The following is a 72,089-nucleotide window of genomic DNA, read 5'->3' on the forward strand; positions in this document are numbered from 1 at the left end:
CTCTAGAAATGAGGGTGAGATTCTGCACTGCTCAAGCTTTAGCTCTAGCTTTACATTCCGCACCAGTCATGATTCATGCCTTTTGCTACTGCTTTTGCTACTACTGTTCACATTTCTCCATTGTCAATGGTTGAAATCCCAGTCTCCTTCCGAGACTAATGTGGTCTATTCCTATGAATGTCGTTGACCACCTGGGAGATTCTTGTCTCTTTTTTTTTTTTAATTTTATTTATTTATTTTAGAGAGAGAGAAGAGACAGAGTGTGTGTGGGAGCATGGGGAGGAGCAGAGGGAGAGGGACAAGCAGACTTCGTGCTGAGCACAGAACCCATTGCAGGGCTGAAACCCATGACCCTGAGATCATGACCAGAGCTGAAACCAAGAGTCAGATGCTCAACTGACTAAGCCACCCAGGTGCCCCTGGAAGATTCTTTTCTTGATGAAGATGAAAAAACATATACTCTATCCCATTCAGGTTGTGCTTGGGATACTCTCCATTTTATATTTTTATTTCACTTTTGTCAAAATTAAAAAAATATATTTTAAATCGTTCCACTAAATGCTTGAAACTGCTTATAGCCCAAGCTCTTTAAGAATCCCGATGGCAGTGGGTCTGAAAAGGATTCCCTTCCCTCTCTCATTGATCCAAGAGGTTGCGCTGTGTAGGTCCTTCATTACTGGGCATTTTGTTTTGCTAGGAAAAATCGGCAACTAATGCTAAATATGTAAACTTAGAAACTTGGACCCTCCCTACATTTGCAAACACTATTTTCCTATCTTTACCGTAGTCACAGCAATTCCGTCTAGGGAATTTTAAATTAAGTAACTAAAAACCAACATGACACTCAGAAAGTCATTCTAAAATGAGCAATTTCAGTTACGTAAAGGTATGTGGGAGACGTAGGGGAATATTAATTGTTTTCCTTTAAGAATTTGTGAGAGAAAAATTTGAATTTTCTATTAGACTTCCAAGTTCATTTCATAAAATATTTGCTTTACGAATGAGACATAAAAATAACCATCTCATCTTGGCCCATAGTAGAAGGGAATGCTAGTTACCATTATGCAAAACAGGTATCAGCCTTTATGTTCAGCTACGGATAGAAAAATGGCACTTTTAGGGCATTAAGACAAAGGGAAGGGTTTGAGAATAGGGTGGTTTTATGTATAATTTTGTACCTTGCATATGGTGGCAAGATGTTTTCTTCATTGCCAAATACCAGAGATATTTTACTTTCTATATATATTAATAGTCTTTCTAAAACTGGACTTCTTAACAAAAACTGATTTTCCATATATATTTTCACCATCTTTAGAATCAAATGGTCCAGGATAATTGATTCTAATTTGATAAATTCTTTAAATTTGTTCCCACTGTCTTTAAGTGGTAGTGAGTTTTCTTTTACATGAAATCAGATGTTTTCCACCCAAAACATCTCTCCATCCTATTGACATTCATTGGGTTGAGGTCTTAGTATATCTAGCTTGGATGCTTCTAATGACTGCCTAAATGTCTTCCTCCTTTCTTTCATTCAACCCTTCCTCGACAGCACCAAGGCTGCTTTTCTTTTTAAAGCTCAACTCTTCTTTTCCTATGTCCTATCTAGAAAATCCTCAATATGACCTTATTTCCTTTAGAAAACAGCCAGTCACCTTTCAGGTGCATTGCAAGCCCTCTTATAACCCAACATCATTTTACTTTTCTGCATTTATCGAATTTGAAAAGATTCTTAATATGTTTACCTCCTTCTTCCTCTCTGTGGGCTACTTTTGAAAGATAATTTCCAAGTGCATTATTTTATTATATTACTTAACATGAACACAAAAGGCTAAAGATTTATATTAGAGAGCTGACAATCTACAAACTTATATGAAATATCTTAATATAAATACTATAGTTATATAAAACCCTGAATATTTATAACATAGGTGTATAATGACCAGTTTTAATCCATTTCAGATGCTCAAATGCAAAAAAAGAATAGAATTCAGAACTGTCAGGGAACAAGAAAAGGGATGCTACATTTTAGAACCGGACTGCATATCTTCCTGCAAATTTCTTTTCCAAACTTGCTTTTCCTCTCTGCCTAGATAGTCAAATAATTCCCTGTATTTATAGGATACTTGTAAAGCACTTAAAATGAAACAGTATGTAAATTCACACTAAATAATGCATAATGCTTACAGGAATCTGTTTCCCCACTTGCTACAGCCATCATCACATACAAGGAAAAGGAGAAGGACAACTTGAAGTAAAAAGCAGCTGCATGTTTTTTAAAAGCTAAGATTTAAAAAATGTGCATTTTTAATGTTGTAGACTTACATATAGCTAGAGGCTGTATTTATTTCATTTAACTCACTTAATTCATGTCTATATGGAGGGCAAGTTAAAGTTTTAGAAGAATAATCAATTTAACGGGCATTTGGTTAATGTGCTTTCCTCTGAAAATGTAGAGTGGAACACGACTTAACGAAATAAGTTGATCAGAACAAGTTCTCGAGATCCAATTTGATAAGGGCTTATGGATAGCTCTTTGGTGCCACTGAAATCTGACCTCTCACTTCTGGGTTGAGGCACTAGGAAGGAGACCTTTCAAAAAAGTTAGAGTGTAGTTGTTTATGGTTTGCTCACTCACTGGAGGAATATTTATGGAGTACCTCTCATGTTCCAGGTAGTGCACATGAAATTTGGGATTTACGATGAGTAGAACTGAACACATTCCTTGATCTCATCATGCTTATACTCCAGCGTAGGAAAGACATTTGGTTAAGTGTTCACACAGAGATGTATAAAAAAAACTAAGAGCAGTGCTATAAATGAGAGAAAGGCAGTTTTACAAGAATATATAACAGTTCCTTTTTGACACTAGCGGGTCAGGAAAGCATCTTCAAATATGTGACTTGGACTGACACCTGCAAAATGAGTAGGAGTTAACCTGAAGAGGGGAGATAGTTAAGGATGGTATGGTACACTAAATAATGGCCCCCTATGTGGTCACACAGTAACTTCTGGAACCTGTAAATAAATGCTACCATAGTTGGCAAGGAAGACTTTGTCAATAGGATTAAGTTAAAGATCCTAAGATAGATTTTCCTGGATTGTCAGGAAATGGATGGGTCCATTGTAATCACAAGAGTTCTTCCAAGAGGAGGCAGGCGTGTTGGAGTCATAGTCAGAGGGCTGTGATGAGAGAAACAGAGGCACACAAAACCATGTGATGACTGATGGAAGCATAGGGATGACATGGCTAGCTCTGAGGAGGGAAGAGAGCCATCGGCCAAGGAATGCAGACAGCCTCTAAACGCTGGAAAAGACAGGCAACAAGACTTTTCTCTAGAAACAACAGAAGAAATGCCTTCCCAATACCTTGATTCTTAGGACTTCTGACCTCCAGAATTATAAGAAAATACATTTCTGCTGTTTGAAGCCAATAGGTTTATGGTAATCTGTTACAGCAACAGTAAGAAGCTAATACAAACGAGCTCTAAAATGCAGAAAAATATTCACACAAAGGGACCTCTTTCTGATGAGACAGAACTTTATATATCTGAGGCACTGAAAGAGAGCTGCATTGCTGGAGCACAGATATCTAAGACAAAGGGGAAATAATGTTAGAACAGTACAAGATATTAGAAACCATCTATTTCAAAATCTCATTTAATGAATGAAAATATTATTTACTTAAGACCACTGAATCTATTAGTAATTCACCAAGATGCAAAAAAATCCAAATTTGGTCTGAGTGCAATGCATTTGTCAATTTAATCATTTACAGAATATTTGTGGACTGCTAGGATAGGGCATGGTGGTTGAGGAGATATGGAATGAGGAAGGAATCAAGCACAGGTGCTGACTCATTCCCTGTCTTTCCGATATCAGTGTACCTCTCTGTCATCTTCACTACACAGAATAAATACTGTCTCTCAGATGGCCCATATCTGGAACTTGCCAAAATGTCTTAAATTTGTTAGTGAAGCAGAAATTATGTTATCTGTTTTAGTTCAAACATGGCATGTGTATGTAAGGCTGTTGAGGGAATATAGGGAATAGGAACTTAGTATATATGTTATATATTGAGTATCTATCGGTCTATACAGGGTATGAGCTCTGGGAACCACAGGAGGAATATAATGTAATGACAAGTTCGAACAGGTATTATGTCATTTAATCCACACAACTTCTCTACAAAAGGAGGTATCTCAAAAAGTCTACATTTCTAGGGCATCATCTTAAATCCTCACTAGCTGTGCCTAGCTCTGTGATAGAAGCTCAGAGACTGGTTTTCTCATACATTAAATTAGAATGTTAATAGTAACTTCCATAGTGGTGATAAGAATTGAGTAAGTTCATAGTTGCCAAATATATGTAATTTACTTAACAATTTTACAAAGAGTAGCATTCCACAATCACTTGTTGAATGAATAAAAGAATGAATGAATGGATGAGGTGTGTGTGTGTGTGTGTGTGTGTTGTGTGTGCGTGTGTGAAGTCTAGCAGATATAAGTGGGGATTTCTGTGGGTCTGCTGGAACATAGCAATTGTGAACTGGGAATCAACTGATGCACAAGGTAGTTGAAAGTCCTGGATTCCATGCCTGGTCCAACCACTATCTAGAGAACATTATGCTAACCTCTATGAACCTCAGTTCCTTCATCAGAGAAATGGAGCCATCAATCCATGCCCTGCCCCCAGCTGCATCATTTTAGGGATTAAGTTACATAGTTACAATTTTTCTAATTTCTGTTCTGATAAAATCACGAGAAAATAATGGGATTATTACAAAAATTATTAACATAAATGTTATTATTCAAGAACCTTTTGTTTGACTGCATTGTTACTGCAAAGCTTTAGCATTCTAGTTCAGTTTAGATACTGTGCAATCTCTATTCATAAGCTATTACTAAGAGTCTGTGTCCACCATGAATAAGCCCATCCATAGGGAAGTAAAAATACATTTGTTTTCTCAGAAAAGCATGAACCACACACTTTGAGGTTGTGTATTGTGCATACACCATTATTTTCAATTTCTATGCTGCCAGTCTCTTTTACTGGTATTTCTAAACACACCCAGAAAAATCATTTTAAGACCTTTAGGAATGACACAGAGTGGACACCCTCTAAGAAAAGACATCTCTTGCCTACAATTTCCCCTTTGTTGTCTGTTGGGAGCTTCAAGTGTTGACATCTGAGAGCTGAAACGTGCACTTAGGGAGGTTGTGACGATGTCTTTCAATCTTGCTCGTGAGACTCTACAGAGGCCAATGGCATAAACAGTGTCCAAATTGTATTTCATAGCAATCTATACTTTGTCAATTGCAAATAAGACACAGGAGGGAGAATCATAGCCCTTGAAGTAAAAAGATATCAGTTCGATTCTGGGTTCTAAAATTAATAGGTTTTAGACATGGGACAGATAAGTTCTCCTTACTGGGTATCAAAGTCCTCATTTGTATAATGTAATACTGGGAATCTCCACAGAGATTACAATTTATAACCTACAGTTTATAACCATGACTCTGGTCCATTCCAGTAGAAGACACATTGATATACCAGTATAAATAAAAGACTAAACACTGTAGTCTGGTGGATTCCAGTCTCAATCCCAAATCTGCCACTTTTTAGTTGTGAAATTTAGTGTAAATTACCACATTTATTTATAGATTAAAAATTTTAAATGCAAGTGGGGACAATTTACCTACATCATAAGGTTATTACAAAGATCAAATGAAAAACAATTTGTCAAATGAATATCACAGGAATCTGACAGAAAGGCAAACTAAGTTAACTTAATCCCTCCAGAAATAAATCCTTGGACAAGATGGATGATATGTAAGAAACAAGCAAAAATGAATGCATATCTGAGGTCAATCATAAAATAAATCTAAAGGAAGAAGTGAAGATGAAGTAACAGCATTAACCCCAGGAATTAGCCTTGTGGCTGTCCTCAGAGGTAGTGGGCTATTACAAGAAGGAAGGGGATGGGAGGAGAAGAAGGAAGAGAAGAGGAGAAGGAGGGGTTGGAGGAGGGAGAAAGGGAGGAGGGGAGAAGGGTGAGTGGGTGGAGTGTGACAAGGAAATGATGACAACATCTTGGGCCCGGAGGTTTGAAGAAATTGTAGCTGTCTTTATATACAGTGTTGACATTTTTCGATTGCTTCCCTTAGTAAAAGGGAAAAATTCCATCTAACATACAGGAAGATGGCAAAGCAACTTGTCTGTTTCTACTTGGGCTTGAGGAAAACACATATACATGTATACACACACATACATCTACGTGCACACGCGTGCGCACACACACACACACACACACACTCCATACCCCTCACTTGAGAAATAGAGTGGGCTTATGCTTTAATGTACATTGCCCATATGGTCCAAGATGCAGGAGTTAAGAAATTAACATAAAACGTGGTCCTAGACTGGTGATAATTTTAGGTTGCCTGATAAAACAAATGTAAACCTCACTTAAAGTTCACTCTTATAAAGAAAGTTACGTTGTTCTCACAGAAAAAAGCCCTGTGTAGATGAGCACGCAATCTCTCATTACAAAACAGATGAGATAACCATCTGCCGTAAGTGAGTATAAACAGACATAACATATTGGAGGATTAGAATTTCAAGAATATCAGATAATAGAACTATTTCTAACAAAAAAGACTATAAAATAGTATGTTTAGCTTGTTTAACTTAAACTTTTAAAAGGAACAAAAATCATAAAAAAAATTAGCCTATGAAAAAAAGCAGAGGCAAATAAGTCACGGAAAAAAAATTGAATGCATAAACTGAGCCACAGAACAGATCCAGCAGAAGAGAAAAAGAATAGAATAGGGTATATATTTGAGTAAATTATACTCAATATAGCACAGTGAAATAAAGGGAAGGAAGATTAAAAATATTATTAAAAGACATGGAGGAGAGAATAAAAGGGCCCAAAATACATCTGAAACAGAGTTACAGAAGGGATGAATAGGGACGATGGCATAAAAAGTGTTATTCTAAGTGCAATGACTCTTAAATGTATGATTTTCCAGCACTAATGAAATACATGAATCTTCATGTGTAGAAATACCACAGATCCTAACCAGAACTTTAAAAGAATATCACAAGGGGGGCACTTGGGTGGCTCAGTCAGTTAAAGGTCTACTTTCTGCTCAGGGCATGATCTTGGGGTCCTGGGATCGAGCCCTGCATCAGGCTCCCTGCTCGGAGGGGAATCTGCTTCTTCCTCTCCCTGCCGCTCCCCCTGCTTGTGCATTCTCTATCAAATAAATAAATAAAATCTTAAAAAGAAAAAGGATATCACAAGGTACATTATGGTCAAACTGCAAGATGTCAGAGACATGGGTAAACATATATACTTCCTCCCTGGTTGCTTTAAGATAACCTAAGAAAAATACAAGAAATTAGAAACAACACATCTTCTCAATGAGGAAACACTCATGGACTTTTATTTTCAAAGTGAAGGGCAAAACACACTTCTCACTTGGAATTCTGTAAACCAGGTAAACGCTTATACAGGAGTAAGGGTAAATGAAATGTTTCTAAGGCAATAAACAATAAGTTTAACATTCATATATCTCTGTTGAAAAATACACTGAAGGAATTACTTCAGGGAAATGGAAAGAAAACCTAGAAGAAAGAAATGGGATGGAGAAGCTATAAGATCTAAAAATAAATAAATAAATAAAGCAAAACATGACCATCAATTGTTGTGGTCAATAGTTACACGGACGTTTGTTATCGTATTTTTATTCCATATTTATTTTTAAAAATAAAGTATGAAGCATATAAGAATGTGAGTTTCCTTCTCATCTAGATATCTTCTCAGGTATTAACAATAAATTGTATTCTAAACATATTTCATTTGATAAAAATAAGAAATATATCCATACATTTTAGGTACCCTATGTCTATTTAGATGAAGCCATGTGGAGGTATGGGAAATTGGGTGTGCTCACTGATATGGACCAAAATACATGTTAGAAACCACAAGATAGGAAGAGATAGCAACATCATGAGTGAATAAGACTTCTCTAATTTGTATCTTCCTTCAATAATAATTTGATATCCATCCATGGAGAAAAGCGCCTTTGTGAAAACCTCATCATGATTATGGTCAGAGAGAGAGATCTTATGGAACTCAGGACTCCAGGGACAGCTGGAAAGAAAAGTGAGACTGTAAATGTGAATTTTTAGGAGTACCTATAGGGCCAGAAGAAAGTACATAGAGAAAAAGAATGCACACTAGACTATGAGTCTGGAGAACAAACATGGTGCCCTCTCTCTGCTGATAACTACTTTTAGGCAATCTCTTAGGTTACAAATTTGGATGATACAGAAGAGAAAATAAAGCAAGTGCTGTATCATAACCCCATCAAGAGGTGAAACAGCCACTCATGTATAGTCCTTTACCCGCACCGGAGATGGCTGTTACAGACTCGAGTCAAAGTGCACGTGGATCACTTTGACACCCAAAAGTCACAGCCTTGGTATCCCACCAGTCTTTCAAGTTGTAGGCACAAAAGTCCAAGGTTTGCAAGCCAGTTCATAGCTCTCCCGTTACAGATGGTGTCCAGCGCATCAGGGGGGTTGCAATAACCAAGACAAGCACATGATTCCACATTTATCTTAACTTTGTAGATTACGGGGAAACAGTACTGTGGGAAGACAGACCCAAGGTCATTTTTCCATGTATACCTACATCAACTCGAATCTAATGTTGATCTTTTACTTTTAAAACTTGTATACACATCAGATGAAATAAGAGCAACCTGGGGCTCAGAAGAATATTGCCATAACCTCCAAGACCAGATCAGAAGACAGAGTATTACTGTGCTGCAACAGTTAGCAGGTATTTTTTTTTTCCGTTTGTTAGGGAGAACATAGATTTTTGTAGCAGAATTCTACCGTATTTTGGTTATGGTTTACAACATTTAATTATGAATATCTATTCATATGGGAAACTATTGCTCTTTCCATAATTCTGATACTGTAGTATGGTTTTAATAATTCTTGCCAATCTCTTTCTTATGTATTTCTAAGTTCCAAGGTCAAAAACTCTGCAAATTGCCTGCAATATGTAACAGGAATGGGTAAACATTACTGTATAATCAATCTTCATAAGGGCAGTAATTCATATATCTCATTCACAGCTCTCTTCCTAACATACAACTGAGTGCCAAGACCACTGTAGGTGTCCAATATTCATTAAATAAACAGCATACATATAGATGACTTTATGCTACTCAGAACAGAGTGGGGGCAAAAGATCAAATGAGATAATCCTAGTGAATACAGCTAGCCTAAGACCTGGGACACAGAATATATATTAGTTTCCTAGTGCTACCATTACAAAGAATCATAAGCTGGGGTGGCATAACACAACAGAAATGTCTTCTCTCATATTTCAGGAGGACAGAAGTCCAAAATCAAGGTGTTGGCAAGGTTGGTCCCTTCTTTGGGCTCAGAAGGAGATTCTGTCTATGCCTCTCTCCTAGCCTCCGATTGTTGCTGAAAATCCTCGAGATTCCTCGACCTACAGCTGCATAACCGCAGTCCCTGCCTCTACCACAACAAGGGTACCTGTCTGTGTGTTTTTTTCTCTTTCCTCATAAGGACACTTGTGAGATTGGATAAAGGCCCATCTTATACCAGTGTGACATCATCTTAACTAATTACATCTGCAACAACCCTATTTCCAAATAAGGTTTGGGGAAGAACGTGAATTTTGGGGGGATCTATTTAACCCAGTAGATGATCAACAATAATGAAGATGACTTCACTTACAAGCAAGTAAATGATGTTCATTAAAAGAAAACATGATTATGTATTGAAATTAGAGACACCACTGTTTACATGTAACTATAGAATAAGCGGGAATAACGAAATTCAGCGTGACTCTTCGGTCCTGCTGGGCCTATGTCCATGACCTCTGGCAGAGTTAAGTATTTTTATTTGCTTGGGATGTTTTAGAAATGGATGCAGACCCAGTGCTATCCACAGTCTTTCTTTTCTTTAAGAGACCAACTAAGATCATCTCTTTGATCAATCCTACTAGCTCTGATGTAGCCAAGTGCAAAGTTTGTCTTTCTGTCAAGGATGGGGAGAGGATGGGCAAAGAAGAACAGGTAATTATATGTACTTGTAAAGAGCAAGAGAGTTTATCCGCAATACTAAATGACAATTCTCTTATCTTAAAAGTTAAAGAAACCTAAGACTATCGGGGCACCTGGGTGGCTCAGTTGTTGGGCTTTGGCTCAGGGCGTGATCCCGGAGTCCTGGGATCGAGCCCCACATCAGACTCTTCCACTGGGAGCCTGCTTCTTCCTCTCCCACTCCCCCTGCTTGTGTTCCCTCTCTCGCTGGCTGTCTCTATCTCTGTCAAATAAATAAATAAAATCTTAAAAAAAAAAAAAAGAAACCTAAGACTATCATTTTAGACTCACTCTTTCTCCTTCCCCAAACATCCGTCTCTAACTTTATTTTACCATTTATCATGGGGAATATTTCTCTAAATATCTCCACAGCCCACATCCCTCAATTCACTCAGATGTCTGTCCAAATATCACCTTATCAGGATGGACTCCCTTCTATACCATCATATGTTTACAGCAACTTCCCATTCATTATTTTTTTTTATTCATTTTTGAAATCTGAAACATTTTGTGTGACTTATTTATATGTTATGTATTATTTATTCATTACTTGCAAGCCCCGCAAGAATGCAAATATCAAACATGCATACACATAAACGAATATTACATGCAAACAAATAGTAGGCATTTTATAGACCTTGCCTTGGGGATACACAAATGCATACACAGACTATGTTGCAGCAGGAATCATTTTCTAAATATTTCTACAATTTAAATATGGGTTTTATAGTTTGACTGCAAAATAAAAACAGTGAGACTTGTTTACACATTAATTTGGATATTATGGAATTTTAGAGTCATGACAGATATTGTTTCATTAAGCCAAAATAATTTCATAGGATACAGGCTTGGTTATGTATTTATTATGAACACATAATATTAATATGGGGGGTTTTCTTGAAAAATTCATTTAATCTGTCTCATAGTAATTTTTTGCCATTGTTAATTAACCAATCATTCTGACTCAATTATTGGACAGAGCAAGGTAGAAATTCATACTTGGAACAAGCATAGGAAATCCAAAATATAAAATAGATTGGGCTGTGTAATAAGAGTTGCCTGCTGAATTATAAATGCTTAAATATATTTCTCTCTCCCTCTGAGACTGAAGTTTTAAGATAACTTAATACAGGTGTACAAGTTTAAAAAATAATTTCAGTCTCTCTCCATCTGTGATTACCTGCCAGGCACTTCAAAAGACAGTAGAAGCCTCAGCTAGTATCGAGAGCAAGTGGAGGCAGCTGGGTTGCAGTATTTGGAATAAATATCTGGGGAGGTGATATTGTGAGAATAATGAGGCCTGGCCCTGCATACTTAAGCATAAGAATATTAATGGCTGGGGATTTTCAAGGAAGGGAATGGCTGCCGTTAATAGCATCAAAGACATGAAGAAGGCATTTTCCTAGATCAGGGAGGAGCAAGATGGAGTGATTGGATGGATTCAAATGTATTCCTCTTTTCTTTCTTTTTTTTTTTAATTTTATTTATTTATTTGACAGAGATAGAGACAGCCAGCGAGAGAGGGAACACAAGCAGGGGGAGTGGGAGAGGAAGAAGCAGGCTCCTAGCGGAGGAGCCTGATGTGGGGCTCGATCCCATAACACCGGGACCACGCCCTGAGCCGAAGGCAGACGCTTAACCGCTGTGCCACCCAGGCGCCCCTATTCCTCTTTTTCTTGAACTGCCTTGTCTACCTCGTTCACTTGACCCTGGACATGTCACTGAACTGTACAGGTATGCAGAACACCAGCTATTTACCTTTTTGAGAGGCAGGTAAATTAAGTCTCAGTGTACAGTGAGGATTTATTTCAGTGTTTTTTAAAGATTAAAATATGTGTGTATACTTAAAAATATATGATATGATATATCATATCATATATATATATGAATTCAGACCAACACATACTTGAATACTAGCCTCACCAACTACCTCTGTCCTTGGCTCCTATTCTTAAACCTCTTTGAAGCTTACTTAATCTTCCCAACTACCCCATGGGGTTGGTACTGAGATTGTTCCTGTTTTCCAAATAAATAAATTAAGGCAATTGCATTTAGATTACCTAGCATGTGATTAAAAAAACAAAAAGCCACAAACGCTCATTGCACACATTATGGGACACTTATATATGTAATTAGGTAGAGGGGTTGCAAAGATTAATAAAATACAGTTTCTGTCCCAGAAAAGCTAACACTCTAGTGGGGAGAATAAGTATAAGCAGACAATTTGCTAGATGGCAACCGTCCCAAGAGTTGGGAACACAGAGTGATATCCTAACCATCCCGTGACCTAATCAAGGCTCCTTGGTGGAGGTGACATATCAGCTATACCTTGAAGAATGTATAGGATTTGGGCATATTGGGATGCAATCCTGGGCATTAGCTTATTTCTGCAAGTCTCTGGCTAAAAAGAAGATCTAAATCTGAGGTTGGAGGGGAGAAGAAAGCATTAGGAGAAAAACCGTCATAAAATTGAACCAAGGGATGGCTTTTTATGTGATTAATACACGGGATGGTGCAAAATGCCAGAGAGAAGAGCTATAAGGCACCCTACACCCTTAACAAGAAGCCACAGGCAAGCTTTCTGTGCAAATCCTCTAATCCTATTGATCCTGCCTGAAAAGCTGTGAGGCCGGTCGGCAACGCAGAAGGGTGGCGATCAGCAGCAAGTGCATGCGGCAGGCACTGCACGCTTCGGGAAACTTAATCATATAACCTTCTTCATTACTCACGAAATCACTCGCTGTCAATACTCCAGCCATGGCCTCCCTGACTACTGCTGTTTAAGATCCTGTCAATCTTTTCCTGCAATTTTGCCAACCAAATTCACTCAGAGCTATTTACAGGCGGTATTATCTTCGCTGATAACATTACCCCATTCCTACGGCACAGAAATAGGAAAATAAAACTCATTCCAGCCCTTTCGTTCTGGCATTCCCTTTGCAAAAGGCAAAGCACCCCCCGCCCCCCTCCCCAGGTGAATATGAGCAGGACTGGAAATGCAGTGCGGCACTGTTGTTAAAAGCCGGAAGAGTCAACTTTTATTCTTCCAAGGAAGATTTGAGCTTAACCATACAATGACATCATTACAGTCATGGCATTAACCAAGAGCCCTTATTGACTATCTCACGCTGCATCAGGACCTATGCATGCTTTCAAAGATGCTCATAACAATGCTGTGAAGTCATGATCGTCCCTCATAAGCAGAGATGAAGGAAATAACCTCAGAGGAGTTCAAACACTTACCCAGGCAGATACTTCTAGTGACAGAGAAGCACGATACAAACCCAGGAGTTCCTGCTGCCATAGCTTTTATAATGTCCGCTTCTACGTGCAGTTTCCCCTCAGTTCTCTAGATGGTAATTTCCAACACGGACATAAAATTCCTACTTAGTTACTGACTTTCAGAACTAGATGTAAATTGACCTAATCAGGAGACGTCTCCTGAAATAGTGATGCATTGACTTTAGAGAATCCTTAGGAAATAAGAATGTTCTACCGTCATGCTCTAAGGATAGCTTGAGACTTGAAGTACCCACAGAATCTATTTTGCTCTTACGGAGGTAAACGGAATGATCACATTCACGCTAATTTCTATACTTCTATACCTTCTATATTCAGTTCCAGGTGCTGACTCTCTAGAGTGTCCTGTTTGATAGTTCTGTGCTAGTTAGCGTCTTTGGAAGGCCACTGAAGGATGGCAAGTTCCTAGAAGACTGTTTACTCAGTCCAGCACTCACTACTTTTATTCGAATCTCTTGGTTAATGACCTCAGATGCTCAAGGTAGAACCCTCACGAGGATATTCTCCCACGCTCACAATCATTCAGTTCCCATTTGACATCAATTCTACCTTCCCGACAACTCTTCACGTCCACATTCTCTCATCTCCACCATTCTAGAGGTTTAATTCATTCCCTCGGCCCTGCCAGCTTAGACTGTTGAAAGAGACATTAGGTCGGCTTATCAACTTCCATGCTTACCCTATCCCAATCTACCTCTGCCCTCTACCAAATGTAATTGTAAAATGCAAGTCTTGCATTCGTGCTATCTCGAGTAAAATGATTCAAAGTCTCCCCATCCTTAGGATCCCTTCCAAGCTCCTTAGCAAATCAGGGCAGTCATGATTGGCAGTCATCGCCTCTTCTGCAGCCTGCTCCTCTGTCCCTTCCAGACAGGCACTCACAACTGACACACTTGCAGTTCCTGGAAGGTAGAATAGTCTCCTTCCTATGTGTATGCCATTGAACACTGTGCTGCTTCAAGCCTGAAAAGACCTCTCTTTTGCCCAGTTTCTGGTGGAACTTTTTTCCACACCATATCAGGTCATGTCTTTTGTATGAGCCTTCCTCTCTTTCATAAGTAGGACAAGATTCTCCTTTCCTATGTCCTCAAAGAACCACTCATTCATTCAACCATTCATTCAATCAATGAGTATTTATAGGACACCCACTGTATACTAGTCACTGTCTTATATACAGGTGCATTAGTGGTCAATAGGATAGATCCCCTACTCAAATGGACAAAGAGATACATAAACATGATAGTTTTTATATCGAGTGTTTTGAAAACTATAAAACAAAGCAATAGGAAAAAATAATCAAAGAAGAGGCAAAGTTTGCTTTATACTGACTGAGTGGCCAGGAATCTTAAACTTTGAGGGGTAAGATTTTCAATGAGATCTACCTAGGAGAAAAGAGCCTGCCACATGAAGTAATGAGAAACAACGCTGCAGACAGAGGGCCAGCAAGTGCAAAAGCCCTGAGATCACAATAAATTTGACAAGGTAAAGGAACTGATAACAAGAAAGGCAGCATAGACTCCATCTATTGATACCCCACACATGTAAGAGTTTTAAAGTTACGTAGGAATTCATAAGCTCCACATGGCTCTGTTCTTTTTAGAGCTTCAGATCCTCCGGAGCCAGTACACTGACTCCCTATGATTTATTAGGAACATAAAAATATTTGTTGGAAAAAAAATAGAATAAATCCTCCCTTCCATGGTATGAGCTCCTTGAAGTCGGAAACCCTATTTATATGTGCATCCTTGATAACTATAACCAAATTTGAAACAAAGAAGGTACCCAGTAAGTATTTTTAAAAAATGAATAGATGGATTAATTAATTAATTATTAATGAGACAGACATAAACATTAAACCTTATTGGTTGTGTTATAATTTATATGTCATTTATTTATGTATAACACATAATTATATAATTTTAACTATAAGCTTATCTCTAAAACATGTCCTATGTCCTTAAACTGGCTTCACATTATAATGGCAGGGAAATAAAGTGAGAAAGAGGCTAGGTGCTGTGCTCATTACCCTTTGTCCTCGCTCCACCTCATTGACCAAGGACATGATCTCCTTCTCTAGGGACTAGGTTGTTTGTGATTATTTGCACTTCCAGGTGGCACTATTGAGAGCTTTGGGGGTCTGTAATATTTACTGGTTAATAGCTAATCTCAAGTTTCTTTTGCTGTCACCAAGACAAATGGTACAGGCTGAGGACAAGATCAGGAATGAAGCAAATTTCAGCAGGGGGCAAAAAAACCAAAAACCAAAAAACCCTTGTGTTGTGTGGTCTTTACTAAATCCCCAGCTTTAGTGCTCAGATTTACTTTAGGAAACAAAAATGGAAATAGGAGTTTGATGTTCCTAATTCCAATGATATAATTGTTATACAAAAGGGAATTTGCATTTATAACCAATTAAAAATGGACAAAATTATGAATTTGAATCATCCATTTTTCTTCCCTCTCCCTTTCCTGTATGTGTTCTTAGCCATATATATATATATATATATATATATATATATATATATATATATATATATATATATGAGTAGATGGGAGTGGGGGAGGGGCAGAGAGAGAGGGAGAGAGAATCCCAAGTGGGCTTCACACCCAGTGCAGACCCCGACATGGGTCTCAACCTCACAACCCTGAGATCATGACCTGAGCCGAAATCAAGAGTCAGACCTTAACCAACTGAGCCACCCAGGTGCCCCCATATATATCATTTAGTGATAGATAAAGATGAATACTTTTGAGAGATGTGAATTTTTACTCCCTTGCATTTACAGGTGGGAATAATGAAACCCAGAGAGAGGAACTGACATAACTAAGGTTACATAATGACTAGTTGGAATGATGGAATTTTTATTCTATTATGTTGCCTCTTATATTTTCAAAGGCATTGCCTGTGAAATAGGGATACTCACAGTTAGTCAAGACTTAACTATATTTAACATTTATTCTCCTGAACGGGAATCCAGAGGAATCCACAGAGCTTACCCTTTGTGAACTGGCAACTTAACTTTGTGTTGCTGAAGATTCTCCTATTCAGAAATCCTTCCACTTGGCCACTTATATGGTGACCAGCCTTATTCATAATGATTTCTAGGAACCTACTGATAGGACACTGTACTTTGGCAAGTTGGTATCAAATGAACCCTTCTGCTGATCGTGCTCTTCTAATCTAATTTTCCAGAGCCAATAACCAAAGATAGAGGCACACTCACATTATCCCTACCCTCATCCTAGAGCCCAAATGAGGGGCAATAATTCCCTCAAATGCTAAGGCAGAACTCTATTCCTGTGTAATTCTCTGGACCATCCTCTTCAGAGTTGAGGTCTGCTTTTGAACTCCAGACCTGATCATTTGCTAATGTTTCAAAGTTCTATCCATTTTTCAGGACATCCACCTGTAACTCTCTAATGCCACACATTTTCTGGAATGTCTACAAAGATGAAAAGGGACAGAGGAGATGATCGGGGAAAAAAAAATTGTGATTGGGCTTCCAGCTGGAATGTATTCAAGTCATTGGATAAGGCAATTTATTTGAAGACTAATGTGTGTATTTACAAAATTATATATCCACAGTTATAACTGGGGCTCTAAGCTCTTAGGCTCAAAAAAGCTAACTATCATGCTCGAGGTAAGACATCTTTTAATGTCAAAGTCACTGCATCATGGCACCTTTTTAAAGCATTATTAAATGTTTTTAGTGGCCTTTGGACTTTTGAAAGTAGCTGATAACAAATTAAAAAATAAAAAAAGAAGATAGACAAGAAAGGCCTTTTACTGTCCTTTATTTTCTAAATGCTTTGGCATCTTTGCAGCAGTTGACACTCAGTGTTGAGTAATAAGTTACAAGTTTGAGATACTTTGATAACATGATGCTATACTTTTTCAGTAAACATTTGCAACCATGTTCCTTTTTGATAATTTCCCATTCACTTTGTTGATTTTCATCTTAAAATCTTCCTTTGACTCTATTCAGGCTGCCCTGATGCATAACCTATGTTAATTTTCTTTATCATTCCTTGAATAAAAATGACTCTGTTTTACATAAAATTACAAAGAGTAAAATCATCTTTATGAAAAGGAAATGCTGAAACTGTTGAAAAGGTAAAGGCTTGACAGATAGTATAAGGTAGGAAATGTAAGAAATTGAAATGTGTGGTGGGATCCTACCATTCACTTCCTATGTGAATTTATTGAGCATTTACTATGTTCTGGGTCATAGGTGATAAAATTTAGATGTGGTTTAGACCTATCTCGTGCCCTCAAGGAGCTTGCCATATAGTAGGAGAATAATGAAAGCATGGAAGCTCAGTAAATATTATAAGTGACTTAATAAAAGCTTTTACTTTTGCTTACCATGTTGGCTTCCATTGCTATATTCTCTTTTGTCATCTACTTCACATTTTGTATGTCCGACTGGATTTCTTCCCATCACTTACTGTATGAACTACCCTCAAGCATCTGTCCCACTCCCCAAAAAGCTTTTTGTCCTTCGTCCCCAACTCTTCTAAGTGACCTCAGTCCTGACAGCTTTTGCTGAGCCAGTACCAAACTTTGGCAACCTCCCATTTTTGTAAGAGCTGGCCATGGACTGAGTTTCAGTTTTGGGACTTACTTCCTGAGGTTCTGGATACCCTGAGAAGTTCTGAGTTTAAGCCAAACAAAGAGACAAAAGGCGAACTAATTTAGTCATTTTCATTCAATTGTTATGACTATTTTGAGCCAGGATTCTATGTAGTTCTACTATAAATTGACCAAATTTGGTGGTAGGATTGAGGACAGAGTGGATGGAAAGGTGGCAGAGGGACAGATGGACACTTTCAGAATCCTGCAGGGATCTGCTGTTACCAGGTAAGACTTGGGGGGGGGGGAGGAAATGGAGATATGCTGTCATAGTACTTGGGAGGAAACACTATGAGCAGGGGGAAAGCAGTAGCAAGCACATAAGTGTCCACTCAGTCATGGCTAATATCAGAGGTGAGGACAAGAATATCTGCTGGCTCAGCAGCTCTGTCTGCTATGCCTGTCTTCAGGAACACCTTCCAATGAGTAAATATATGCTTTAACATTCAGATAATCAATGACTTTGCTACTCACAGAAATGTAATCAAAAATATATTTAAACACGCTCCTATCCTAAAGAAAATTAGTGGTTTAAACCAACAGAAGCCATAACTGGATATGCACTTCAGGCAAGAGACTATTTTATTGACTTTTGCATTTTAAATACTCATCACAGTGATTGACACCAGAAAGATATTTGATACAAATCTCTCTCTCTCCCTCTCTCTCTCTCTCTCTCTCCATTCAGGGGGCAAACACACTTTGAAACCTAGAATGTGAGATCTGGCAGAGACGTTTAAGATAGCCAAGTACTAGAATATATGTATATTATATGTAGCTTTCCAAGATCCATAAAGTAAGAATGCTTGTCTAAAGAGCTGTGCCTTTTAAAGTACAACTGAGAGAGAAAGAGTGCAGTCTGTGATTCACAGTGTCAGCTATGGGTAAAAGAAGGGTAAGTAGTAGTATTAGTTTATGTGTTGGCTCTTCCTAATTCTTGCCTTACACCCATTGTGCAGATTTTAAGGTAAAATGATTATTTGTCTGAGTTCACGTCATCATTAAGAGCATCGATTAGAATCTAGGCTTTTTTGGCATTGTTTTATTCTTTCTCTTTCAAGTGAATGAATGAGGTCAGGAGAGAAATAAAATGGAGTAGAAAGGGGCACCTTGATGGTTCAGTCAAACATCCGACTCTTGGTATTGGCTCTTGCTCTCAGCTCAGGTCATGATCTCAGTGCCCTGAGACGGAGTCCGGCGTCAGGTTCAAGCTCAGCGCAGAGTATGCCTGAGATTCTTCCCCCTTCCTTCCCCGCCCCCACTCCTCCCCCACTTCATGGACGCAGTCTCTCTAAAATAAATAACGAAATAATAGCTTTAAAAAAATGGAGATAGTAAATGCCTACTTAGCAGATCTATATTAACATTGGGCATAATGAAAGTAAAAAAACCTGGTGCAAGGTTACAACTCAAAGGTCACTATTATCAGAAACAACAAAACTGTTGTTCTTTTTTTTTTTTTTTAAGATTTTATTTATGTATTTGACAGAGACAGACAGCCAGCGAGAGAGAGAACACAAGCAGGGGGAGTGGGAGAGGAAGAAGCAGGCTTCCAGTAGAGGAGCCTGATGTGGGGCTAGATCCCAGAACGCCGGGATCACGCCCTGAGCCGAAGGCAGACGCTTAACGACTGTGCCACACAGGCACCCCCAAAACTGTTGTTCTAAGGGTTTTCTAAGTCAGAAAAACATTGTTGACATGAAATCAAGTGAGATGAACTGTACCATTTTTTTTTTCCAGGGCCACTGAACAAGAACGCCTATGTTTCCAGAGTGGAATCTTGGCTAAGATATGCTGGAAAAAGTGCCATCTGCTCTTCCATTGTCTGCATATAGAAAAAGGACTTTAGTTAAAACTCATGTGAAATGGAACAGCTGGGGAGGTGCGTTGCCACAGAACACGGCAAAACAGGGGAGCAAAAACACTGAGCTGCTCCTCTGAATTTTGCCCGAGGTGGCGTCTGAAACCTAAGTGACCAAGCCTGACTGCATAGAGTGTGGTCACAGCCAGACAACACGTGCGATTTGGAGAAATCTGTCACCTGCTCGGAATATTTCTTTTTCTTCTGGTTTCACTGAGCAGTATTCTAAGTATGCTTCTGAGAAAACCCACTGGACCCTACTGCTAGGGGAAAAAAAGGAAGTCTAGTTGAACTAAGAACTAAACCGAGCATAAAGAAAGAAAATAAGTGCTTTGGTGCAGATGAAGCTAGGCCATGCATGGCAGCAAGACTCTGAGATATTGATGCCTGCACTGTGTCAAAAAAGGTGACTAAGAGTGTGGCCTTCCTCCTTGCGTGCTCCACTCTGATCGTCTGGAGGGCCCATTTTATCCGTAGGATAGCACACTTAACATTCTCAATCACGGTGATAAATTGACCCTCAGGAATTGCAAAAAAATCTATTATCAATAGATCAGTATATTTCTGACACTATTGATGGCATAGGGTTAAAGCGTTTGCTTTGCTCAGGTGCGAAGTAGAAAAGGAAAGTACAAAATGCATTGCTAGGCTCTTCCTAAACTTATTTCCCTTTGGCATCAGAGAAAAAGCAATGCATATATTAAAAATTAGAAGGACTGTCTTTAATTAAAATATCTACGACCTAGGTCCACACACTCTTGATTTTCAAAGTTATTCAGATCTTCGTTTCAACCTAACTCTACTATATACTAGCTGCAGTAGAAGGCAGCAAGACACCTGAACTCACAAAGCTTCAGTTGCCTCATTTGTAAAATGAAGTCAACAGTATTTGTCGTGACTCATTCACAGGACTTTTGCAGAGGGATATGAGATAATGCATGAAAAAAATAATGTGTGAACCATAAAACCTGGTCTAAATGAAACAACTAAATAATTCTTTTCGGTTTGAGGCTTACAGTTTCAGTTCTGATGACCATCTACGTCTACACCTCTATCTACACGTAATGCACACCTAATTCATACCAGGCTCTATAACCTCTACACAAAAATACGTGCTTAATCCTCTAATAGTCACTTAAGGGAGATGTTCATTAAAACCAGGATGCTTACTTCAATTGTTTAATTTTTAAAAATTTTGAAAGAGATTTTATTCATTTATCTGGGGAGGGGGCCTGTGAGCAAGGGGAGGGGCAGAGGGAGAGAGAGACTCTTAAGGAGATTCCGTGCTGACGTGGAGCCTGACACTCAGTCTCACCACCCTGAGATCATGACCTAAGCCAAAATCAAGCACCCAAGGCTTAACTGATGGAGCCGTCCAGGTGCCACAGGATGCTTACTTTTAGTTATTTGCCCAAGGTTAATCTGGGATTTGAACCCCTATCTTCCAACACAAAGCTGCTTCTCTCTCTCTTTTTTTTTTCCTAAAGATTTATTTGCTTGAGAGAAAGAGAGAGTACACAAGTGGGGGGAAGGGAAGAGGGAAAGAATCTTCCAGCAGACTCCCTGCTGAGCATGAAGCCCCACCCAGGGCTCCATCCCACTACCCAGGAGATCATGACCTCAGCCAAAACCAAAAGCCGGGTGCTCAACCAACTGAGCCACCCAGGCACCCCTCCAGCCATACTGCTTCACAGGAATCCCGCTTATCGTTTATTTGTTGTGGTAACTGATACCAAAGACCGAGAGTTGCTTGGCCAGTGTCACAGGATTTATGCATTTATAACATTTCAATGTAAATTTTTATCCTAGGAGTCTTGTCAAAAACCTTTTTTACCCATCTGAGTAATACTGGGAGCCACGTCCTATTTCTAAAACAGAACTGCAAGATGAGTGTTCACTAAAGAGATAAAGATGTTTAGGAGTAATTTTCTTAGTTGTTATGCAGAATGTAGTGAACTCAACAGTGTGGTTTTTTTGTTTCTTTTCAGAGCCAGTGTTTACACACAAAAATCTTGGAATACTCTTGTTTTCATTTCATCTGTTGCAGCTTTTCTAGGAGCACCACTGCTTTCCAAAAACAAGTAAAATGCCTAAGATTGTATTAATTTGCATTACGTTACATAACCTGTTGATAGGCCAGATAGTTTTTGGTGACTAGGCAGTTGTTTTCATTTCACATCAGGAATTATGTTTCATCATAAGTATAATGGTCTACATATCAAATCTGGGTGATTTTCCAGGAATTGAATTTTAAGCCACCAAAGGGCCCCCAGTTTTGCCAGTAGGATAGATTTGCACCCACTCCCGCCTCAATCCTGGCCAACTCCCAATCCTGCATTCTGGGATGGAAGCCAGCCTGTTGCCAGGAGTAGAATATGTAATTCACTCCTAGCCAATCAGAGCACTGCAACCTCTCAACCAGAATGATCGGTGCAGATATGGGCATGTGACCCAAAGACAGCCAATGAAATTCACTAAAACCTTTTCCTTGCCTCTCATAGAAATGATTCTAGTATTTCTGCCAAAATTACCTGAAAGCACTTAGGCCAATACTATCTCTCTCCCTCCCTCCCCATTTATATTTATTTTAAATGTGTATGTGTATATATATATATATATATATATATATATATATATATATATATATTTTTTTTTTTTTTTGACACACTAAGGAGAGCCAAGGGAGAGAAAGTTGGACCTGATAGCATTTTCCACAACATTTTGTCATGAAATTTTTTATATATACAGAAAAGATGGTGAATCATGGAACTTTACATCAAAAACTAGGGATGCACTGCATGGTGACTAACATAATAAAAAATATTATTAAAAAAAAAGAAAAGATGGAGCTATTTATAATAATCACCCCACTTCCCACTACCTAGATTCTAAAGATCATGTTATCCCATCGTTGGTTTTCCATAAATGTATCTACTCATCACTCTCTCCACTCACCAATGTGTTTAAAATTGGGATGCATATCAAGCTAAGTCACAAATACAACTTTGAAAAACCTCCCAGAGCCCTTCTTCTATCTATGATGGAAAGCGGAACTTCTGCTGGAATTTTGGTGACATTACTCAATAAAGCCCCCTTTTTCTTTAAGCCAGTTTGATGTAAATGGCACCATCATGAGGTTTTTTACACAATGAGTTTTTTTTTTTAATGGCATGGTGAGTCTTTAAATTGATAGCTGTACATAATTCTTTTTTATTTGATGGTTTTCTTCCTTTCCTCCCATGTCCCTAGAAAATGTGAATAATTAAAAATATCGATCAGAAATTGTCCCAACATTCCATGGTTCATTATAGCGCCTCTCCCAACACATTCCCATACACCACTCCTGGCATATACGCATTTGTTTTCAAAAACCTCTCCATTTGGTTAAATTTATTCTTATGAGCCAATACTTTGTCTTAACATAATAAGGAATATTTGCAATAAATACTTTTAGTGAGGTTACTGCAGAATATATTCCCAAATGAATAAAAGTATATTTTAGAATTGCAGCAGTTACCAGAGTCTGCTAATGAGGATGGAGTTTATACTGTAAAATTTTCAAAGCCTACAAATCATAATAGGATCATGAAAAGATTGTAAAAAATCAAATAGTAGCTTAAGTGACTTCTAACAATAAAATTACTGCCTGGGGATTCTCCCAGTATGAAACTTTGAAACCTTTTTGCTAAAATCCTGGCCATCAAGGTCCTATAAATACATTTTAATGTTTGAAGCCAATATTTTAATGTGTTGGATACTTCTATATTTCTTAATAAATATTTTATGCGCTATCACCACTGATGCTATTTAAGCATGTGATAAACCTGCATAATAATTAGTACAGCACTCTCAATGAAAAGAAGAAAGGTGTTGTGTTTTTTTTTTTTAAACTATAAATGTTGCGCTGGCTCTCAAAGTAGAATCAGCATAAATACATGGAATCTGCAATCACCTTCATTAGGGTTACTGAATATAAATGACTGGAAGTCAGAGGTCATTCATGCAATCTTTTCCCACTTATTTCTTTATCTCTACCTTAATTTTAGCAAATGAAAACTCAATGGGCCCTTTTATGTGCTAGTAATTTCATACATGAAAGTGACTGTCACTTGGGATTTTTTATGCATAAACTGCTTCTTTTTGTGCAGTATAAAGGATGCATTGTACTGAACTGATAGTAATAGTGCATTTTATTATGGTTATTATTTAATGATTATATCGGGCAGCATTCTAAGTATATGTTGTGTCTTATTATATTTAATTTTTAAAATTTATTTTATTGTGGTAAAAACACTTCACCTGAGATCTACTGTCTTAAAAAAATTTAAGTGTACAATACAGAATTATTGTCTATAGATACAACGTTGTATAATAGCTCTCTAGTGTTTATTCATCTCTCTCAATTGTAACTTTGATTGTTGATTAATAACTTCCCATTTACCCTTCCCTCTAGCTCCTGGCAACTGCCATTCCACTCTTCAAGTCTTTAAATTTGACTATTTTAGATACCTCATATTAAGTGGCATCATGCAATATGTGTCTTTTTGTAACTGGCTTCTTTTGCTTAGCATAATGTCTTCAAGGTTCATCCATGTTTTTGCATACTGCTGACTTTCTTTATGAAGGCTAGGAAGTACTCATTGTATTTACATACTACATTCTCTTTCTCTATTCATCTGTTGATAGACAGGTTCTTTCCATATTTTGGCCATTGTGAATAGTGCTGAAATGGACATGGGAGTGATAATATCTCCTTGAGATCCTGGTTTCAAATCTTTTGACTAAATACTCAGAAGTGTGATTGCTGGATCGTATAATAGTTCCATTTTTAATTTCTTGAGGAATCTCCATACTGTTTTCCATAGCAATTGCACCATTGCTTCTACACAGCAAAGGAAATAATCGACAGAGTGCAAAGGCAACCCATGGAATGGGAGAAAATATTTGCAAACCATATATCTCATAAGGGGTTAATATTCAAAGTACATAAGGAACTCCTACAACTCAATATCGAAAACAAACAAACAAAAACTGACCTGATGAAATGACCTGATTAAAAATGAGCTAAGGACTTTGGTAGCTATTTTTTCAAAGAAGACATACAAATGACCAACAAGTATAGGAACAAATGTTCATCACTAATCACCAGGGAAATGCAAATCAAACCACAATGAGATATCACCACACACCTTGAGGACGGCTGTGATCAAGGAATCAAAATACAAGTGTTGGTGAGGATATGGAGAAAGAGGAACTCTTGCATACTGCTGGCAGAAAGTATTATATTTAATACTTCACTACAATATTTTAAGGTAATTATAATGCCCCCATTTGAGAGATGAAAAAACAGAGATAGTTTAAATAACTTGTTCAAGATCACGCAGATAAAAATTGTGACCTATTTGAATCCAAAGACAATGATTTTTAGAACTAGATTGTTCAAGTTGGAAAACATGGGGACCATCAAGAAGGTATGTGCAAATACCTCAGACACCAAAGCCACTTGGTGTGAAAGATAATTTATTTGATGTTAAACTCTGTACAATGGTCACCTCAGTCTCCTGCAGGCACTGGCATGAGTGGCTGAGGCTTGTTATGATGTGGCATCTGCAAGATCCTAATAGTCAGTAATGTAAAACAAAAAAAAAAAAAAATGATGCCCTGTGATAGAAGTGCAGACATATAAGGAACTGGAGATCCCTTTAAATATAGACGCAGACACTGATGAACTTACAAATGGAGTCTGAAAATATTTTAGAAAGAACTGATGTAAAGAGTAAAAATGGAAGGGCCTCTGTACATCATGAGTCCTCAATAAACTGGAAATACTAATTTTTTAAGTATTTTAATAATAGCAACCAACAACCAGGATTTTTAAAGTTTTTTCTCCTGAGAGGGATTTCAGATTAGAAAAACAAAAACAAAAACAAAAAAACCAAAAAAACTATTTCTGGGTCAATTAAAGCTGGCCAGTCTGTCTTTTGTTCTTTTGAGCCAGACATTTGACAGGCTGACATGATTACACTATGTCTTTTTCTCTACCTCTATAAGCTTATCTGCCAGATGCACCAACTTTGTGACCCTGAGCTATGGGCAGAGGACACAAATGAGCTGATGATGGAAGACACTGTCTGTTATGAAGTCAGGGTGTTCAATGAATGGACTTATCGGACAATTCTTTGGAAAACTCCATAGCAGACTTTAAAAACAGTAACAACATTAAAATATAAATACATCCCTGGACTCCGTACCCTTCATCCCTTATTGATTTATAGGTGATTTACTTCAGATGCATCAATCCTATAAAGCATGTTTTATGTCCTTTCTGTTGGTTTCTTTGTCTTAAATACACTCAGTCTTATAAACTAGTCTAACAGCTGCCTCTGTTACAGGAAGCCAGTGTGAGACAGAAGATAGTATACAGTTCCTTCAAAAGCAGTGCTGAGTAATTCCGTGGTTCCCCAAGACATTTATTAAGCACCAAGTATGTGCCAATAGTTGGCTAATCTCTGTAGATACAATGTAGAACCAAAAGAGACATTTGTTTCTTGCTGCCAAGAAATGTGTGGTCTAATGTATAAAAAGGTGATACATCGCTCCTTCTTTGGCCAAAGTCTCTAGATACAAAATGTTTTATTCAAGGGTAAGGGAAAGTGAGTCATAATCATCTAGAATGTTAAATCTGGAAGACAGTGACGTCCTGGGGTGGCAAACATCTATCAGACGAGATGCCGCTGCTCCACAGATGCCCGGGGCAGACCTCACTAATTGAGCCCCGTAATTGTCTTTGCGGAATCTGCACAGGCGCCGACTCTGTCACAACATGGCTCTCTAGACAGGCGCTGTCAACTGCTAGAGAAGACGCACAGCATTCGTCTTTTTTTGCTACTCTTGATGTACTTCAGTTGATCCTATTTGCCTAGTGTTGAAACTGACATCCAGCAAGGTCAAATAAGCCTTTCTAGGCGACTCAGTTTGGCAGGCACAAAAGCTGGAACCTGGATCCAGAATTTCTCAACTTTCTTCTGTCCCATCTTTCACCCTCAGCTCACTGCCATGCAGAGCCACAAAAATGAAGCCTGTTCTGCAGAAAATATACGTTTTGGAAAAGGAGAGGGGGGCTTTGTAGTGATTATAGACTGCATGCCGAGTGTGGCTGAACAATCCTATTTCTTTTCTTTTTAAAATTCTGTTGCATCTAATTGCTTTCTGCCTGGTATTGCAAAAATAGAGGCCTTGCCTCCATGTCCAGAGTAGAATTCCTATGTCTGCTCATCATGCCAAGTCTCAGTATCACGATTAATCACATCAAATTTTCAAGCTTAGACTTTGATGTGACAGTTCAGCACAGTACAAGGATATGCATCTTGTCTGACACAGGATATTTCTGATGTCTGTCCAGAACTTTTCCCATTTTCAGTGGAGTCTCTCACTTCAATTTTATATTCTAAAATAAGTAAAATAAGTCCCATAGCACCCCTGTTGTTATACAGCTGAAGAAAATGAATATTTGGGGGGGCACCTGGGTGGCTCAGTTGGTTGAGTGTCTGACTCTTGATTGGGTTCCGCGCTCAGTAGGAAGTCTGCTTGAGATTCTATCTCTCTCTCTCCCTCTGCTCCTCCCTCTACTCACACACTTTCTCTCTCTCTTTAAAATAAATGAATGAATTTTTTTAAAAAAGAGTATTTTTATATGGTGGTTGTACTCTTCGAAAATTCTTTCAAAACACAGTCCCAAACTACTAAGAATGTCTTAGCAGCAGCAGTTAGGAGATTCCTGAGAGAGCTTTAATCGATAGCCACATTGCTACCTCCGGTCTTCATTTCTAGTGACATCAAATAATTAGTATTTACTCTTTAGTACTGGAGAGATCTCATAACCTCATAATCCAATTTCCCAACATTAATGCTTGGCGCATACTTTTATCTTTTTTAAACCTTATTTGAGTCTTTACTTTCACATCCATATAATGTGTATAAATGTAATAAGGCTACCAAAAGAGTTAACAGACAAGAGATTAAACCTCAGATATGTCACATTCCAGTGTCTGGATTATACCATCTTCTTTTTTGTAACCAGAAAGAAGAAAGAGTATCTTATGTTTTTTCCTTCATTTAGGCAGGCATTAAATGGACATGTGCTAGGGGATCTGATGAGTCTTGAATTTGCTATCCAGCCTAATAAATATTGTGCTCATTAGCTAAATAAGAGAGCCACAAAACAATATATAATGTGCCAGAGTCTGATTCAAAAGAGATCTTCCTCCATCACTATCACTGTCCAACATTCAATTTTTTTTTTTTTTTTAATGCTTTTCTTCTTGCCTTCCAGGGCAAACAGATTCTGGAGTAGCTCCTATGACCTCTGTCTCCTTGAATTTAAGGCTTGTGTAATCCCAATCCAAAGAATGTGGGCAGGGCCTGCCATTTGCTTCTAACAAATAAAATACAATGAAGGTAGGGATAGTACTTCTAGGGTAACACCCTGTAAGATTTCACCCATGTTGCTGACAGATTTTCTCCTATTGGCGTTGAGGAAGCAAGAAGCAGTGTTGGGAAGGTCCATGTAGCAAGGAATAAAGGCACATTCCCATCATCAATGGGACATGCAAGAAACGGAGACCGCCAATCCCACTATCCACAAGATCCTGAGCGCTAACAACCACATGAGCTTGGACATGGATACTCCTCCAGTTCAGCCTCAGATAAGACTGCAGCCGTAGCCCAAACCTTGATTGTATCCCTGTGAAATACTCAGTAGAGAACCCAGCTCAGCTGTATCTTGTCTCCTGGCCCATAAAAAAGTGTTTACTTTAAGCTAAGTTTGTAGTAAGAATGTGAGGCAGTAATAGATAGGTAATGAAGTTTCCAACCCTAATTCACTGATAGATGAGAAAAGCAATAAAGAAAGAAACACAGGCAATGGGAAATATAACTACAGTTTGGGGAATCTCTGGCAAACTTCCATAGGGATCAAAGGATTCTTTTCAGTATTAGTTAAAGAATTGCATATTTTTCAAGTGCCGTTTTGAGAATTACAAACAGTAAAACAAATAACTTGATTAACATGATCAAATTTGAATCTACAATGCTCAGTGTAATATTTGGGCCACTCTTGATCCCACCAGAAAATACCTGCCTCTTCATTTTGCCTGTAGGAAAGGTGGGGACTCTTTGAGGTTACACTCAGGCTCGTGCCTACATTCCAGGCACCATAATGTGCTCTGTCACACACTGGGGAATAATGAAAACCCCTCTGGGGTTTGCCATTCTTCAAGGTTAAAAAAAAAAAAAAGGAGAAAACAGAACATAGGATATCAAGTTAGATTCACTAGCTATGTGGCACTAAATCTATAATATCTACTTCTGAAACAATTCCAGCTTCCAGGAGACTGGGAGGGCATGAGAGCTAGTTGCAATGTGTGATCCTACATTGGGTCCTTTAGTCATGAAGAACATAGTGAGGTCACTGATGAAAATGGAATTATAGACAGTTTATATGGTGGACTGGATGGTATTAATTTGCTGACTTGCTGTTGTCAGCATAACTTGATGGTTATGCATCAGGGAATGTTTATGAGAGTTGGACATTGCAGTATGGAGGGTAGGAGACTTCTGCTTGCAATTAGGTTGTTCAAAAAAAAAAGTACTGTTCTGGCAATCATTCTACCAGTTTTAAGTTATGTCAAAAGGAAAAGGGTGTTCCTTGGACAGTGTTTATGCATCCTCTAGTTGAACTGGGTGTTTCTCATGTGCTAGGCAAACCACTACGCACTTTGCAAATGCTTACTAACTTAATCTCCACAATCACCTTATTAGACAGGTATTATTATTGCTATTTGTAAGATTTTAATTATGAGAGAGAGACAGCATGAGCAGGGGGAGGGGCAAAAGGAGAGGGAGAAGCAGGATCCCTGCTGAGCAGGGAAACCGACAACATGGGGCTCCATCCCAGGACCCTGAGATCATGACCTGAGCCAAAGGCAGACGCTTAACTGGCTGAGCTACCCAGGTGCCCCTAGACAGGTATTATTACTAACCCTACATTATGTATGAGGGAACTGAGGCATAGAGAGGTGATGGGTATTGTCTATGGTCATCGTACTGGAAAGTGTCAGAAAGATAATGTCACCCAACCAACAGAATCCCAGGCCCAGGATTCTTAACCACAATGTTTCATCATAGACTGAAGAGAGATAACCAACCCTGTGAGTACAGTAATGTAGCCACAGCTTAAGTCCTTGAAGAGTTGACATTTATAAATTAATTACTTTTGTTCTGGTTGGCTAATGCTACCAGATACTTTCTTTGTGGTAGACACTGTTCTTGGTGGTAAATGAGATTCAATGTATATTTAAATAATGACATAATATAAATATATAAATAAAGGAAGAATATGCAGGAAATCATGAGAAAGTAGGAGTAAGAAGAGTGGACAGAAGTTATGCGTTGTGGTAATAAGATCACAAGACATATTCAAAGCAGTATAATAAACCTGGGCAGTCATTCATGCTTTGGGTTTTGGTATTCTTTGGTTCCTTGTCAAGCTCTACAGTTCACTACGCAGTCACTGAGTGGTTAGGTGAACTCTTCTACACCTATATTCTCACTGGGAAAATGGGTAATAATGCTAACTCATCCTATTTTGTAAAAAGATTAAGTATAAATTTACCAAGCATCGATACTGACACATAGTAGGAGCTCAGTAAATATTAATTTTGCTTGATTAACTTTCTTAAATTTTTGAAGAGAATAGTTCTTCCCTTGTAGGGAAAAAAAAAAGAAATGGAATCTCATGTGATTTTCAAAATTGGGAATTTGTTATTTCTATAAGGCATTTAATACCCTTCCCCATAGACTTCCCTTTCTGGGATATTCATCTGGGGTCTGGCATGGCACTGGTTAGAACCTTATTTGCAAAGGTCAAAGTGGATAAGAGAGGCACAGAATATGTGCAAGTGTGTTAATGATAAGTTAAGGAGAATGTGATGACCAGTGTGCGCCGGAACACGAATGAGCCCCTTTGCCTGCCTCCCTTCCCGGTGTGAGTATCCATGCTCTGCCACAAGCATCTTTATCTTTCACTGCTTGAATTAGAAAATGGTATTAAGCCATTTTGCAAATCTCAGCTAGCCCTTGAAAGGAGTAGTCCAAAAATTCCAAGCCATTTTTGTAGCTGGGTTTTAAAAGCCTAAGGCTTTTGGTTTATTATAATTTAAGAATAATGAATAGAGCCACCTTTTCTCTTTGGTTCCTTCCATCTATGTGTTTCAATGTCATTCCCAGCTCTGAGTATTTAACTCTAATTTCTCACTCAGTGACAAAACTCCAGATTTGTTGGAACAATTTTGGCATTCAAAATGGAATGGGCTCCCTATATTACTGTGAAGCAAGGTACCCAGAAGCCCCTATGAATTTCCTATTTCCATATGCACCAGATTTTCACATTCTGAAATGTTTCTTATGGGAACATGAGAAAACAGTTATAATTAAACTTAAGTAGAGAAACTATATTTAACATACTCTCTGGGATATATTCTGGAGAAGTGGCCTTGAAGGCAAATCCTGCATTAGCAGGCACCTGGGAGGCCCAGAGTTGGAGAGGTACATCTCCCATCCCCCATCAGCTTGATCTTGTATCTTATTAAGTAAAACAGAAAATGATTATTTGGGGCAAGGGCAAAGAAATCAGGACCTTCAATTTTGCCCATGTCCACATTTGACTTTCAAGCAATGCATACATTTTCCCCACTGAGACAGAAGTAGATTTGCATTCATTTACAAAAATGCCATCTTCCTCAGGAATTAAAGCAAAGAATTTGCTAAAGAATCATCTGCTACTTGCTTTGTGGAAGAAGGTAAAATAGTCATCAGATTCTGAGAAAGAAAAGGCAAGATTTATCCATCTATCCATTGCCCACGTCCTCCACTCATTTTCTCTTAGATCTACACCTATTAGTTTCCTATTCTTACTGAAACAAATTGCCATAAAATTAGTAACACAAATTTATTATTTTATAGTTATGGAAGTCAAAAATCTAAAATGGGTCATATTTGGCTAAAATTGAACAGTTAACAGGATGTGTTCCTTCTCATAGCCCTGGGGGAATATCCATCTTATTCCTTTTCTCCATCTTCAAAGTCAGAAGTATGGCATCTCCAAATCTATCTCTAATTCTGCCCTCATCTTCAGCCTCCCTCTTCCATTTATAAGGAACATTGTAATTATATTTGAACAATTTGAGCAATTTGAACAATTCAGGATCATCTGCCCAGTTCAAGGTAGCTGACCAGCACCCATAATTCCTTCTACATCCTTAATTTTCCCATGCCATGTAACACAACATCTTCACAGCCTCTGGGGATTAGGACACATTATTCAGTCTAGCATACTCTTCAACCAAAGTTCCTGGATTTCAGTTTAATCATTTACAATGAGTGTAGCCAGGGGTGTGCCCAGCACTGTGTTAGAATGAAAGCATTATACAGGGGAAAAGTGTGTTTCCCCTCAGTAATTTAAATGTAACTCACTGAATGTAATCTATTCTATCACACAGCTCCCATGTGAAATATGAGACTATGTGAGGTTGAATGTCACTGGAAACAGAGACTTGGGTTTTGCCTTATTTTCACTGAATGATGCCTGTGCACAAACAATTTATATTCCCCATCCAATTCACTCACTTATCTGAAAACAGAGTGAAACATGTTTTGATTGTAAAGATATTTCATGATCCATAATAAGTTTTGCTTTACCTAAGAATACTTCAAGGTGAGGAGGGAAAGTAACATTCAAATATGAAACTGTATTTTACCAGAAAATGACCTACCTGGCATATAGGGGGCCTGACTATAGGTGAGTGGTAGTTCTAAAATTTAGATAGGTTAACTCTTTAAGAGTACAGTGATCCCAAGACATGTTTTAGTCTCTAATGTATGGGTTATAATCTATGGGAAATAAACAAATTTGCCAAATATTTTACTTTGAGTAAGATTTAAAAAAAAATAACTACTGTATCAAATGTCATCATTAAAAGTATGATAATGAGAATCAACAATATAAAACAAAACAGAGAAATATAGATGAATGTCACAAACATAATGTTTAGTGAAGCCAGACAGAAACAATTATGTACGAAAAATAAGATTATATATTGCATAATTCTAGCTTTATAAAATATGATAGAAGTCAGGGCGGTGATAGCCTTTTTGAAGGGTTTAGAGGCTGGAAGCAAGTACAAGAAGGGGAAATTCTGAGGTGAAGGTAATGTTTGTTCTTTGATCTTAATACCCATCATTGAGTATGCTTAGTGGAAATGCATAGTATTATACATTGATAATATGTGTTTTCTGTATGTATACTATACTTTTATAAAATTTTTAAAAATAGGTTTATCCGAAAATGAGAAAAAAATATATTTACCATTATATAAGCCATAAATATTAAACATCACATATTTACCTTGGGACTCATAGTTACAGCAGGAACTTACCATTCAACGACACATCTCCAAATTATTTTTTAAAAATGCATCATGTAGCAACTTTAATGAATTTTAAAACATATACTGAAAAATATTTATAAATCTGAGAGGCTTGTGGGAAAACCCCCTATCAATATTTGTGAAAATAATAACCAATACCTTAAAGGACAGAATCGTGATCCTGTTCTTTGAATAAATGTTAATTTCATTTATTCTTTTTATGTCATTCCTTTTCTAAATTTCTCACTTAAGTTGATCTGGGATGTCTTAAAGCAAGTTAACTTTATTCTCTCGAAATCAATTAAATTTTCATAACAAGCACTGGTTGCTGAAAATGCTTGTCTATCTTAAGATACTCTGTACTACCCTGCTCTAAAGTGCGGAACAGGCCAATGTGACACACTGATTAGCTGCTCACAGTCCAGAGTATGACACAACCAGCGTATATTATCAGGGAAGATCAAAAAGACGTCCTTTTAAAACAACTGAAGTGCACGCGTGATGAGACAGACACTCCTGTAAATGATCTTCTACTCTGTCATAATGTAGCATAACATACATATTTCACCAGCGGCTTTTTACTTAAAATGATGCCTACTTTGTGGGTCAACCCAGACAAGTGATTTTTACAGGACCAATTTCAAGGAGGCAGGGATAGGCTTGTGTACACCTAGTCCTGTACGTGTAAGGAGATGAAAAAAGAACTATATGTGATCTGAGACTCAGAGAAGGTTAGTTCTGAGTCCTACACTTAGCTATAATGTGAGAAGGCTAGATGCCATGGTTGTGAGATTCACGCGCACACCTGCGCTTCACTGAAACCAAACCACTTCTTCCTGTAATAAAGATTATGGAAGCAAATAACATATTCTATACCGCCTATAGTTTTCGATCAAATATCTTCTGCAATCTGGACATTCCTTTTTTGTTGGATACTGCCTTTTCATCAATGAAGAGTGATAACAATCCAGCATATAGTAGATGCCTGAAATTACGTGTTAAAATAATTAATTACTGAACAACTGGGTCAAACCAAATTAAAAAGAACATACGTAAATTGGTTCGTTTATGCTTCCTATCATGGGAAAGACTGGGCTATAGGCAGCTGTCTCAGCATCTGTGCTTTTGTTCAATTACTTTAAACATTTTGAAAGTAAAGAAAACAAATCCCAGAAGGGTTCCACAGCCTCAAGTAATCATCAGGGAGATTGGTTTGATGGTCTGAACCATGCCTGGCCAGAAGTGGGTATCTAATATACCTATATATAATATTCAGTTAACATAGATTGATATATCCTGGATCACAAAACCAGAGTTATTGTGGTTGTTAAGAAATGAAAGTGAGAATCCTACATACTTGCCAAATTGCAGTGCAGCCCAAAAGTCATAGCAGCCAGGGGAACACCCAGGGCCAGTTATGACCATTCTTTTTTTTGAAGCATCCATTTATCTCTATTTACAAAGCACTCGTTGTGATTCATCATGTTCAAAAAGTAGAGGTAACAAAAGGTTGAAGGTAACCAGAGCCCTCCTCCTTGGAACTCACTACACAGTATCCTCTGAAGACTATTTAGTATCGTATTCAATCAAAGACATCTCTACTGAGGACCTACTGTGAGTCAGACATTTTCATAGATATGGGTGGTTAAAAAGAAATATGTTATCATCCTTGTATTGGAAACATTTCCCTGTCCACTATCTGCCTGATAATCACATGGTGTAGACCACAAACTTCCATCAAACATTGCTGAGTGGCTCTGTCTTTCCCAAAAAAATTCTCAATTTGGCCTTGAAAACCAGCCATAACTATTATCAGCTTACACTTGCCCTCTACCTTCTGGTGGTCTGGCAACATATTTAGCAAATGTAGCATAATCCAAAGACAATCTCAACTCTTTGGAAAACCTCCAGGGGCTTACCTGAAAGAATATTTTACTAAAATGGATAGTCCTTGGCAGGCATACGCTCTGATCACTCTAACATTTGCTTTTCTGTCTGGTCCTCAACTAAAAGAAAAGGAGGGAAGAGTCCTTAATATAAACTTGACACAGAGCAAGTTAGAGCAACTAGGCAGGTTAAAATTCCTATCCAAGTAGCCAACCAAAGCCAAGGGAGCCTAATAAGTGGACATGAGTTTGTTCTAGACTTGGTATTAAGTATCAGAGGGCAGAAGAACATATTTGAGAAGAATTACATTAGCATGAAAGTTCAGCCAATCCCTACGAAAAAATTTTAAGCCCTCACTATTTTACCTAAATATATGCTTCCATGAAAAACATGGGTGAGGGGCACCTGGGTGGTTCAGTCATTAAGCATCTGCCTTCGGCTCAGGGCATGATCCTGGCATTCTGGGATCGAGACCCACATCAGGCTCCTCTGCTGGGAGCCTGCTTCTTCCTCTCCTACTCTCCCTGCTTGTCTCTCTCTCACTGGCTGTCTCTCTCACTGGCTGTCTCTGTGTCAAATAAATAAATAAAAATCTTAAAAAAAAAAAAAAAGAAAAAAGAAAAACATGGGTGAGTTCAGTCAGTTCTGAGGATAGACCCGAATTACCAGTGAAGATACTTCTGACCTCAAGAAGAAAATGCTATTACAAATTCACATCTTAGGGACATTAGGTGGCTCAGTCAGTAAAGTGTCTGCCTTTGGCTCAGGTCATGATCCCAGGGTCTTGGGATCGAGTCCTGCATCGGGCTCCCTGCTCAGAGGGGAGCCTGCTTCTCCCTCTGCCTGCTGCTCCCCCTGCTTGTGCTCTCTTTCTCTCTGGCAAATAAATAAAATCAAATTAATAAAAAAATTCGCATCTTAATTTTGAAAGAATGTCAGATGCCCGGTTCACATTTTCGAGTAGCAGCAAAGTGGCAGGCTTAGGCTTTGCAGCCAGGCATAAGTGGGTTTATGTCCTGCTGCCATTTCTGACTACGAGAATTTCAACAAGTCAGCTAAATTACTTCTAGGTTTCTTCATCTATAAATTTGCATTGAATTGAGAATTCTATGTATCTAATAAGACTGTTGTGATGCTTACGGAAAACAATACAATGCGTCATATATGTAAGACATTACAATGCAAGTTTATTCTTGTATAATTGTTATTATACGAATTGTATGTTTTAGGTTGGGAAGATTGTATGGAACTTAGAGTTATCATGCCATGAATATGAAAACTAGACATATCATCTACTAAGCTAGTATCTAAGTGTCAGGTTCCACATCTTTAAAACTAGGGAAAAAATGGGTCATATTTTCTGGGATATAAAGAATATACAATAAGACAGTACAAATTATTGAACACATTCTGGGCATTTGGAATGCCCAAACCATTTTACCTTCATTGTGCCTCAAAGATGTTTCTCTTCAATGTTTGCTTCTTAAAATTAAGCTCAGATTCAGCTATCTAAATTACAATATCTACAATTTTATTAACAATAAAATGATAATATTTGCTACGATACATACTAAGAGATACGATCTTGAAGAGATGTCTACTGAAGACCTGATCTAATGATTTGGTTTAATCAGTCCATAAGTATCAGAAAGAGCTACACCATAGCAAGTAACCACTGTTTAGTCACAAGGAGTTAGATCAAACAAATTCCATCCCAAAATAAAGATATAACAGTTTCCCAGAGGGAATGCATATTAATATATTAGCAGTTGTTCTTTTAAAGCCTTTATTCTATTCAGTCTTTTATAACCAGAAATATAATCCTAGGAAGATGGTGAGAGAATGCATACATAGTGTAATGTTGATTTTTCAGGACAAGAAGTTTTTTGGCATGATAAAGATAGCATAAAGTAGCAAAAGATCACAAGCTGTAGAATCATAATGACCTTGATTTAAACCAGATTGTACCACTTACCAATTATATGACTCTGGGTGATATTTTTAAATTTTGTTATCTTGTTTTTTCATTTGTAAATTTGGGGACATATGTCCCTAAATTTATAAATTGATCATCTTGTTTCTTGTTGATAAAACCCAGTACAAAGTGGGGACATAGTGTATCCTTGTGGTTCTGCCTGGCCACAGAATAGTAACTGTCATTTGCAAAGTTGGGTTTATAGACATTTTGAAGGAGTTAGAATGCTTTCTAGGTGCTGATTTTATCTCATGGCAATGTTGTCCCTTTGCAATTTGGCCTCTGACCAAAATCTAGCAAAATCATCTACTGCATTCCCTCTATATTTATGCTACATTATTATTTTTTTTTTTTTAGTCATAAAGAAGATATGATTGCATTCAGAAGTCTCTTCTGAAGGGTACACACAGCCATGCAGGTGCACACACTTACACACATACTGTCACCTATCTCCACCTGGAATGCATTCAGTCTCCTTGACCACCTGGTGATTTCTCTAACCCCATAATCCCTCCTTTATCAGGCATGCTACCTTCTCTTTCTGGGCCTTTGACCACCACGATACCACTGCCTCTCAGGGTCCACCCATAACAATGTGTCTTACCATCCTTCAACATTCCATGTAAACCTTTTTCCTTCAGGGAGGTCATTTTTTTGTTTTGTTTTGTTTTCTTTTAAAGCCTCCAGACTAGGTTAGATTCTTTTATGTTTATTTGTACAGCATGATGTCCTTCCTTACCCTTGGGGATATGTCATTATAAAGAGTAAAAAGTAATACTTGCTGAATGCTTCCTATCTCCTAGGCATTGAACTTTCTGCTTTTTATGCATTATTTCACTTAATACTCATAATATTTCCAAGAGTTATTTTCCCAACCTGTTAAGTGACAATATCTATTATTTTCTGAGACCTTAAGAAAATAAATATTTCAGTTTCACACAATTAGTGAAATACTGAGCTGTTATGTGAAGCCAGGTAAAGTGACAACAGAGACTGTCAATTTAAGCTACTACTACAGCCCTACTTGACATTTTCTCTACAACCTCATGAGAGATGCATAGCCACACCCACCCAGCTAAACAGATCCCAGAGGATTCCAGAGTTTCAGAAATGAAATGAGATGATAAACGTTTATTGCTTTAAGCTTCTGAGTTTAGGGGTAATTTATACACAGTAATAGGTAGCTTATACACTTCTAAACCCCAATTTGGTACTCTTTTCCTATTTCATTTTTTTTAATTCCAGTATAGTTAACACAGAGTGTTATATTTCAGGTGTAAAATATAGTGATTCAACAGCTCTATATATGATTCAGTGTTCATCATGATAGGTGTACTCTTAACAAATTTCGGCTGTTGATCATATGCAAAAAAAAAAAAAAAAATTCAGGGTGCCTGGGTGGCTCGGTTAAACATCTGCCCTCAGCTCAGGTCATGATCGTGGGATCAAGCCCCATACCAGGCTCCCTGCTCAGTGGGGAGTCTGCTTCTCCCTCTGCCCCACCCCTTGCTCATATTGTCTCTCTCTCTCAAATAAATAAAATCTTTTTAAAAAATCAACCTTATTTTTTTCTCCAATTTTCCTTTCTTATTGCCTTAATTCTACCCTTCCTTCTTTCTTTTCTTCCATGTAGGAAAAAAATGGTTCTCAACCTCTTCAAAATACCAGAACTTTCTCTTTGTTTTCTGAGACACGTGGGGTTTGAAAATAAGATGGCATCTTTAAATGCTGACCATAGGGAAAATACAATGGCCACACCCATGATGATGATTATTGACCAAAACAACAACAACAACAACAACAACAACAACAACAACAACACCCTGAGTAGGAACAAAAGATAAACTGCTTTCTTGAGTTTATATGATTTCCGGGGCAAGAATGAGTACACAGCGAGGGACAGATGCTGCTTTGTTCAGATCTAGAAAACTATAGGAAATTAGGCTATTAAAGGAGGCATCTATTGTATATAAATTTATAACTTCTACTTAAAAAAAAAGTCTTGGTGACATCACACGGTTTTCTGTTCATTCTATGCGTATAAGGTGTTACAGTGTACAAAGAAATCATGGGGGGAGCTACCTTTTTTTTTTTTAAGTTCATTTATGTACCATTTTGTGGTACATGAATAGATAGCAAAAATGTGCACTGACATGTATTCTCCTTTCTGTCTAACCTATACCATGTGATTTATTTTAAAAGGGAGAACAATAAGGTTAATGAGGAATAAACTCCTTAACTAAGATCACATATCTCATTTCCATATTAACAAACAGTGCCAAGATACATTCCATGATTTTCTTTTGTACCTTCACAAACACTGTCATCGTGAAAACCCAAACAGACCTTATGTCATAGCGCATTTGAGGTCAGGTCTTGTATAAGAGCTGAAGCTCCATTATGAGGCAAATCTGTGTTAAATCCTGCTGTGTGGCAGGGAGAAAGCTGTATTACCTCTCTGAGTCTCAATATTTCCCCAAGGATTGAAGAATGAACTACGATTTCATTTTTCGCTCTACAGTTATTGAAAAGACTAAGTGAGATAATGTCCTAGAAAGTGCTAAATACTGTATTTGATAACTAGAAAGCAGAAAAGACGTTCACTTTCCATAGCTAAGAAATGCAGGGGCAATTATTTGATTTTGGAACTTTCACCAGGTTACTTTACTTATTCACTTTTCCATTCTCACAGACTCTTTATTACACCTGTCTCCCCTAATAGATGAACTCCTGGAGGGCATGTTTTGTTTGTTTGTTTGTTTGTTTGTTTAATCGTCTTTGGATCCAGAGCATCTTGTATGATATGTGCTGTCCAACTACAGTGATAAATGATCTGACAGATGTTTGGGAAGATTTCCATGAGCACTCAAAACAGAACCTAGTGATTGTAACTGGTGGCTTGGCTTGGACAGAGGAAAGGGAAGAATATCAGAGAAGCATTCCAAAGATAATGACATTTGAGCTGAGTCTAAAGTAGATAGGATTTGAGGTTCAGCTGTGAACTAGTGGCTTTTTCTCTCTTACTCAGCAGTATGTATTTCTTAGAAATTGACAACATGGCACACAGTGAAAGGGGCTAAAGGTTATCCTTTAGAATGTTCACTTTAAGTAAATTTATGTGCATGGCCAAAAATGAACTTACGTGAAGCAAAGCGCAACAGAAGAAGTAGTTCTAATTTATCTCATGTACCTAGAATATCATTAAATATAGATCTATTCATTAACCTCGTTGATATAATCAGAAGAGGCACGCAAACTGAACCATGCCGTGGCAAGAGTTCACCCTGAATGTTTCTTCACACTATTGTGAGCCACACAATTAAGTTGAAAACCAAAGAAAAGGTCTAATTACCAAACTACCTTTGTTCTGTAATTGGAAATATATATTGCTACGAGTGTTCAACACATGAAATTCGGTTATCATTTGAAAATCAAACTAGTAAGGTTAAAGTCATTAGCACTTATAAAAAATAAATTACTACCCAAAGTGCTGTACTATGTTAACATCAATTCCTGAATGTGAATATATCTGAAAGTCATTCTGGTGAACACAATCAGACTTGTACCTTCCCCATACATCTATTCCCTCTAAAACCCTTGACCAAGAGATATGTCTTGTGTGCATTTTCATAATAGCAATATTTAGTGTCAGGGAGATGAAGGTACTTGTTCAAGGCAACTGAGATTGGAATTTGAGATCAAATCCGCCTGATTTCTCCATACCGAAAGGTAATAGCTGCAGGGAGACATTCTTTTCTAGTCATACTCTTTTAATTTCCCCCTTGATTTCCACCCCCTTCTTCTAACTACTTCTGTGTCCTTATCATTAAGAGGAGGACAAAGAAAGGAGGAAAAAAACCTTAGAGCATAGGTGTTGTCTCCCTCCTTACTCCATTGATGCTGATGAGACAGGACAAGCAATTACTCCAGAGGCCCTTAGATTGCATGAAACACAAAATCCTGGCTACCCCGCATGTCAATCAGCAGGATTAACCCTTGAGTGTCCATGCTGTATTTATGGTGACAGCCAAAAGTAAAAGAACTCTTCCCCATCAAAACCCTCACCATAAAAACAACAACAACAACAACAACAACAACAAAACTATTTTATTTAATGGATAAGGTCTTCAAAAGATAAAAGCATATGCCCAAGAAGATAACGAACAATTGGATGGTTAAAGAAATCAGTGAAAAAATAAGTCTGCAAACCTGTATAGACTATGATATCATTGGGATATATACAAAGAAGAAAACATGAAAGAGTATAGTTTTTCCAATTAATGTTACAAACATAACCCAAACAATTAATGTTTCTCCAAGCATTGTTCAAGGACATTCTATTTCAGTATCACTCAGAGTGCTCTGTAAAAAATACAGATTCCAGTCGTACCACAAAAATACCCTGCTTCAGAAGGTATGAAATATCTTTTGGGAATATTTATTTTTCAAGTACCTAGGATGATTATTAGCCACACAAAAGCATAAGAACCATCACAATGGACAGACAGTAATATTTGGAAGTCAAAATAGGAGCAAGGTCCTCTAGCAAAACAAGACTTTGTCATCCATTAATTAGGGCTAAACCTGAGCTGAGCGAATATATAATTCTAGGTTGGTTGACAGAATATATTCTCTTTTGAACATGCACATACATATCTGAAGCCAAGTTGGTGTTTGACCACGCCACAGGCCACAGCTGGGTGTCATGCTCCAGGAAAACTCCACACAAAATATTTGACTAAACTTTATTAAAGTAGAGCTTAGTGCCCTCTCTATACACGAAGATGCAGAAGTGAGGTCATTCAAGCTTATGGCTAAATTCTAAAGGTCAAAAGCCACTTCCCTGTTTAAGTGAATGTAATTCTCTTCAGAAATCCTTCATCTTCTTTCACTCCACATCCTCATTTCCCTCAGCTATCAGCCTTCCCACTTAAGAATTTGGAAACAACAGCCCTGTGAGCATGTGCCAGCTGTAGTTTTTATCCCCCTCCTATGATTAATTTTGTTGTTGTTTTTTATGTTACTTGACACAAAAGTTCGGGTGTCTAGAATAGAGTATTTTCTTTTTAATGTGTAGGGAAGCAAGCAAACCCCAAGCTCTCTTTTGAGTCCTAGAAAAAGCACAGCCCAGAATAATACATTCATTGTTTTACAAAGGAAAAGTATTTGATGGTGTCTGAGGAATACAGAGAGCTGAAATGAAAATGAGCCTGCAAAGGAAGTAGAATGAAAAATAGGTTTGTTTGGTCACCCAGAAGCAAAACCTATCACACACATTCACACGAACACACCTAAAACCTAGCAGCCACTTCATACCGATTCCTGACACCAAAATGAAATAAAGATGGAACTTCAGGGGAATAAGACAAAGAGAAGGAGTGGAAATGAAGCTGCCAAGGAAAACAGAACTGATTTTGCAAAGGTCAGTGCAATATAGGATTAGTTTGGACTAAGCCCATACTCCAGTGTAATTTGCAATATATTTCAACACTTCAGAACAAGTATTTCTAGCTACTTTTAATACCAGCTCTGAGCCATGACTATCTAAATAGACAGTGGGCATTAAAGTTCACAGGGCTTGATATTGCCTGTAAAAATGGAGCCCAGCAGAATTTGATTTTATTACCCTCCCCCTTTTATTAGGCCCATAGCCAATGACGATTAAAGAGTTGTGCCATATCTGTCAGCATGCATGGATGCATGGGGATTATTTGTAACAGAATTTAAGTCTAGGAGCCAAGTTCCTCAGCCATAAGTCTAGAATACTAATTCTTTCTTTTTCATCCCCTCTATCAGACCTATGGCACTCAGGGTATCATTGGAGGATCCAGGACAAAAATTCAGATTTTTAATCTAAAACAATATGGTTTATGAATGATTAAGGGGTCAATCCTACAGAGGCAGGGCCAGGGGAATGCTTGGACATTTTCTGTGTTATTGGCCCTTCAAATACAACTTATTCTCCCTAGAACTACTCCAGGCTCCCTTTGGAACAACCACAACCTTGAATCTAATCTTGGTGGGTGGAATTTTCAATGTCTTACTTCAAAATCTCTAGATGTCATGCTCCCCCTGAAACCACATATACGCATCAAAGGTGGAGTAGTCCACGCCCAGCACATTAGATGACATCTTTCAGGATTCTGAATCTTGAGCAAGTCATAGGGGAGTTGGAATTGGAAGTCCCTATTCATTTCATTGACCATACAAGCTTGGATCAGAATGCCTTCCTAACTAAACTTTGAACATGTTACTGCTGCCTGCATCCTGAAGTGACTTAATTACTAGCCCAATTTATTGGTCTGTTCCTTTAGCTTTGTTTTTCCTCTTCATCTATATCTCAGCTTGAAGCTGATAGTTGTCCCCCCAGCATTATGGTTCTCATACTCACCCCTGTTCCTTTGTGGTATGCCACGACCTGTCCAAGACCACCGGTGAAACAGGCTTTGGAGGCATAGAGAGTCATTATTTTACTTAATACCTCATTCAGCCCATTCACTTCTCTTGCCATCAGTTCTGATTGTATTTTCTCTAGACATGTTAAGTATCTTCCCAACTCTGACCTCACTCACTGCTTCCACTGATTTGAGTCTGCTTCAGCTGGGATTCCATTTGGCAACAAGTTAGAAAACAAATCCCTACTCTAATGTCTTGAACAAGTAAGAGATTTATTTCCTGCATGGAACAATAAATCCTAGGTCAAAAATCTATAGATTATACGGTGATTCAGTGATGTCAACAAGACCTAGGTTATTTTGTTGTTTTTGACATCCTTACCATGTCTTTCCCCCTCAGTGCTTATTGGTTAACTAATATCCCTCCAGGCATCCTGCTCATTTTAAAGATGGGCAGAAAGGGGAAAAGAATGGTTCCTACAATGCTACAATGGAGTGAGAAGGTGTTTTAGCCAGAGAATATCAATGTCTTGAAAAAAATAGAAGTTTAAGTGAATTAGAAGATGGTAACAGCGGGTGTATCCCCTACAGTTTGACTGGTAGTTCTAGCCCATCCCATTCTATTTATGCAGTGACAGTCCTAAGAAAACTTTTCTTGGCATAGCTGTGACACCCCAAAGTCTACCCCCACCAACACACAAACTTCCTTTCAGGACCTCTTCTGATTTTCATTCTTGCATTGACTACTCAATGGACACAAACATTAGGTCAGGAATTGCGTTGATGAGAGAGACTGGATATATCGTCTTCAGCTGGTGCCACATACAGAATACTCAAATGACCTGCTAATATGTCTTCAGCGAGTTGGTGTCTTAGTCAACTCAGGCTGACATAGCAAAATATCATAAACTGGGTGCCTTGTAAACAACAGAAATTTATTTCTCACCATTCTGGAGGCTGGGAAGTCCAAGATCAAGGTGCCAGCAGATTCTGTGTCTGTTGAGGGTACACTTTTTGGTTCACAGATGACCTTATTCTCCCCATGACCTCACATAACGGAAGGGGCAAGGGAGCTCTCTGGGCTCTCTTTTATGAAGACACTAATGCCATTTGTTAAGATTCTACCCTTATGACCTAATCACATCCCAAAGACCTCACCTCTAATTACCATCAAACTAGAGATCATGCTCCGACACATGAATTTTGAAGGGAAACAAATATTCAGTCTCCAGCAGTCAGTGACTATACAAGTGCCATGTCTTCTTTATGGTCCAGACAGCTTCCTACAGTGTTAATTTAAGTACATGGGCTCCCAGAGTTGACTAATGTGAGTTTAGATTCAAGGCAGACCCTAACTAAGTGAAGTTAGGTAAATTACTGGATCTCTTTGATGTGCCATTTCCATATCTGTAAAATGGGACAGTTTCTACCATCAAGGGCTGTTATGAGTTAGAAATCTACCATGACATGTGAAGTATCTAGCACAATGCTTAACACACTCCTTTTAGGAAAAAAGGGGACATCTCCCTCAGAAGTCATATAATGAGTCACATACACAAGAACTTTTATTGACTCAAGTCAATTTCATCTGGATACCTTCTACTAATGTACAAAGATTAAATTCTTCCATCATATTCCACAGAAAGCATTCCTTGGCTTCCCGTGGAGCCATTTACAGTCTGCACTTAAAAATCACTCTTTGTGTTTCTGTCTCCAAAACAAGGCTTTGAGCCTTCTACAAGCCCATTATTTACCCAAAGCATTTAACATAATGTCTGCTACACCATGGCTATTCCATGAATGTCTGTTTGACTGAACATAAATATCCTATTCACAAATATTCTACTACTAATAATACATCAAGCCTCAACTTCTTCATGTATAAACAAGTAAAAATAAAAAAGCCCCATATTATTGTTGTGAAGACTTAATTTTAAAAAATGCATGTAAAATTTGAAACATGATTTCTAGAACTCAATTGCTACATTTACTTAGCTTTAATTTTTAAGCCAAATCACCACATTTATTAAATTTATAAATGTACTCTAACCATTTATCCTAACTACTTAAATGTTAAAGCTTATCACTTATAAACTCACTGACCAATGTATATGTTTCTAAAATAGCATTAATGACATGGATACTTTTAAAGGTCTCAGTGAGCATTGCAAATACTTAAAATATACCTTCTACATAAGCCTGTAAACCTCTGTGCATCAAATGGCCCGGCCACAGTGAGGTCCATCCATTCCTTCAAAAGTTCACAAAGTCTAAAATCAATAAATACAGGAAGGTGAACTCTGTTAAATTCTAGGTCCATTTTAAGAAATTTAGAACATATGAACAAACCTGCAAGATATTTCAAATTACATCCTTGCTTCATGTCTCCATTAAACTTGAGTAAGAAGACAACTGGAACTTATTGCTTTCTCAGATCTCCTTCCAAGCACAAGTAATTAATTTAATTAAGTTTATTTACTCCATTCCTTTTATCTTTCAAACTTTTGGAAAATTTTATCTCTCTGGCTTGGGTAATTATAAAAATCATGTGATTTATTTAGGCAATTCTGCTTACTTTGCACCTTAAAATACTTATATTCTTTAACTCAGTAATTCCACGTCTAAGAGCTGATCCTAAGAAAAATATTAGAGATGTAGACAAAGTTTGTATTTAAAAGTGTTCTTTGTGACTACATCTTGGTTGTATCCATTTCCTCCATATAATGGTTCCATCTATTTCTTCAGAACATTAATCATTATATGGCAATTTAAATGTATTTGTAAGTATTATTTTAGTAATTTGGGAAGGCCTTTATGATATAGGAAAGGAAAAAAAGAGCAAGACATAAATCTTATGTAGTTTTAATTATACTATATACACCACTATGAGTGTACAGGAAAAGACTAAAAGGATAGACATTGTAATATTAACTGTGATTATAATTTTTAATTGATATGATTATGGTTGATATTAATTTTCATGTACTTTTTTTGTATTTTCTAGCATGAGCTTATTTTTCATAAGAAAAATAAACATCTTAATGACACTGACTGGTTAAGCACCTAATGAACATATTGAAATAAATTTCCTTTTTTCTATGATGGCATTTTAGAGAGTGTAGAATATGAAAATTAGAGAAAATTCTCTATTATAGACAGATCAAAGTCCAAGTGGTGGAAGCTTAGACTCCCTCTAGATTGAACATGATTTGACTCTCATGATTATTCTTCCCAAACTAGATTTCCAAAAAGATCTGTTATCTCTTAGCCTTGCCATCATCAGGTAGAAAATAAATACTATCTTTGTCTTGGTTGTTTTTACCACATTAAAGATTGCTTACTAGAATGAATAGATTTTGCACTTTACAGTGCCAGAATTGCTGTCTGTTTTTGGAAATCAATTGCTATTTTTATATCAACAGCAAAGCAGTGCCTCACCTGCAGAAATCTTTAATTGCTCTTGAGGTTTTTACAACTTTCCTCTAATACAAGGTTTGGATTTCATTTTCATGCTAGAGTTTTGTTGTGCGGTCTCGGGTGGCCTTTTGCCATAGCCATTACTTACCACTTTTACTCATCTCTCTATTTCTGATTTTATTCCTTCTGGACTTGATTTCTTGCTGCTCCTGACACCTGCTCCAGCCTGATAAACTGACAGCTTCGATTGTAAATCTTGCCCCGATGCTTTCCTTTCCCCGAGATGGAAAATAGCGTGTTCCAATGGGTTATAACACTTTAGCAAACATCAGGAATCCTGTCCTTTCCACTTTAGAACCCTACTGTTTAAAGACAGACACGCTATACCCTTTGTCTGGTAAACCTTGCCCCATACGACCCCCTCCCTCCTCTCAGCTGGCCACCTTTTGCCACTCCACCAAACAAGCTCAATTCAGGTGGCATCTCCCCGAGGCAGCTGCCTTGATTCACTCTCCCAGGAATATTCTCAGATCTGTGCGAAGACTAGCTTCTGTGATCCTCTAGCATTCTGGGTTCCTTTCCAACAGAGCACTGTGCCTATAATTACTTGTCATTATTTGTCTCCCAGTGTTTCTCACCATGAACAATTGTTTTCTCGTTTTCCCCATTACACAGAGCAAAGACTCAGTATTGACTGAGTAAATGGTCAACGCAAGAAATAAGCAGAATAGGCAAAGAACGAGGGAAACTGATCCCAGTGATTTTTCTCGTTTACTCTGAGAAAAAGTACAGGACTCAAATTTGATACAGCAAACTCTAATTCTGAATACTAAAACAGCAGCGATGCAAATGAAACTTCTAAAAGTGTGTCTGTGCGTGTGCAGAGCTCTGTATACTTCCTGTGCACAGCAACACCCTCGTTGGCAGGGGCACCTGCATTGGACTCTGACATTGCCCATGAATATTCTGATGATAAAATACGGCTTTTAGGAACCAGATGTCCTTAGCAGATTTTACTCAATTTAAGTTTTTGATGTAGCTCTCCTTTGAAAGTTTCAGTGCTGAATTATCATGGATATTTCTAGCCGGGGGTATTCGAGGTCTATAATTTATTTGGAGACGAAGGACACCATTTGGTATAGGGAGTAAATTGTTGATTCCATGCTTTATAAAACATTGTTTCCCATTTCTTTGTCTACCTCTTTTCCCCTCATGATCAAGACACATATACAAATGATTCTGTCAACGGTTTTTCCTCTTGCCGTAAAATTTTTTTCCCCTGAAAACTGACCAGGTTTTTCTTCAATAATGTACACGTGGCAGACCCAAATTTTAACATGTTTGCTACAATAAACAGCTCCAGGGTGTCTGTAACTTGGACTCTATTTCCTCGGTTGTACTATAGTAAAAATTTGCATTTGGTATACGCACCATTTAAAAGTAAATGTTTTCTTTTAATAATAAAATTAGCACAGGCTTATTAAATATAATTGGCAATACTGACAAAACTAAGTAAAACATATATACTCTTAGCCCTACCGTATATATTAATTTATTATTAATACCTTAAGTTACTTATTTGGTTTGCTTGTTCTGGACGGGTTTATGTTTTTGAAGTCATGTTATACATAAAATTTGAATTTATTTTACTTGATATTGCCATACTGTTTGGGTTCATATTCTAGCTTGGCTGCTTGGTACCTGCATGACCTTATTACATTTTTCTTAAGTTATATAACCCATGTCTGCCTCTACTTCCTCCTCTCTAACATAGGGATCATAATAATGGCTACCTCATAGATTTCTAAATAGCCCATGAGACAATACAAGTAAAACACTTAATGGACTTTTCTTAGTGAAACTCAGGACATTGATAATAATAATAAAACCAATTTGGACTATTTTAATACTCTTTGTGGGCCAGGCACTGCTCTAGTTATATTCTTCCTCCTTAGGAGATGTGAGATAGTAATATAATGTTATGGGAATCTTCCTGACTTCCAGGAAAGTAAAGTCTGGCTTTGGTATTGCTCCTTGGAGCTGTCTAACTCAGATGAATTCACTTCACTAATTTTGACATCATTTCCCAACTGCTTTTTAATAAGAGTGTAAAAAAGATGATTGCTAATGACCTTCCATCCTCTATGCCCAAACAAAGATGTCAATTCCTAATCATGAGAGTTACTATAAATTACACCCCAAAGGGACAGAGAAAAGACAGAAAAGAGATAATGATGTTTCAGCGGGGTGTGAGTCAGTGCTGGCTTGAAAGAGGCATCGTGAAGAAACCCTTATTTAATGTCTCCTGCTCGGTCAGGGGCTTAACCTGAGATCATCACCCTGGCCTAACTCATCATTTAACATCAAATATTTGTTTTAAATGTTTGTTTACCTCCCCAAACTCTCCCACTTCAGAATGCTATGCTGTTGTCCTCTTTTTCAAAATTATAATAGCAACTATGTAGGCTTTATTAAAACCAGTCTGGTGCAATTCAGAAGATCCACTTCTGTAAAGGGAAGAAAAGGTATCGCGGTTAAATAATGGAAGACAGGAGTTAAATAAGTGAGAAAGCAAAGAGAAATTCTCAGAGTTAGAGATTGAGGGGAAAGATGGAGCTACAAAACAGGCAGAAAAAGAGGCAGGTGCTTTAATGTATTTACATTTATGTTACCACAAAAGGGAAGGTGGCCAAGAACACAGAAGAAGGTACATCAAAACAGTACTTAGGTTTTAATACAGGTGGTAATGGAACTGCTCAAGCAACTCTCAGACACAGGGCATATAAGACCCCATTATGATGAGAAAAACAAACACAGAGGAAGTAAAGCTCATCCGAGCAGGGCCTGGGCATGCTGGCTTAGTGATTCTTAACAAATTTCACAAAGACCTTGGGAAGTGCTGCAGCTTCCAAGGGTTGAGTTCCTGAGAAAGATTATTTGCATTAAATATAAAAGGGTTTGCCTGAGCTTGTGGGCACCTGCAAGTTTTTTGCTTCTTTTGATAACTGTTGTCAAGTTATTTTTAAAAGTTCCAGGAACCTTCCATCTATTTGTTCTACTCACTGGCATCATGTCTGGCAGCAAACCCCATGTGACTGGGGAAAAAGAGCACCTGTTAACATCTACACCCACGTAACTGACCCTCAAAGGGAAGCAATTTCATTTCCCACAATCTTAGGTTGTGCTTCTGGTCCTTACTATTGCTACCAAGATTAGCGTATGAGGTTGGGTCTACTTGTTAGTAGGATAACTAACACAGAAAATTAATTGGCTCGGTAACCATTCTCTCTTTTTTGTTTCTACTATAGTATTGAAATATATAAGACATACAGAAAGAGGAACAAATAAAAAGTGTACCACTCAAAATATTTTCACAAAATATATACCATCATGGAAACAGCTTGCTAGAACTGTGGAATTCCCCCATCTAAATGTCCATCCTCACAGTCACTAGCCTCCGAAAGGTAAGTAGTATCATAGATGGTCTGCTGCATGTTTTTTACTTAATGTAATATAAATGAAACTACCCAATGTGTGTGTGTGTGTGTGTGTGTGTGTGTGTATTACTTCACACTTAACAGTATAATTGTGAGAGTCACCCTTCTTGCCACATATGGTAAAGTTCATTTATTCTCATTAAATTACAGGAATACATCTTAATTGATTTATCTCTCCTACTGCTAATGAATAGGTTATTGGCAGTTTGGGAGTTTAATAAATCTTGCTTATTCAGCAGACCCTCCTTATCCACAGTTTTGCTTTTTGCAGTTTCAGTTATATACTCTGAAAGTATATGGTCCTCCTCCTGATGGATAGTCAGAAGGTCAATACTAGTCTAACACTACGTCACAATGCCTACTCATGACCTTGCTTCAACTCATCACACAGGTGTTTTATCATCTCACACCATCACAAAAAGAAGGGTGACTTACAGTAAGGTATGTCGAGAGAGAACAGTCACATAACTTTTATTATAGTATATTGCTATAAGTGGTCCATTTTATTACCAGTTATTATTGTCAATCTCTACTGTGCCTATCTTATAAACTAAACTTTATCACAGATATGTATATATAGAAAAAATAGTATATGCAGGGTTTGGTACTATCTGTGGTTTCAGGCATCCCTTGGGGGTCCCGGACTGTATCCCCACAGATAAGGGGGGGAAAGAGTATATGTCCTCTACTTCTGTATAAAACTCTTACATATTCCTTTTAGGCATCAATTATATGGTTTAATGTTGGGAATGTAGCTGGGAGTATAACTGCATGGCTATGGGGTCCACTTACATCCCACTTTATTAAAAACTACCAAACAGTTTTCCAATATGTGTATATCCATTCATACTCTGACTATCACCACATGGGTTTTTCAGTTGCTCTATGTTCTTGCCAGCATTTGGTATTGTCCTCTTATTTATTTTTCATTTTTATCTATTGAAACGGTTAGAACTAAAGGAATTTCATTGAAATAACATAATGAAATTCATTATTTTTAGATGAAGGCATGATTATACACATAACATATTCCAAAGCACCCCCATCAAACTTACTAGAATGAATTTAACAAGATCGATTGATAAAATGTTAATGAATAACAAAGAATTGTATCACAACATAAAGAGTTGTAGAATCACTATGCTGTACAGCTGAAACTAACGTAACGTTGTGTGTCAACTATACTTCAGTTAAAAAAATACTGTAAAATACAATTTAAAAATAGAATTTACGATAACATTCAAAATATCAACTACTTCATAATATACCAAACAAAAGCAAGTAAGACTTCCATGTAGAAGGAAGCTATTATTGAGAAAAAAAATTTAACTAAATAAATGAGTGGATGGTGGTAATGATCGCACAACATAGTGGATGCATTTAATGTCACTAAACTGTATATTGAAAAATGGTTAAAATGGTAAATTTTATGTTATGTATATTATATCACAATTTAAAAAAATGAATAATATATCCTTCTTTGTGAGTCTCAGTCTCATAAAAGTCCAATAGTCTCAACATTACAATTTCCATCAAATCTCAACCAAATCTAAAGAGTTTTTTTGATCAGTAATTCTACGATTATTCAGAAACGCAAAGGCCAAAAATTGAACAAACTTGGAGGACTAACAATATTGAATATTAAGAATGGTGTTTAAAGAATGGTGGCATTTACAGTATTCATGGTATTTTAATTAGGTCAATATTGTTTGGATACAAAGAGTGACAAGGAGATAAAGTCAGAGCCTGACATATGGACACTTGGTTACGACAAAGGTGATATGACAGAGCAGAATTTTCAATAAATGATGCTTAATCAATCAGATATCAATTTGGAAGACAAATTATTAACTATGAACTAGGGCTTACAACTTATGAAAACAATAATTCCAGGTAGATAATAGATCTAAACATTAAAACGAGAGCTTCTAAAAGCAAACACATGCACATACAAACTGCAGGTGGCAAAAGATTTCTTAAACAGCTCTTCATAAAGGAGAAGACTGAGAAGTTGTACTGCAATAAAATTAGAAATTTCTATTTATTTAAAATCCCCATTAAGATATTGGAAAGAGAAGCCACAAAGTGAGAAAAAAAATGTTTGTAACATATAAAAATATCAGTAGACTAATGCTCAGAATTTATAAATACCTTCTATAAATTGATAAATTGGACGGGCAATCCAAGTTAAGATGAGAAAAAAAAAATGGGAAAGAGCCTTCAATAGGCATGTAACAATGAAGGACAAACTCTTTTTTTTTTTTAAAGATTTTTATTTACTTATTTGACAGAGAGAGAGAGACAGCCAGGGAGAGAGGGAACACAGGCAGGGGGAGGGGGAGAGGGAGAGGCTGGCTCCCAGCGGAGGAGCCTGATGTGGGGCTCGATCCCAGGACCCCAGGATCATGCCCTGAGCCCAAGACAGACACTTAATGACTGAGCCACCCAGGCACCCCTGAAGGACAAACTCTTATGGATTTATACGATTTGATAACTTCAGTTGGTATTTCAATGGAAATAATATTCAGCTTTGTTGAATTTAATTATGGTTTAATGTGTGTATCAAACAAAAATAAATAAAATATTAAAAACAAAATGAAAATAATTTCAACTGCATTTCTTCTCTGAGGATTCCCTTATTTAGTAAGATATTGATTTTGTTGTGACAAGGACATAAACATTATAATTTTATTATTACTCTTCCAGAATGAAAATTATCTTTAATATTGAATAATTATAGCAAATTTATAATTCCTTCAAAATAATGTCAGGTATGTTTACTATTTTAGAATGAAAGTCCAAATATTTTAATTTCATCAATTAGATACTAAAGTGAAAATTATATTGGAATTAACTTAATTGAATTTCGAAGCGAAGCATGTGGTGTCATTAATATAGGACCAGTATCATTTATTTAGTTATTTTCAAGTTCACTAATAGTTTTCTGCCAGAACAAATCTGTTGTTGACACCCTCTAACTAAATTTGATTCCCTTCTGTCATCGCCTTTTTCAACACTAGAATTTTAATTTGGTTCTTTTATTATAATTGTTGCTGTTGTTATTATTATTACTATTAATATCTCTTTATTGATATTCTCTATTTTTTGAGACTTAGTCATCATACATTTCTTTAATTCTTTGAACACAGTTTACTTTAACTATTTTCTGTGTATGAACTACACTTAGTTTCTCTTCATGCCTCAAATTTTTCTTAAAAATGAACATTTTGGATAATATATCCTAATAATTTTGAAATGAGTTCCGATGCCCGTTGAGTTTATTTTGCTGGGTTTTTGTTTTCTTGTTGCTGTTATTATTAATTTTTATTATCTATTTACTTTTTAGTTACTTTCCTGGATGTCTGTGGATTCTGCATTCTCAGCATTATAAAGTCACTGAATTCGTTTACCTTTTTTTTTAAGTTCCTGTTCGTATTTTTTTTAAATAAAGAATTATTTATTTATTTTAGAGACAGAGAAAGAGAGCACGGGCAGGAGGGGCAGAGGGAAGGGAGAGAGAATCTCAAGCAGACTCCAGGCTGAGCACAGACCCTGAGGTGGGGCTGCATCTCAGGATCTTGAGATCACCACCTGAGCTAAAACCAAGAGTCGTGCTCAACCAACTACACTACCAGGGTACCCCTTCTGTTTGTATTTTTAAACCCAGCTTCCTAAAGGTTACCTGAGCCACCACAGCTTAGTGTTCAACCAATGATAAATAAGAATTTTTCTATAAATACTTTGAGCCAGTACGTCCCCTACCTTTCGCCAAGGGGAGCTGTGTGTGAAGGGACGCCATCACACTTCAGGAAGTTTACAATTCAGCCCTAGCTTTTGCTTCCTGCTTGTGCTTTCGCTTCACTTCAAGGTCAACCAAAGGTGAACTACTGGGTCTTCTCTCTTCTTAGGTCTTTCTTGGGCATGTGAACAGTCCTGCACATGGACACAGACTTCTAGATCCCCGGAAATATGTCCAAGTTTTTCAAAGTCTCCTGTTGTCATCTAGTTTACCAGGTCTTCCCCTCTGATTTTTGACCAAGCTCTTACTGACTCCAATTGAAATCACAGCCTTAGGTAGCCACAATGTTAAAAACTGAGTCAATTTCTCATTTCTTGGCAACTCTCTGTAAATGGAGCTTTCCCAGAGAGCAGTAATACTCATCATAATATAAACTATATTCTGGAGATGGGGCTTTTTAACAGGGCTCCCAAAGAAGTCAGGCCCTCTGTTCGCCATGAGGCCACTGGCTTTTCATGACTACCATTCCATCAAGCCAGAGACCACAGGGGTAGCATTAGTCCCAAGTCAAAACAGCACAGACCCTGCTGTTCTTATTGAGATCCAGTAGTTTTTCTTGAATAAATACAGTCAATGCCTTAGAACCATTTCCGGAGTTCTCAAAGGGTAGATTTTGATAGTTTTGCTAGTGTTTCATTGTTTCTTTGGGTAGCAGATTCATCAAGGTCCTAACTCCACCATTCTGGAAATCCTACCTGGTTAGTATCATTTAAACGTTTTCCAAAGTTCTCCAGTGGGGTCAATTAGTGGAAACGTTCACAGTTACTGCTTCAGTGTTAAAGACAGACTTTTTCAGGACCCCTCACCTGCTTCCCAAATATAAGCTATATGACGTGCTTTATAGGGAGGTGTTAATTATGTACACCCATTGCAAAATTTGAAATAGAAAATGAGCAAAACTGATTTAGAAAAACAATCATTTGATCTAAATAAAAAGTCATGATTCAGAGGACTATATAAACACACCTGTTGGTTTATGCACTAAATTGTTTGTTTTGTGCTCAAACTTTGAAAATAAGGGCTAGCCTTTAAAGTAGATGCTGAAGATTTTCCGTAGATTCTGATTTCCTAGTTTTCTTTTTTTTTTTTTTAAGATTTTATTTATTTATTTGACAGAGAGAGACAGCCAGCGAGAGAGGGAACACAAGCAGGGAGAGTGGGAGAGGAAGAAGCAGGCTCATAGCAGAGGAGCCTGATGTGGGGCTCGATCCCAGAATACTGGGATCATGCCCTGAGCCGAAGGCAGACGCTTAACGACTGCGCCACCCAGGCGCCCCTTGATTTCCTAGTTTTCATGTAGTCAGTGACATGATCATAGTTTTCAATATCAAAAAGTAAATGTTGACAAACTTCTTGGGCATCTTAAATTTTCATCATCTCTCATGTGAAATGGAAATTCAGTAACTGATTTTTCACTAGAAAAATATCTTATTTCCTAGGTCATTAATTCCAAGACAGTTCACTTAAAAAATACTAAAAGTGTGATTCGTTATTAATATAAATATTTGTATGCGATTTTAAATTTCCAAACGTGCTAATAATCAAGCACTTTGACCCCTCCCCACAGAAAGGAATTTCATATGATATGCAACAGATAATGTCACCAAATCACCACAGAAAGTATGCTCATAGTAATATATAAGCTTTATAACAATGGTATGTAGCCTTCATTTCTCAAACACATTTTACAGATGATGTTTTTGAAAGGAAGATGTTCATTTAAATTGCAACTGGAAAGGTACAGGTAAAGAAAAATGGATGGTCACTGGCTGATTTTCAATTTAACTACATTGAGAAAACTTTGTTTTCAAGACATGTATCTCATGTACTATTAAGCAAGAACATGGCAGAAAATAGAAGTACAAAATATAGGTCTCCAAATTCATCCAAGGTTATTTTAATTCAATTATAAACAATATTACCTCTTTAAAAAATCTGGGGCAAATGTTAAACCACATGAAGAAACTGGTGTAAACTAGGACTATTGTAGGAAAACCAAGAGTTATTCACTTTACACAGAAATATCTGAAAATGTGTCTAAACTCATTAGTCATCCACGACAAGCAAATTAAAAACAATTCTCTTTTGTAAAACGATATTCTGTCTGAACAGATTATTGTTTTTTCTTTTTTTAAAGATTTTATTTATCTATTCGACAGAAAGAGAGACAGCCAGTGAGAGAGGGAACACAAGCAGGGGGAGTGGGAGAGGAAGAAGCAGGCTCATAGCGGAAGAGCCTGATGTGGGGCTCGATCCCAGAACTCTGGGATCACGCCCTGAGCCGAAGGCAGACGCTTAACTGCTGTACCACCCAGGCGCCCCAACAGATTATTGTTTTAACCATGGAGTGGACTCTGCTTCTGACCTTGCCCTACTACTATCTCAACAAGATTGTGAATTTTTTTATACTCTATTCATTGTTTTATTCTTAAAGGATAGAACAGTGCCTGAACATAGCATGTACTCATATTTATGACATGATAGAGTAAATAAATGATTGCTAAGAAAGATAAATAAGTTAAGTTGGCAGAATTGTTCAAAATCTCCAAGTCCATTTATCCTTGTAAGTGAAACCCAATTCATACCTACTGGTTACAGGTGACATCCTGAACTGTCAATGGGACGGTACTGAGTTAACCACTAATGTACGATGTGTACCCAGCTGGACTATTTGGGACCCCTAGAAGACCTACTTTTCTTTTGCAATATCCAAATATAGTTGAGATTGACAATATTCTAATTTGGCTTCATGAATATTATATGGGCATTAAAAGTATATATATGCTGCTGCCAGAGAAATACATTGGTTTTAAACAAAACAAAACAAAACAAAAACAAAACACAAAGTGAGCAAGCTCAATTATGAACTCATGGAGAAAATTCTTTGACCTTGGATTGCCATGACCAAGCAAGATACCTGAGACAGAAAGACATTCAGTCATTATTGAAAAGTAAATTATTTAATTCAATCTAACCACTTAGTATGGGAGCCTCAGCTCTCGTATTTCTGACACATAGTTTTTTTTCTCAATAACTATAATCAAAGAGGAGTTTGAAAACCAAGGCACAGAACTGCATCCACAAACCTGATAATGTCATATAGTTGGCGAATATGCAGTTAATTAAAATGATGTATATCAGTTAAATGTATCTTTCAGGCTAAGTTTACAAAGTTGATCCTTTTCACAAAAATCTGGGAAGTTTCTATTGAAATTGCTCAGTGAGGAAAAGAAAAAAATGTATCTGCCTTGGACTCATATTTCTGATATCCATAACAATCAACTTGGGTCTACGCTGTTGTTATTTGATTTTTAGTGGGTCAGAATTCTCTAATTATTGGCAGACATTCCTGTTCTGTTGGAATGAACAGAATTCCCAAGGTTGTTAGTGAAGTCATCTTGCAGGGATTGTATTTTAAATGTCTTACCTATACGGGTAACACGGGATGCGTCAATGATACACTGTGGGTGGCATTCTGTCTGTCATTGTGGAGAAGGGTAAGTGATTCTTCAAGTAACTGTCAGAGATACTACAGAGTATTTTGTTGTTGTTATTTTCAATTTTTCCATCACACGCTGAAAATAAATTTTAAAAATTGAGACTTTGCTCATTTACATGTATCTCAAATGATTACTTATCCCATAAGAACATAAAGATTATGTTAAAAAAGTTGGAAAAGACAAAAAACAAATTCAGAAAGTCATATGAATAATATAAGTACATCTGTGTTTTATCAATAAAACTTGATGAGGCAGAAATTATATTTTCTCCCAGAGGCACTGGAACTAGTGTACTCATAATGCTATGATTGTATTCCTGGTGTCATGAACGAGGTTAAAAACTGTATCTATGGCATTATTCCCAGCATCCAGAATACTAATGTACTAGCAGGGGGTTATCTCTTCTGGGCTGGAAGGATTGAATTTGGGAAAATGAGAAGAATGTGGGTGATTAATCTACTTCAGACACCTGAAAAATTTAAAAAAGGAAATACTACTGATGTAAGTAAACCTTTTCTTTTCTCTCAGAGAATTTTAGTCTGCTCTTTAAGATTGACCAGGCAGGCTCAATCTGATCTACAGACACACATCAATATATCTCACATTGGGGTTCAAGGGCAATCTACATAACAATAACTTGAAAAGCTAATTAAAATGCAGATTCCCTGGACACGCCCTTAAACGTAATGACTCATAATCTCTGGGAAATGGCCCACATAGTTGCAATTTTAACTAGCTTCCCTGGTGGTTTTGCTGTCCACTAAAATGAATATGGACCATGGTTCTCAAACTTTACCATGTTCCAGAACTACCCTCGGATTTGTTAAAACACAGATTGCTAAACCCACCCAGCTACTGATTTGTCATATATGAAGTGGAATGTGGGAAATGGCATGTCTAACAAATTCTTGGGTGGGACGAATGCTACTAACCAGAGAACAATGGTTTCAGAACCTCTGCTTCACAAGAATGCTTTTCAAACTTAAGCATATACAAGAATTTGCCTGGAGATTTTGTTAAAACAAAGATTCTAAAGTCCAAACTCCAGTAAGGGCTGGGGTGGGGCCTGATAACATATTTCTAACAAGTTCCTAGATAATGACTTCTGGTGCTCTGTTAAGAACTACAAATCTTCAACTCTATTAAGCACTTGGACTATGGAATTAATCAATTACTTCCCCCCTGGTTTGTCTATCCATTTCCAGTTCACCAAATATAATGAAAAATGCTAAGAGGAAAAAAAATGTTTTCAATTCTATTCACAGCAGAGCGGTTATGAACACAGCTCGTTCTAAAGGATAGTTCTGGCTAGCTGGGTTAGCTATTTCAGCAGCTGACTATCACACAACCTGAGACACTTAATCTCTTCTTATACAACTAGCATTCTTGTTCTGATTGTGTGTCCACTGGTTAGGACAGGAAAGAAAAGGTACATCAAGAGCCCAACAGGTTAGTTGTTATCACAGATTTAGCTTTGTCTGGGAGACTGACTGGTGGGGGCATGGTGTCAGTTACAAATTTTTAAACAAAATAAAATGAAACAAAATATATCCAAATGATGACTGAGGCTAGCAAGAGAGATGTATCTGATTTTAAAAATTATAAAATTAAAAGTAGACACACTGAGCAATCTTTCATTTTGTTGAAAATGTTTTCTGTTGCATTTAAAACAAAAACAATCAATAATATATTAATAAAAATTTGTATATATTTTGAGGGGGAAAATTCATAAATTAGGTAGCTTACAAAACCAGTCAAGGAAAGATAATCTAATTTTTTTCCCAAATGTTTCTGGCTCAAAGATTTCTGGTCAATGATATAAAATGAAAAGCAAGTAATAGAGTATATGATGAATATATTGTTTCTGGAATTTCAGCAAATGAAAAAATGATGATAAGAAATAATAATGTTATTAAAAATGATATATTATCTATGTGGAAGTGTAATGTGAAAGCTGGCCTAAAAATTTTTTTTAACATGCTTCAGATTGGCCATGGGCCAAAATAATGTTTCACATCTTTGGTAATGCCACTTCTCAAAAGAGAAAGTGTTATTCTGATCACTAATAAATAATATTAGTTGTATCTTTTTTTTCTAGGAGTTTTCATCTTAAAGGGAATGTACTAACACCACCATACCCTCTCCACTCCCCAACAAACACACATAACCATGGCAAGCAGGAAAATGCAACTCTGGTTTTATAATGAACATCAATGGGGGAAATAGATAGATAGAAATATATTTATGTAAAGCAAAAGTGAATGAAACATATTTTATAACAGGTTAACCTGGTTTCAGTCATAAACAAACAGAAGACAGAAAATTATTTATGTGAGATACAATTCAAAATCTCATTTAACTGTCAGAACAATTTGCAAGAAATTCATTTTATAAATGAAAATACTGTAGGAGAGGGACAGTCTAATATTTGGTTCATCTGGAAGCTTATAGGAATTACACCTGGTTCTTTATGTATGTTATCTAATTTTGTCTTCAGAATGATAATGTATGAAATGGACTTCTGGGAAACTGAAGTCTATCTCACAATTTAGAAAAACACCTTCTTCAAGGTGTAGAATAAAGGAGTAGAATAAAGGAGTTAGCACCTGGAAAATGATTAGCACTGTGCTTGGCATATAAGATATACATATATATAAATATATATAGGAAAACAGACCCACACACACAAAATATATACGTGTGTATATATGGGGGTTCTCATATATATATATATATATATATATATATATATATATATATATATATATAGTACATGTATATGTACATGTATCTGTACAAGGTATATATACGTACATATATGTGTGGTATTATTTACTATATATAGCATAAGAAATTTGAATTTCTGTTTTAATAAGAATAATTCAAGATAGAGGCTGGTGATGAAATAAATTGTAATTTATGGCTTTGGAATTGTATTACTGAAATGATACTGGTATGGACTTAGGCCCTCTTTGAATAAAATGATGCATGTATGTCAGTAATGATCCTTTATCCATCTTTAAAGTAGTCTCAAAAGATACTTCTCAGGGCATCTGGGTGGCTCAAGTAAAGCAGCCGATTCTTGATTTCAGCTCAGGTCATGATCTCAGGGTCCTGGGATCAAGCCCCATGTCAGGCTCTGCACTCACCTGGGAGTCTGCTTGAGGATTCTCTCTCCCTCTGCCTGCCCCCTGCTTATGCTGTTTCTCTCTCTCTCACTCTAAAATAAATCAATAAATCTTTAAAAGATACTTCCCTTGTCACAGAAGATATAAATTTGTATTTCTAAGATAAATGGAATAGGTCTAAAAATCTGCTTTGCAAACTTCTAGACCCACAATGGTGTGTTGACAAATATATCTACAGAGATATAAAGCATATATTATAACAAATATTACTGGTGGCATTGATCCCTTCCTTTAACGTAGAGATACTTAAAAGAAATACTAGAGTATTTCAATTTTATTGGCAATTTTGTATATTAAAATGAAATGGTGTTGGTGTTTAGGGAATGGTTATAACTGTGGAACCTCTTCCTGAAATGCATCATGAATCTTCCAAGGGTTGAATAATAAACCGAAAAAGAAAAAGCAGTTATGAAACCTGGTGATCAAAGATGTGTTTTCAAATGCCAATAGTCAGAGATAAAATTTTAGGAGATTATGATAACATTGATCAGTTGTTTTGAGATAATGTTCTCTTGCATCAATAGCAATAAAAGGTGAGTGAGGAATGATGAGATACTGCATGACAGGAGACTGTCCTGGGAAATATATAGACAAATCCATTTTTAATTTTGGAGATTCTGCAATCCATTTTCATTTCAGCTCATAATATGTTGATAGTGGGTTGCAGGAAAAATGCTATTAAGATTACTTGTTTATACAATTTTCTGCCATAAATGAATTGATCTTTCCACTTATTTGATTTGTGATGATGGCATTTGTCATGTTTCCTTAGGACTGCAATCCAAATTTTAAGAAACCTCTGGCATGACGAGTGACAGGAAAAATAATGAAAGTTTGTTTTCAGTGTACTTCTTGATGGATGCGATCATTATCTCTTTTATTTGCTTAGAGGTTTTATTTAGGCATTCTTTAAAGAAAAATAAAAACTAGGGAAAACTATTTTTAAACAACTGTAGTATTAAGTAGTCTCTATTGGGGTCAATATTGAGTAGTACCCCTACTTTACTTTTTCCCCAATACTAAAACTTCCAGAAGATACAATGTAGCTTATTCAAATCAAGAAGGAGCTTGCTTCATATTGAGGGATTAGAAAATCCAAATGGCGTAAAGTGTGGTGGAGTTCAGGAATGGATGGCGTGGGGATAAAGGAAAGAAAATACATCCAAATGCCTTTGGAAAATGTATAAGAAATACAAAGGAAAAATAAACTCTAATTCTGGCTATAGAATTGAAGCCTCAGAGGTTTGAGTGTGGAATGATCAGAGCGATACAAGCCTCTGTACCTTGACCAGGTGATTATTTTTGAAGGTAGAATACTCAGGTACAGTTTTTTTCTTTTCTTTTTCTAAGATTTTTTATCTTAGAAAGAGATTGAGAGGGAGAGTGTGAACGCCCGTGAGTGGGAGGAGGGGCAGAGGGAGTAAGAGAATCTCAAACAGATGCCCCACCGATCGCAGAGCCCAGTGCAGGGCGTGATCCCAGGACCTTGAGACCATGACCTGAGCTGAAATTAAAAGTCAAAGGCTGAACCTCCTGAGCCACCCAAGAACCCATGGAATACTCAGGTACAGTTTCAAACTGTGCCATCTCCTAGTTTTCTGACATTGGTTAAGTGATTTAATCTGTGTTTCAGATTAATAATCTCTAAAATGAGGGTCATAATCATCCTGAAATATATGTTTACTATGATAATGAGCAATGATGATGAGGAGACGGACATCAGAAGCCATTATGAATCTTTTTTCAGAAAGTAGAATGCACCACTAATAAGAAAGAGGAAATAATAATCAACTTACATCATCCTGCTAGGTCTGGTAGCATCTTCTGGCAAATACACTTTTAATTTTATTTTAATTTGATTTTATTTTACTTTATTTTAATCTTGGATATCTCTCTGGATCCCTCTCAGCCCCGTGAGTCCCTAGTGATCTTGCAGGTGACTACTACCTATTTCAGAAAGTGGTATGCTAGTGAACGCTGGACAACTGGGTGTTCCTTGGGGGAGTGGAAGAGGGACTTGCTTTATAACACTTGCCAATTTCTCTGGTATAAATACTCGCAACACGACCAATTGCAAGTTATCATTAGTTTAACAATCATTTCGTAAAATACTTAAAAATTTAAAAATTGTCTTTAATGAGCCAGTTGAACTGATACTACACATCATTACCAGGTCTCAAAATTGTTATCCTTGCAGGTCTTTTAGATTCCCTTTCAGAACCACCCTCGATTCCACAGGAGCATCTCTGTGATGTTTTTTTCCTGCAGACTCATCTTTGCTCCCTGATAAACGGATTTACTTCTCTTCATTAACTTTGTAATAATAGCATAAATAACAAATTGGATACCTTAAAAAATCATGAAACTAGAAGATTCATTAAGCTACCCACTTATTCCATTTTATTTACTACTCCCCCTTATGTGACGCTGGGGAAGCAAAACCAGACCAAGTCCTTGACTTCAATGAGCTTTTTTATTTTGTCAGAGAACAAAACAAAACAAAACAAAACAAAACAAAACAAAACAAATAGAAAGTAGCCGAGAAGGGGCATCTGACTGGCTCAGTCAGGTAAGCATCTGCCTTCTGCTCAGGTCATGATTTCAGGGTCTTGGGATCAAGTCCCATATTGGGCTCCCCACTCACTGGGGAGTCTGCTTCTCTCCCCCCCTGCCCCTCCACTTGGCTCCTGCTCTCTCTCTCTATCACTCTCTCTCAAATAAATAAATAAGATCTTAAAAAAAGTTGCAGAGGAAATGCAAAAGTTTAGATGGATATGTGTTCTGGAAGAGATTTATGTGGTCAAGTAAGTCAGCAAGATGAGAGATAGCTGCCGATGAAGTGAGACCTGGGGTGAGATCTGAAGAAGGCATAGGAAGGAATGGGGAGAAAGGAGAGGAGAGAGCATTTCAGGCACAGGGAATGCTGGAGGCAAACAGCAGAGGTATGTAAAGATCAGCCCGCAGGTGGCAAAGGCCATGGGATTTTAAACGGAGTGACACAGTATCACTAGGCAGAAAAACAAAAAAACAAACGAACAACTCCTACTCTAGGAAGCCTTTTGCATTAGCCACACTAAAGACTATAATGCAACAAGCCCATTTGAGTCACTGCTCAGCTGTAGAATTAGTGACAGAACCTGAACTAGATTTCATTTTCTTCTGCTTTTCATTTAGTATAATACAAAAAAAAAAAAAAAAAACCAACTCAACTCTAATACCACTAAAATATCAAATGTGAATCAACCCCCCTAGTATGAAACTTATTATTTGATAAAAGAAAATGGCAATAACATATTTTTCTATTAAAACTTCTAAATGCAAAGTACTTGAAAAAAAACAACAACAACAAACCTTGATGAAATATCTAAAGTTTTGTAACACATACCGATGTCATATGTGACGTGCTTACATTAGCCTTACAACTGGCTTCAGCTCTTCCAAGAAAGTAATAAAGGAAGGCATTCCTTCTATCTCTTCCTGATGGCAGTTAATTCATGTCATACTGTATTATTTATTAGCTAACGTAACGAAAATCTGTTTTACCCTCATAGAGATAATAGGATTAATTATTTAAATGGGAAGTGAAATCATACAACTAAATACAGAGCTATCCAAGGGAAGCCGGGCTTTCTCCAAATCCCTATTGCTGTTTCTTTCCGTTGTCAATCCCTACTCATTCATACACCATCCATTTCCACAAACACATCCAGAGACACAAATATGCTTACGCACATAGTAAAAGAAACTTATGTTAATGGAGAGTTGGCAAGTGATCAGCATAGCTTTAAGCACTTGACAGGCAATACCATGTTTGTTCCTTACAAATCCCATAAGGAATACAGAATCATTAACTCTTTTATTAATGAAAGAAACCCCAGGATTAAAGAAAGCAAAAAGAAGCATGTGAGAAATTAGGAAGGTAGAAAAATCATGTTCCCAGTTATAAAGGGTCTGGAGTAAATTTTTTAAAAAGCTTTGAGTTAAAAAAACACCCAGAAAACAGTAATATACAACTGCACACATAGCTGAGTTTGTATACAGAATTAACATTACAGACAGATATTACTATTATTATTGTTATTATTATTATTATTTCACTCTTTTTCTAGATGAGCGAGATAATGAAGGAGTTTGGTCAAAAAATTACTTATTCAAATATTCAGGAAAAGATAAGGTTTTAGAATCAAGTTTGTAAACTGAAAATCAAGCACAAAATTGTAAACAGCACTGGTGGTAAATAGATCCTAGTTTGACAGGTCTCAGTAGATATCTTCTCCTAGGACATATTATAATCAAAAATTACATGCAGTTTCCTTTGCTTGGGTTTTCTTGTTTACATTAACTACTGGGACTCTTTAGAGCTTAAATACCATAAGGAGACCAGAGTCTTGCTGACTATTCTAACATAGTGTATGCACAGCAACTTTTTTAAGAAACATAATAGTTTCAGCAAAGGTGCCTTGGGCATATTATGAAGATGCTATTAGAAGCATGCTGCTTTCATAGTTATTGATTCTCATATGTATCTGGTACGGGCTGAACATTCATACATATTTGTTTATTGGCATTATGCCATAAATATCTTTGAACGTACACAGAGCCGAACTCAGCCATGAAAAACAGAAGGTTAATTCCTCCAAAATGTAACCATCGCTGGATCTGTAGGAATGACTACAAGATAATGAAACTAATTGCTTAGCAAATATTTGGGAATGTGTCATTACCTTCAGTTAAAGCTCTGAAATTATCCAAATTTACTTCAATAAGGCTGTTGTGCAAAGTAATTTTTGACAATATTAAGAAATTATATCACACAATTATGATAAATAAGTTTATTCATGAATTAATTCAAAATCATTTATTTATTTTTCTTTGCATTGCCCTTGGAGGTGGTGGTAATCTCTCACCTGAAAAGATAGCTAGAATTAAGCATCTTTTGAAATCTAATATCATGTAAAGGACAGAAAGTACATCTGACATTAGACAAACCACTATGTCAAAACAAGGCATTGATAATAGTATGCAAGGGGGAAAAATGAAGAGCCAGATTTTAAAGTCCAATGTTGATTATAGAAGCAACACAGTGACAAAGAACACGTGGCCAGCAGCGACCAGCAGTTGCTGGTATCCACAATGAGCAACAAGAAATACAAAACTTTTTTTTACTAGATAAAACTGGGCACACCATTCCCTCCAAGACTAATAATATCATTTTGGGAAAAGCAGCTACATTGGCCAACAAGACTGTCAATTCTGATATTGGAGAGCCAAAGGAAGATAATGAAATTAGAAATTCTCTTTTCTTAGAATCTAGCAGCTCTTAGATAATATGGATGTGCAATGTATAATGTTTTATAAATAAAGACAATAAGGCATATCTCTCATGCTTGCTGTCTAAGAATTATACTGACTGCTATCAAATATTTACTTCTCAGTAGTGAATTAGATTTTGGAAAACAATGAAAAATTATCATTACCATTATGAAGTTTAATTCATTGGGCATTCTGTTATTTTTTTATCATACATTACTTCTAGAAAATTAAATTTGTTTACATGGCTTATAAATTAGTTGTGATATTCAATGGCAACAGGAAAATGAATATTATTTGATATTAAAATAGAGGGTACCAGGCAAGACAGAGGGATGATGATGGTGGTGATGATGACGATGATGATGAAGGATAAGACGTTAAGTAGCTTCACTATGGTGAACAACAAAAAAGTATCCACTCAGGAATTATAAAACAGGATAAGCACAAGCATAAAGTTTCAAGTAATTTTCTAATAATTGAGGCATGATTAACTCATTCGGGCATAGAGAATTAGTATATAATTCAGAGAATGAATATGTGAGGACATCTTAAATATGAGTAAGATTTATCAACATAGAACATGAGGGAATAGGTATTCTTGGACTGTATGAAGAAATGGCCTGGTCAGATTTCCAGACATATGAGAATACGTGCTGTGATGATGGTGAAAAACATCATTAAATTAATGCATGATGTATCAATTTCTTTGTGGGAGAAATGGGGATATTTGTGCCAGAGCAGGACTGTGAATATCCTTTTTTCTTTGACTGAATAATAAAAGAACACCTATGCTGCAATGGGTGGTAATATGTCCTGATAAAACGATCTCTATTTTGAGACACACTCACTGACTGGCATGGCCAATGAGATAGAATAGGAAGTCATTATAGGACTTCCACAAACTCTTTTTAAAGGGAATTCATTTGGCAAGCTTCTTTTGTCCTTCCCTTTCCCTCCTTCTTCCCACCTTAAACATTAATTGGTGATTGGTGTCTCAGCAACCATATTTCATGATGACAACCAGGGTCACATCTTAGGGATAACAGTTTAAGACTGGTCCCAGTGACATTAAAGACCCACAACATCAGGTTTGGACGACCTACCTCTATGTTTTTAATTATGTGTGAGAAAAATAAATTCATGTCTTGTCTAACTCAATATTTTTAAAGTTTTAAGATACAAAAGTAATCTTAGAGATGTACAGTGGGGCTCAGAAATTATATGCATACAACGATAAGTTTAATTTCTGGTACATATTAGGCACTTACTGTTTGTAGCTATTATTACTAATGACAATAAAAACAGATGACTCCAAGTAACAATAAAAACAGTTGAATTCGGGACGATTCCACATTTTTGTGTATTCTCATGATCTGAGAAAGAAATTCCTCAAAAGGTATATCCAGGTCTATGATACACCGACAGTATCTTCAGAAAACTGGGGGGCTTCGTTTAGATGCTTATGATCAGGTTTTGTTTTTTTTTTTTTTGGAGAAGCAGGAGTAGTTAACAGTCACAGCCATGCCCATGGCAACCTATGGGGGAACTTGCTTTAGAGTAATTCTAAAACTTTAATGTGTGGTAACCTTCAAAAGAACTTCACTTTGATATGTAAGCATTATTTAAGTATCATCCACTTTGAGATTTCCAGATATCTTTCTTGATATAGGACCAAAAAGCACAAAGTCTGTTGAATATGAAAGGACCTACGCACCTGCCCAAACCTCCCACATGTTCAAACTTGGTCCCACGGCCTGGGCCTGGGGCTTCATTTTGACCAAAATGCTCATCTTGTGCTTAATTTCAGCTCGCTCTTTGTGTGTGTGTGTGTGTGTGTGTGTGTGTGTGTGTTTCCCCCCAAACTTTGCCAACTCAGAGTACCTGAGGTCTGTGCTTGCAACACAAAGGTTTTCCAAATGAATTGCTAAAATTATTAAAAATCTGTGTGAACATTTGTTGGGATTTGTTACAAGCTACCTATTCAAAGGGGAGACAAAGTGGAGCCCATATTGAGAGAAATGGAACAGATGGTTAAAAACAAGCAATCTGACATTCCTGGACAATTACAAGGTTTATGTGAATGAAAGAGAGGAGATTAGATATTTTTTCTCTCCCCGCAATGGAATATCATATCAGAGTTTTCAAATAACTTTTTCTGTCTATTAGCAAGTTTTATCCCAACATTACCATATAAAAAGGCAACCCAAAGGTCATTTTCAATTGTTATTTTTTAACAAATGAGAATACTGAGGCTCTAAGAAGTTAAATAACTTGTTTAAATTACTGTAGGTAGTGAGTGCTTTATTTTCTTCTCAGAATTTATTACTACCAAGGAATTAATTTGCAAATACATATTTATTTTTTAGTAAAATATAAGTACAATAAAGTCAGGTTTTTGCTGCTTGATTTACCTCCGTATCACCTGTGACTAATACAGCAATTGTCTCTTAGTGGGTTACAAAAATAAAACATATGTTGTGTGTACACATACAATGTCAGAAGAAAGAACACAATGCCATGACTCATGAGTTGTTCTTGTTATCGTGATGTTCTCATTGCAAGAATTAGAATACCTGAATCCTATCGTGAAATTCAGTTCTCTCATATAAAAAGGAAGACACACAACAAACAAGAGCCAAATGGGAATCAAAGTTTTATCCATAGATGTCGAAGTGGCTAATATTCTAATTCAGATCCTGATTAAAGAGGCTGAGGAGAAACTCTGATCAAAAACAAAGCCTAATTACAGCCTTTTTTTCTCCCCTCAGTCTACATAATTGAGAGCAATATGCTTGGCTGTAAATGCACGAGAATAAGAACCAGGAGGACCAGAAGGAGGAAAGAGAGACTGACTTGCCCCAACTATAAGCCTGAGCTCAAAAACACTCTCTCACTTGCACTATGGAAAAGAGAGTTTGGCCATTGTGCTCTGTTGGTCCAGGACCTAAAACGATTGTTTACCAAATGGATGAGAAAAACAGAAAGTGCATGAAATGATTAAGGAAGAGTCTGCTTTTCTTTCTTTCTTTCTTTCTTTCTTTCTTTCTTTCTTTCTTTCTTTCTTTTTCTTTCTTTTTCTCTTTCTTTCTTTCTTTCTTTCTTTCTCTCTCTTTCTCTCTTTCTCTCTTTCTCTCTTTCCTTTTGAGACAATAATTCCACTCATTATTAACAGCAGCCAAATTCCAATATGTTCTGACCAGTCTCACCACCAATATATCTCTTAGAGGATAAGGACAGAAAAGGAAGTTCATAAAGGATTCCAATGGGCAAATCTATCTTGTGAGAAGGAAGGAATATTTTGGTCATCTCGTCCTACAGTCTTCCTTTACTAATCCTCAACCAAAGACTTATAGGTGAGCAATTTTCTCTGGTTTATTATTCTAACATGGAGGAAGGATAGAAGTGGGGACTGATTCTCTGGAGGCCAAAATAAAAGATATCAGCACCTAAAATTTGCCTCAAACCATATTCTTCCAGGATGCCTGTATGCAACATTGTGTTTTGCTGTGCCACATACAAAGTTCACAGTGTCTCTCCCTTCTGGAAACGCAAAATCAAGCAGTGGTATTGTAAAAAAAAAAAAAAAAAAATTCACTGGCAATATAAGATGAAATTGTAGAACTGATCAAGTAATTACACCCGTCATTCAATCTGAAAGGTTAGACATTCTGCATGCCCTTTTCTCCAATAAAAGTGATGTACACCCCGTGTATCTTGATAATTGCCTCTGGTCTTATGGAATGGAAAGACTTGTTAAGTGCTGGCAAGGACCTTGGAGGTGTTCATGAAAGGTATAGTTGATAAAGATTTACCAAGCACAGTTTTACCAAGCCATCATTTTTATATGTAGAAAAGATGAGGATAAGGAAGACAGAATGAATTATCCGTGGTCGTACACCTCAGTTAATGGCAACGGTGATCTATAACATGGGTAAACTGAATCCTAGACTGTTAATTTTTTATGTCATATGTTCACACAATTAATCTACTTCCAATTCTACATTTTTGATGTATTGTGTTGCATCCCTGTGTGAGCACATACACACTTCTTACTTCCACAACTTTATCCAACTGAATAACGAAAAATATACACACTTAAAATGTAGTGAAAGTAACCAATAATTGTAATTTACTCTTGTAAGAATTGTGGCTGACGTCCCTCTGGGCTACACCTGGCCCAAGGTAGGATTCAAATATCTTTCAAAAATAGCAAGATAGTTATAATTCAAAAGTAACCTATGTTCCTGTTCATTGCTCCTGGTTTAAAAATGTCCCCTTTCTTTCTTTATTCTCTTTCAAGTGTTTTGTCATCTCAACACACTATCTTAAAATATAAAAAGCAAATAAAGCAGGAAAAAGAAGAAAAAAAAAGTATCTAGGTTTTTGTATTTCAGAGCCACAGTCCTCAGGAAAACTATGAACATCAGGGTGTAGAAAAAATGGAAGAAAAGAAATAAATGGACACAGAAAATGAGCAAGTCTCCCTCCCTACTCCCCACACCACCTCTTGCCATGATTGTGGAAAACAGTATTTTTTTCTGTGAAGGCAGGATGAAAAAACAGATCACAGCAGAGTCTTCAATAAGTCCTACATGGAGATGCAAAAAAAAAAAAAAAAAAAAAAAGGCCTCTTTCTTGTTCCCAGAGCAAAGTCTTTAGATGATAGTAAGACGTCAGAGAGGGAAAGCTTGGGTGGTCAGGGTAGGCAAATTGGAACAAAGTTACCCAGGTGGAAATGCTTGTGTCCCAGCAGGACACAGAATCAATATAGTATGCTAGTGCCTCCAAGTGGTAAATTTATGTAGTAAAGAAAGCATTCAAAACTGAAAGATGAGAATTAAAGATTCTTGCATATCTGAATATGGATCCATGTGCACAAATTGGAGAATAAGAATCACTTGCCTTCCTGCCCCTAAATTTAAGTTATGTCCAGCCCTATAGAAATGAAACTCAGACATCCAGCTTCCGGCCAAAAATTTAAAAATAAATAAATAAATAAAACAGAAAGCTTCAAATAGACCAAGATTAAGTTTCTGCCACCAGAGTGTTGTAAAGACTTACAATGAAAATAATCTTGATTTCATTCATAAAGAAACACAAAGGAAAACATGAGTTTGTGAACTGGAGTGCATACCTGCCACAAAAGTAGAAATCTCCTCTCGAGATCCAACATTCTTCGACAAACTTTGTCATTTCTCTGGATGAATTCTGCAATAAAAAAGTTACAGTCAATCATCTACCTCAAAATATTTGCTGTATGCCCTAGAAGCAAATTGTTTTGCTATCGGACAGATGGGCACTGATGATGATGTTGGTCTGTGAACATATACATGCACATTATGTCTGGCCTGTTATACAAGAGTGTATAGAATTTGTAGTCTGATAATCCTGTAGAGAAAAAAGCACATGCCAGCAATTGTGTAATTCCCTTGCCCCTTCTCTGTTAAAGGTTCACATCAATGCTATTCCACCTTTTGATAAACTGCATGGACCTGCTTTTATTGAGCACATGAAGTCCTCTGCCCTTCTCAGGCTCCCACCTAACTCCACAAGGCTCACATCTGTCAACATTGCCTCTTCTTGAAGAGAATGACAGAAAAGAGAATTCTATGAATCAGAATATCCCCTGTATCAGTAAACAATATGTGGTCAGTCTTGTGTTGATCACAGAGGTTGACAGATATGA

The sequence above is a fragment of the Ursus americanus genome, chromosome 21 (assembly GCF_024610735.1).
Source record: "Ursus americanus isolate L20-20 chromosome 21, mUrsAme1.1.p, whole genome shotgun sequence".
NCBI classification, from domain to species: domain Eukaryota; kingdom Metazoa; phylum Chordata; class Mammalia; order Carnivora; family Ursidae; genus Ursus; species Ursus americanus.